The sequence below is a fragment of the Phodopus roborovskii genome, unplaced genomic scaffold, assembly GCF_943737965.1.
Source record: "Phodopus roborovskii unplaced genomic scaffold, PHOROB, whole genome shotgun sequence".
Taxonomy (NCBI): domain Eukaryota; kingdom Metazoa; phylum Chordata; class Mammalia; order Rodentia; family Cricetidae; genus Phodopus; species Phodopus roborovskii.
The window spans coordinates 26,545,304-26,617,392 of NW_026125281.1; the positions used below are offsets into that span (position 1 = coordinate 26,545,304).

The window sequence follows — 72,089 nt, forward strand, 5'->3', positions numbered from 1 at the left end:
ACATACTGAGTTAAAATGACTCCAGAATGTGGAACAGAGGAGTCAGTGTCAAAACATGAGGTTTGCACAGGACTGTGCTTTGGGACAAGGGTGGGGTCACATCATAGCAAATGCCTCTCTGGGGGGGGGGGTGAGATTGCCAATAAGAATGCACAGTGAATTTTATGGTCTTTCTTCCTCCTGCAGAACAGGGTGGCTAATTTGACTCAGGCACATTAATATGAATGGCCCAGCATTATATAATTGAAGAATACTAGCACCACTGTCAGCTTGTGGGACAGAAACAGTGCTCCAGGATGCCAAGGGCATATCCTTGGTACCAGAGAGACAAAACGAAATTATTTGATTCTGCAGAGACACGGGAAAGAGTGAAGAGGTGTAGCATCTTCCCCTGCACCATGCCTGTTATTTCAGAAGCCGTCCTTTGAAAACCTTCTAGGGAAAAAAATGGCTATGAGAGGCTATAACTTTATATATCCATGTAGCCCTTTTGTAGTTCTAGTAATGATTGTGAACCAGTTTTGCCCTTTGAAGTTGAATGGCATATATTTTTAATTTTAGATTTTGGATATTGCTTTAAGATTTTTGAATTCTGTTCCACTTAAAATGGGATATTCACATCAGGAAGATGTCCTGCTGTTTTGGGAAGGGGAGGGAGACACCATTAAAAAATTCTTGATAATCAAGGCCACCTGTGATCCTGGGCTGCTTTCTAGAGCACAAAGACATGGAGGAAAGCCATGCTCCAAACCAGGGAAACATTCTCTGAGCCACAAGACACTTCAGCCTCTTCCCATTAAGAAAAAAGAAAGTAACATCACTGCAGGATCAGCTGCTCTCTGTTCCTTCCTCGGGGGGGGGGAAAAAAAAAGAGGTGGTTGCTATTTAACACAAAGCCCCGTGACCTTAGTACAGTGACTGCTTTGAAACACCAATCTATTTAATGATGCAAATTGCAAACAGAGGGAAAACATCAGAAGAATCTGTCTGGAAATTAGCTTGTTTGACTGAAAATTAGCAAGCTTAATCGAACTTGCAGGTTTCAGATTTTCTCTGCATAAGCGTGGCAGGAAGCTTTGGTAGATTTCCATTATCTGAGTACTCAGGAGAACCTCTGAGGATGTTAAAACGGAAAGATGGAAGCTAGGTTCTAACTGGACACTTGTAATAACCAAATGCCTTCTTGAATTTTCAGTAAAGAGCATATATTTCTAAAGAAACATTCGTGTGATAGGTTTGTGTAAAGTCAACATAGAAAACCTAAATTAAGCTAGCAGTATATTTAATAGTTCTTAAGATGCAGACTGTAACTCTTCTTCAGGATGAGAGGATAACAGTAAGTGACCTGTGTAGGTGCAGGAGTGTTTCTGCTTTGGTTTGAGGATATACTATGGTAGCATCATGATCCAATTCATGCAGAGAAAGCCCTTGTAAACACCGAATCTAGTCAAAGACTTCAAAGATGTACTTAAAACACAAGCCTATGATGGTTATGAATAATTCTGAAGGTCAAACAATGGTGCCCTGTAGAGATGACAGTATCAGGTCATCAGGACATGCCTTAAAACAGTGATTCCGACCACATTGAAACTGTCACTTTACTGTTTAAGGGCTGCAAATGTGTGTGATTTCACATTTTTATAGTTAATAGAATGACCATGCTTATCTGTTTATAATATCAAAGCTGCAGAAGTCCGGCTGCATGCTCTGCAATGCGGGCAAACCTCTGCATCTAACAAAGGGAAGCATGAAACATAAATGGTGACAGTCAGTGCACCTAGCCTTATGTCCTATGGACAATAGAAAGTTTAAGTTGAGAAACTGAGTAGTTCACTGTAACTGGAAGACTTCTTCATGGGATAGACACAATAGAAGAGAATTTACTACTACTGTTTGTATACCACAGTAAAAAGAAAATTATTATTATAGGTGTATCTAGTCAAAAAAATGATAAACATCTTTATGATTTTTAAAAATTTAAATGGTAGAGTGTATCATTATTTGTTGTTACAGACTTTAAATTTTAATGAACAACTCTTGTAATATTTTTTAGTGTCTGTTGAGAAATCTGACAGTTCATAAGTATGCCAAATTTAGTTATTAGGAGCATAGTGTAATTCTTAACTTTTCACAAAAAACATAACTTATATTTGGAACTACTTTAAAACATCTCAGATTATTTTGTAAGTTGATCTCCATTAAATTTTTAAAATACATATTTCAATGATGAAATAGACTTGATGTTGACCAGTAGTACCACATAGCTTATTTATTTCATTGTGATATTCCATCTCATCATATTAGAGCAATTGTAATTCTATATTTAAGCATTTTTTTGAAAATTATGTGAAAGATACCACTGGTTAGTATTCTGCCATATTTGAAATTCATTCCTTATTATTAATTGTTTATAAAATAATATTCTCAAGGTAACCTCCATAACTTTTTACCAAAGCATGTTATTTATCTCTGGAGCCCTTGCTTAACTAGCACTTAATATTTTATTTGCTATCATCTTCTTTAAATTGATGGAGAGGCAAGAGAACAGTGGTTGTCAAAGAGAATCAGTTTTGACACTGCCTTTAAAAGTTTCTGCCTCCCTTTCTGGTACTCAATCTCTCTTGTTTGTTCAGGGCATACACCAGCAGCACTTGTTTTTCATTTTGTTATAAATATGGTAAACATCTAGCATGAAAGCAGTTGTATAAATTATTTTTGCTACTATGAAAATCTGTTTAACAGTAGAAATGTCTTTCTTTTTAATATCTTTTTGGAATCAGTGTTTTATAGTGCTACTCAAATTCAGTTCTTATACTACACAATTTGAATTTTGCAATCTGATCTATTTTCTGCAAATGCCCCACCTCTAGATGGAATTTACCCGAGATTCCCTGTCTCCTCCCTTCCCCCACCACTTACCCTTGGTTCTGCCTCCAGTTCTGTGCATTGGCAGAAACTGAGACTAGCACCTACTTCATGCTGGCTACACATTTAGCTATTTTTTCAAGCTTAAGTTTTCTCACACCTGGGAGCTGGGGAGGGGGGAATCCTTGCTTATCATAGAATGGTTGTGCCAAAGAGGAACATGGAAGCACACGGACATTCACACTAGTTAATACACTTTCATCATTTTTCTGTTTGTTTTGCCCCCATCCTCCCCCCATGTTTCATAAACAAAGCCCCCAACCCTGTGATCTAAAAATAGCAGGTACATGAGATCTGTCTAGTGACTGAATTAATTCTGAAGCACAATACATTTACATATCCAGTTGTTGTAGTCCATAAAAGTTATACTGTGCTGTGTACATGTGTGTATGCACTTAGTACATGTGTGTATTAGAATATATTTATAATGTATTAATATATACAACTAACCCCATTAATACTACTGTAAATAGCAAATGAGTTTATTAGTTCGGTCATCTCAAATATGTCCTGTGTGGCTTTAAAATGTTCATGGCTTGTGGGAAATAAGCACATTTTACAATATGGAAAAAAGTGTCTTTTTATAGGAGACTATAATGGTGGCGAGTTCTTCAACATCCCTGTGGATAGATTGTGAGTGAAACCCTCTCCACCGGTGGAAGGTATGGGGAGGGGCGTGTAAGGATGTGGTGCTGATGGAAGGGCGGCAGCTGTGCACCCATCCTGAGTGTAGGTCGTGGACAGCTTCTCTGCTGAGAAATAGCAGTGGCCACAGTTCTTTTCACCCCTCCCCCATGCGCTCCTTGCTTGCCAGTGATCTGAGCACTGGGTGTCAGCTGCCCTGCCTGACTCCCCACAGCAGGAGACTGCAGTATGGACCCATTTTGGGTGCCCATGCAGGTGAGAGAACACTGCCATGTCCTGAAGAGGCAGGGATGCAGGGGCAGAAGGCTGGAGAGCCTGTTTTCACATCGCGCCGATCTCTCAAGGCTGAGAATAGAGGCACCTATTTAAAAGCAAGAAAATTCTATTTTAGAATGCTGTCTAGCTAAAGGAACAAGGACTGTGGGCACCAACTGTCTGGGAGACTTCTCTTGTCAAAGGCCTAGGAATTTAGATGATTAGATGATTCTCTTTGCTTTTTTTTTTTTTTTTTTGAGAGAGAGAGAGAGAGAGAGAGAGAGGAGAGCTTTCACTTATTTTCTCATGCTACCACCACCACCAGGTCATCTGTGCTCCGGGCATTCTCTGGTCATTACACAAAAGTAAATATTAACAACAGGGATGGGAATGTGGAATTGCTTTGCTCATATGCAAAATTAATGCTTTTCTTTCTTCGGGGATATTGGCAGTTAAAGAGAGTTCTATAAAATATGTTACAGAAAAATAAAACAAAACCTTCCTGAGGTCGGCATCCTCTTCTTTCTAGAAAAGAAACATTTAAATAGGCAATTGGTAAAGAAAGAAAATACTGTGAATTGAACACTGTTAGTCAAATAAATTGAACACTTTAATCAAACGAAGTCTGTACATTCACACTCTGTGACATCCTGAGTAATAAGTCTCACTTAGCAGTCTCCCATTTTCTCAGTGTAGACTTTCTCCAAGACACTGAACACATAGAATGTACACTTACACCCTTCACTAAAAGATCCAATGCGAGGCAAGCAGCCAGAGAGAACTTCAAGGATTTGGCAAAGGCTAGGACATATCTTAACCTATCCCAAATTCTCATTTTGAACATGTAAAATTTAAGCCTCTCTCTCTCTCTCTCTCTCTCTCTCTCTCTCTCTCTCTCTCTCTCTCACACACACACACACACACACACACACACACACACAAAGAAAAAAAAACCTTAATTATGTTTAGTTCAGTACATTCTCCACAGAACTGATACCAGAAATAGTTTAAGAACAAACTGTCCTAGGTTTTATTTTTACAGGATCTGTAGGTAAAACTGCCAAAACTGTCACTTAAAAAAATGTTGTATGCAACCAGATTTTGGAGTCCTCATTTTCTGGTTTAGAATGTTGAAATTAGCAACCAAATGCTGGGATATTCACTTGCTCAGTTGTGCAGATAAAAATGCCAGGATGGCCCAAAGCATTTCTTCTTCTAAATGGAAGAAGAAAAAAAAAAAAAAACTAATAAGAGCCATGATGGAAAGAGGAACAACAGCAACGAGGAAGAAGTTACAATGTGTCTTAGTTTGACCCTCTTTAGAATGTGGGCTTCCTGCCAAGCTTTATTTACAGAGGCGCTGTCAGCATCCTCTGAGAGAACCTCTGAGGTCATCACCTGGATGGCTTCCGCCAGTGTGCGCTCAATCCACCTCCTTGCTGCTTGAATAATGGGGTGTGTTATACTGAGGCGGTTGTTAATGGAACAGCCAAACTAGAAGGGGAAAGAGATCTTGGATAGCTCCCATTTGTCACTGCCTTTCACAAATCAGTGTCCCAAAGGCACTGGGCCCACCTTCCCCCTGCCATCCTGCACACAAAAGGAGCAAGACTCTGCACATTTCTTGTTGTTCTCTGGGTTACTTTGGTGGAGAAAGATCACCATGGTCTGATTTAGTGTTTTCAAATAAGTGTGCCCTCTGCTGCCGCTCTCTATTGAGAGACAACACAGACCAAGCGGAGAGTTCAGCTTGGCCACTAATAGAACACAAGTGCTGCTTTGTCAGGCCACGAGTGATTACTTGAACAAGTGCCAATGGAGAAACCAAACATTAGAGCTGGGCGCTCCGGACCCTCAAGACAAAGGGCCAATTGACTTTCCTCATTAGGTTTTGTGCCAAACATGTAAACACAGTTTCCTCTCTATCTTTGATGCTCAAAACATGCCAGCTTGTTAACATCTTGGGTGGTTCTGTGGTTTATGAGGATGTAAAGACTATTATGTTGAGCTAGGCATTTTTCTCTCTTTTATTGGAAAACAGTATTTTCTATTTTATTTAATAATGGAAGAAAGGTCTTTGTGGCAGTATCCAAGATTGTTACTAATCTTTATTCAAACAAAATGATCTAAAAAATGAGCTAGAGATAAAAAGGGAGAAATGGAAGAAGAGGAAAGGTAGACCAAGCAGTGGTTGTTTTATATCAGGGATCTGTCTCTGGCTGACATCATCAAGAATACTTACACTGAGAAGCTTACATCAAAGTATCATTGGCTCTCAGATGCCTTCTCTATTGCTCGTCTCTCCCTGTTTTCTTACTATTTTGGCTTCTGTTCACACCTGGGTTTCTTCATACTTCCTATCCATGGGACTTCAGTGTGACTTTTCAAGCAAGATGAAGGTGTCTATGGAGACATTGCTATTTTTGTGGCACTGTGGAAATCGCAGAACTCAGAATTCTGTTTATGATTAGGCTACAGGAAACATGGCATCCACTCAGTTGTCAGACTATTGTACTTCTGATTCCTGGGTTCCATGAAATATCAATTTTTTTCAATGAAAAATAATCTTCACCTATGGAAATGGCCAGCATTGAAGTGTAATAGCACAAATATATTGTGAGGTAATGTAAATTATTTAAGGCCACTGTTACAAGCAAGGTTTATCCGCCAGCCTGCCTGGTCCCACCCCCATCCGGCCCCAAATAACACACAGAGACTCTGTATTAGATATAATGCTGTTGGCCATTTACTAGTTTCTTATCAGCTAGCTCTGTCTTAATTATTAACCCATTTCTATTAATCTAAGTATTTCCATGTAGTCTCATCTTACTGGAGAGTGAGGTCAGCATCTGCTCTCCCCAGTCTCTATATGCTGACTCCTCCCTGCTACTTTCTCGAATCTTCCTTGTCTCCTAGTCCTGCCTATCTTGCTTTCCTATTGGCCAATAGTGCTTTATTCATTAACCAGTATGAGAAACTTATTTACAGAATGATCTCCCATCATCTCCTCTTTTCTGTCTAAATAAAAAGAAGGGTTTTAACCTTAACATAGAAAAATATATCACATAACAGTTACCAAATGAGAATCACAGCAATATTTAGTCCATTAACATTTAGCAAGATTTAAAGAAAATATTCTATCATCTATCCTATCTTTTTGAGTCTAAAGTCTTATATGTAACTTATCTGTAATCCTAAGGAAACTTATAATGATACCTATCTGTCTTTAACGCCATCAAAGACCACAGAAGGATAATATATACTCTAGAAATGATAGAGACAACACAGACCACTTTGTCACAACAGACACAACATTACTTACAAATTAAATGAGAATTGAGGGTGAGATCTCTAGGCTTCAAGTCACTTGAGGAATAGTTGAGAAAATTATTGCAAACCCATAAAAGGGAAAATTTAAGTATCAGTAAAAAGAATGTTGTTGTAGGTATCAAAGTAGAATAATCCCCAATTTAGATATTTTTCCATGTAAAATCGCAGTGCATCAAACAAAGTATATATTAATCTAATGTCCCTACAAAGGTGTATATACTTAAATACAAATTAATATGAAAATATATACACATATAAATATAATCATAGGTCTCCTGAATTACAAAGATATTAATAATAATGTTGTCACATGAGCGGACAGCTGGTTTCTTAGAATCAGATGAAGAATGAAGATGTATTTCATTATATTACCTTTGTACTTTTAAAAAAATTGTATCACTAAATCCCTCAGTATGATGAAATAAAATGTATCATTTAAATTATGTCTTGTATACAATATGTGACTACTTAGATCATTATTGAGTTATTTTTACTCTAAATATAATGTTTCTAGGAGAGAACCCCAGGGGATTAGGACTGAGTATTGATACATTGTTGTTACAAAGGAGGAAGACATTTGGGGCAAAGGAAATGAAGTGCTAACCAGGGAGTACAAGACTTGGTCATGCTGGAGAATGAATATTTGGGAGCAGCAAAGCAGATTCTGGGTCCCTGGTGAATTATGTACAAGGAGATGGAAAAACCATAGAAATAGAATACCTGGAAACACAAATGAGAAATTTTAAGGCAAAGTAAACTAAAAGGTAATTTGATATGATGCTACCCTTGGTCAAAAAACCAATAAAATGTTTTGAGTGGTACCAGAAGCATTTCTAACTTGCAGCAAGTTTAGCATTATGGGAGGTGCATTAACTCTCCTGGGCCAATAGGGTACCATTTAATACTATGTTCTATCATTGTAGCCAATGGACTAGAAAGAGATTATTTCAAAATAATGACACCCCAGAGGCCTGGAAAAGTTAATGTTTCTCCTAAGTGACTGACTTTCCATTAGGGAGTATTTAGCCTCTAGGGAAGATAGACTTTGTTCCCACAAAAGTGCAGTGGTTAGGAGATAACAGCTGAGAGGCAGAATATGGGAGAGCCCAAGTGTCTCTTGACTTTTCTCTGATTCATGCTGCTACCTCAGTCAGTCATTAGTATATTTTTGTTCTGACATAGGAAAGGGATCACAGGCTTGTATGTGACTCAAGACCAGATATGACATATCAGATACTAAGAGAGCATCTGTTTGGGAAATGGGGAAGATATCTCAGTGGGCATAGTGCTTCTTGTGCAAGCATGAGGACCTAAGACCACATCCTTAGCACCATCACAAAAGCTAATCAGGGCATCAGACCAAGAAAGAAAGGAAGAAAGAGAGAGAGAGAGAGAGAGAGAGAGAGAGAGAGAGAGAGAGAGAGAGAGAGAAAAGAAATGAAAAAGAAAAACATGGCATAGAGTAGAAGATACTTTCATTTTGCACACATGCATGCACAGGCAAGCATATTTGCATACCCACATATATGCATTTCACCCACAATAAATACATAAAGACATCACTTGTAAAAGATCTGGAGAAGAATGTTTTTAATGCTGGGAACAACTTGTTTGCGGGTCACAATTCCAGAACTGAAAGTCAAATGAACAGGAATCAGTTCTCAAATTGCTATAACTAACTCAAGACATTAGGCAAGTTTCTTGACGTATATATGCTACATGTTCTTGTTCAGAAGATGAGAAGTTCAGACTTGATGATCTCTAACATATGGTATATCTCTAAATTTACCACATACAGCCTAATATCTAAGAAATAGTCAACTGAGTTTATGAAATACTCAGTGGAATCTTAGCCTCATTACATCCTCACTTTTTTTTCCTGTCATCACAATAAGATATGAAGAATGTAAGGTTCAGAGGGTACACACATGCATATAGAAAACAGAACAAAAGAAGACATAAGATATAGTGGTCATTAGGGATTTGTCTCTTTAGAAACTGTAACATATATTTATGTTAAAGACTATTGAGATAAAAGAATAACTGATAATAGATTATTTACTTGTTTTTATTATAATTATAATATAATCAATATAATGGATATTTGTAAAATGATAAAGAATCCAAAGTCACACTAACTTTTTTTTTACAAATAAAATGAGGTTATACTAAGAAAGGATTCATAAAAATGAAAAGAAACCAGAAGGAAAAGAGGTTTAATTTTCCAAAGAAAAAGACACCAAAATAATGGGTAAAAATAATTAATATGTAAAGGAAAAAAATACAAGCCACAACAGGGTGGCAAGGAAGTTTACAATTCTAGACATTGTGTAAAATTAAAAAAAATATTTTAGAATGGTAAAGTTAGCAGTGTGATATAGGTCAATATTTTTTATGTAAACCATTAACAATGATTAGAGGTATATAATGTATTACACACACACACACACACACACACACACACACACATATATATATATATTTCTTGAAAATGGAAAACACTTAAGCTTCTTCAGTGTTTAGGAGAGAAATGTTAAAACATGATTTGAAGATTCCTAATCAAAATAAAATTATCAAGGGTTAAAGCAAATCCATGTCACACACACACACACACACACACACACTCACACTGATATCTATAATTAATGAAAAGGTTTTTATATGTGAATGAGTAGAAAGTTTAGTTATTCCCAATACTTTACAACTTTATACATTTTTAAAATCCAGCAAAAGAATAAGTAAGTTGATAATTAATATTAAGATATTTAGGAGATAGTTTAGAGGAATTCATTCAAATCTTTGGATCCTGAGAAAATTTTAACAATGATGTATTTTGTTTTATATATGTGGAAGATCATGTTAAAAGGATTTTCAAATAAGTGGAACATGAAGCAATTTTAGAAGGAAAACAACACAAGGAAAATTCATAGAAATATATCTTAATATCAAACTTTTATTCAACATCTTATTACAGAGATGTAAGATAGAGTATACTGCTAGCCACAGTGCTACTGTCTCTAATGGCCTCTTGCTTCAAAATCACTATTCTCTGCAAGTCTCCAGCTTGTTATTTTAATGTTTCAATTCAACTTTGTTGACTCAATAGATAAATCAACTAACACAAAAATACATATCCTAACATATTATAAGTAGACAGAAAAGTAGATCAAATGGTCTTAGAAGACAAAATCAGATATGACAGCACACATAGGGCATATGGGTTCTACTCATACCATGTACTTCTGCTTATTCAACTGGTATGTATAATCATAATCAGCTGCTCATGGGAGTTAGAGAAAGAGCTTTCTGGAGAATATGGTTGCTGCTGGCATCATATATTCAGCAGAGACTCATAATAACTGAAGCCTATGACAGGGAGGGGATGCTAACCTGATGGGGCAGAACTAAAAACTCAAATAGACCACACTAAAGACTTCGAACAAAGGGCCACCCATCTTTGCAAAGTTCACTAAGTCTTTGGGGCATGCCAATATGATTCATTATAGTTGTATGTACTAATTGATAAAAATAATAGCAAGTCTGAATTACAAAGACCAAAATGAGTGATATTAGGTGACACAGTGGAAACCAACAGAATGTTATGCTCGATGCTGTCACAATTTGCTTATCAAGAGAATTCAGCTACTGGAGAAGAAGATTTCTTTAAGCATGTAGACAGCCAGTCTTCAAGAGTGAGTGTTTCCCCATCTTTGTGAAAGGGATTCTGAGAAGTTCTGCTGCCCTAACTTTGGTAGCAATTTCAGGCCTACTACCATGACTGCCAGATCCAACGGAGGGGTTTGGAGGCACCACAGAGTTTTACCGTTGACCATAAAAAGTATATACAAACAGACAGTATTTACAACTACTGACAGTTTCTTGTAATGCCAGGTTCTTCCACCCTTCTCAGCCCAAAATAAACACATGGATGCTATATTAATTATTAAACTGTTGGATGATGGCTAGGGCTTCTTGGCTAGTTCTGTCTTTCTTATTGACCAATTTCTATAAATTTATGTACTTCCATGTGGTCTTGGCTTGCTGGAAAATGCCCAGACCTGTTGCAACTTTGGCAGCTACATGGCATCTCTTTGCAGTTTCTCTCTGCCTACCTTTCCTAGAATTTTCCTCTTCTCCTAGTTGTGCCTATCTTCTTGTCTGTATTGGCAAAACAGTATTTTATTCATCAACCACTAATAGAAACATAAATAGAAAAGGAAATCCCACATCATACAACAGTCATATGTGACTATGGACTGTTCTCCAACTGACTTCTTGTAAGTCTATTTCCTCTCCATAAAAATACAAGACTAAAGCAGATAAAAATGATTCTGTCTGTAGTCTCTTCTCCTTCACTGATGTCAGAGGCCTATTTTGCTTTGTCTCACAATCCTATGGCATAACTCTAATTGAATGAATCCTAAGTGTTAGGCACCAAAGAAGTAAAGGTTGCTTGAATGTTCTGGAAACTTAAGCAATGCTTCACCTCCATAAAGATGAGTCTGTACAGATTGTGTCTTCTGGTGTTCATGATACTTCATGGATACATGACATTGTGGATAGCCTTTAATTTTGATGTTTCTAATGCATTCATTCTTATTACTGCCTTCCAACTGAACCACTGAAGAGCCTTGAACATACATCACTTTTGAAGAACAACTCCAGTAAAACTTTTGGGAAAGGTTTTATTAGTCATAACAGTTCTCCTCAGATGTTAGAGCTATGCTCTTCAAATCGCCTGCCTCAAAAACTGGAAGTCCAGTAACATTCCATTGTCAACAAATTCCAGAGACTATCATGTTCTGTTATGGCATGGTAACAGACACACAGACAGGTATACTGGGGGAGATGATTGGGAAAGAAAGATGTGGAGGAAGAAAGGAGAAAGAAAAATACAGGGAAAGAACTGCCCCAATATTTATCATCCAAATGAACAAATTGAGATCATTTGTTAATATTTTCTCTCAGATTTTATTTAGAGTACATATATACAAGTACATATATACTTACCCAGATGTATGCATAATACAAATACTTACTTGTGGTATTACATCTTTAAATTTTTATCCACTATAAAAAATCTCATTAAAATCTAATTTAATAGTTGCATTCTATTTTGTTTACATTTTGCTTGTCATGTAATTTATTCATTTTAGGTACTCAGAGAATTTAAAAATGAGTAAAATTTAATTCATGATCTCAAATAATTTATAGATGTTTTAGAGACAAGTATATACCAAGAAAGTACCATAAAAGTTGACAGCGCTCTGCTATTTGAGCTACCATAACATATGCTAGTGACTTAGAAACAAAAGAAAATTGTTTTCATACTACTGCATGCTGAGCATCTGTTGACATTGCACTCAAATGATGCCTTCTGACTGCTGGGATATCTTGGATCTTCAGAGTGGTGGAAAGGGAACTAACTATCTGGATACATAGTATGAGGTCACTGATCACATTCGGGAAGGCGTTTACCTCATTTCCTTCTTACCTGCCTAAGGTTCAACATCCAACTGCCACACTAAGGAGTTAGATACTCATGTAGAAAGTTGGAAGCGATGCAAGGACCCACTCCAAACTATGTGAAAGGAATTTTGAAAATCAGAAATAGATAATAGCTTTGGCAAAACAAACATATAAAATGCTACATTGAAATAATGTAAATTTTAAAGGACATTTTACTATTTACAAGAGTTTGAGATAAACGCTGACAAAGTTGGGGAGATAATGACCATTCAGGCAAAAGACGTATCTGAGCCAAGTGTCTGGAAACAGGGGGCGTGCACAGGTTGGAACATTATGTTCATAAAGGTGCTCACCCAGTTTTCAGAGGGATCTATATGACATAATCAGGCAGAAGTTTGCAGAGAAGCATAGTGAAGTTACATGTGATTTTTTAAATTTTTTATAAATTTTTGCTGATGTTATGTGTTGATTAATTATCACATAGAATTTGTGAAACTTTTTAACATATTTTCTGATATTTAGCATTTTAAGAATATTTATAGTGGGGTACAGAACTAAATAGAAAATTCTCAATAGAGGGATATAAAATGGCTGAAAGACACTTAAGAAAGTACTCAATATCCTCAGTCATCAAAGCAACTCTGAGATACCATCTTATTTCTGTCAGAATGGCTAAATACAAATCACCAAAGACAGTTTATGCTGGAGAGGTGGTGGAGAAAGGGGTACACTCCTCCACTGCTGGTGGGAGTGCTAACGCCACTTTGGAAATCAGTATGTCAGTTCCTCAGGAAAACTTGAATCAGTCTACCACAAGATCCAGTAACTCTTAGGCATATACTTAAAAGATGCACATTCATACAACAAGGACATTGGTTCAACTACATTCATAGCAGCATTATTTGTAATATCCAGATCCTGGAAGCAACCTAAATGACCCTCAACTGAAGAATGGGTGGAGAAAAAAATGGTAAATTTACACAATGGAGGATTAATCAGCAGGAAAAACAAAGCAAAAGAAAAAACAATGGAACCTTGAAATTCGCAGGATGGAACTAGAAGAAACCATCCTGAGAGAAGTAACCTAATCACAAAAAAGACAAACATGAACCTTAATCTAGTAGCTAATGGAAACAGAATCAGACACCCACAGCTAAACACTGAGCCAAACTCTTGGAATCCATTTCCAGAGAGGGAGGAGTAATGACCAAAGGGGTCAAGACCAGTCTGGAGAAACCCAGAGAAACAGCTGACCTGAGCAAGTGGGAGCTCATGGACCCCAGTCTGATAGCCAGGAAACCAGCATAGGAGCAAACCAGACTCCCTGAGTGTGGGTGTCAGTTGGGGGGTCTGAGCAATCTATGGGGCCTCTGGCAGTAGAACTAATATTTATCCCTAGTGTATGAATGGGCTTTGGGAACCCATTCCCTATGGAGGAATACTCACTTAGCCCAGATATATGGGGGAAGGCCTACGTCATGCCCCCAAATGATGTGACAGACTTTGATGATCCTCCCTGACTAGTGGATGGGGGTTTTGGTGGGGGAATTGAGAGATGGGAAGACAGGGAAGAAAAGAGGGAGAGGGAACTGGGATATGTAAAATAAGATTCTTTTTAATTTACATAAATTTTTTTTAAATAAAAAATAATATATATGTTAGTGGATATCATTTTTCAGATTGCTTGTTATCGTAATTTTAACATAAACTATAAATAGAAAGTAAAGATTAAGCCCTTTAATTCTCCAAACCCTTGTCAGAGCCTTCAGTCATATTTTCTGTATGTTGTTCCTTTGCTGGTCAATGTCATAATTATCAGTAATAAAACTCTGATTCTACATCATATGTTTCCAGTTTTATTGTCTACTTTTTCTGACTATGCAAATCACCCCATCTGTACTAGGTTTATGCTATTATTTAACTCACATTCTAGTATTGCACTTTCTATATTATTTCATAACCAGATGTTACATAAATACTATTCTACACACAACAGAGTGACTTTTTCACTTATATAAATATATGTAATTCTATTTTCATATATATATTATTTGAAAACAGCATGTGTCAAACATTAAATATAGTGGGATCATTTAAAGACTAAACACAAATATATATAATCAATCATATATATATAAACATATATATTTATGTATGTATATATATACATATATATATGTCTGTGAACATGTATGGGGAGAGTTACATGCATGTGTGCTGCTGTATGTATATGCAAGTATATTTGCTGGTGTATGTGTTAGAAAATGTTGGAATTTGAAGTACAGAGTTTTTGCTGCTCTCCATATTTTTTTTAATACAGGACATTCTACTGATTCTGGAATTAGCCATCTGAGCTTGACTCGCTGCCAGTGAGCTTCCTGGAATTTTGGAGATGCACACTGTCACACCCAGCATTTTACACGGGCCCCGACAATCAGCATGCTTCCAGGAGTCCTGGGGTTACAGATGCACATTGCCACACCTACCTTTTTAACGTGGCTTCTGGGGAGTCAGATTTCTGGTCCTAGTTGCTTGCATAGCAATACTTGACCAACTGAACCATCTTCCCAGCGTCTTAACTGATGGTGGGCTTTTTTTCTTATTTATCATTCTCTTCAGAAATTTTTTAAATTACATTTTCTTCATAAACCATCACTTTCTTCTTGAAAAGAATTCTTCTGAAGGATGACTTTCTTCATCTCCTAAGCTCGATCTATTGCTTTACAGTTGTGTGAGTAATGCTATAGGAATTGCTCTCATCCTCACCACTTCTGTCCCCATTCCTCCTGTGTTCCTCTTCCCCTCACTCTTCCTGAGACTTCTCCTCCCTTTCCTCCTTCTACCCCCCCCAATACTTGTTTCAAACCTGTGTCCATTTCTAAATAGATGCATTTTTAGTGTTTTTTGCTCAATTTGTTGTAGTACCTCCTCAATAAGTGCCTTGCTCATCATTCCTGTGCTGTTCAGAATGACTCTATGGGAGTAAGTTGATGTTGGAAGATGGACACCATACAGAATCTTGTATTTTGTATCATAGATCTTCAGGCTTTAGAAACATTGCTTCATGGACTACTAGTCCAGACCAGACTTTAAATGTATTTATTATAATAAGACTCTGATGCTAACCTGGGGGCTACTCTATGCTTTTAGATTATTAACAGTTTTAATCAAAATTTTTAAATTCATTTGTTTTATTTTATGTGCATGAAGGTTTTGTCTGGTGTGTGTGTGTGTGTGTGTGTGTGTGTGTGTGTGTGTGTTTGTGTAGGTGCCACTTGCATGCATGCTTAATATGTGTGTTTGGGGTTTAAGGAGGTCAGAGGAAGGCATGAGATGCCCTGGAACTGGAATTATGGATGGTTGTGAGGCACCATGTGATTTCTGTGAAATGAAATGGGATGATCTGCCAAAGCAACAAGTGCTCTTAACCACTGAGCCATCTTTTTAGCCATAATTTTTTTAAAAATTAAATATAATAAGTTCATTTTTACCATTCCTTCTCTTCCATCGATCTCCTACCATGTCCTTTTCTCTCTATTCTCTCACAAATTCATGGCTTATTTTCCTTTAACATTGTTGCTGCATATAAACATGTGCATACTATGAGCATGCACACTAAGTTCAAGTCTCATATGATTACTTGTAACGTACAGGGGTTAGACAAATCACCTTATTTAGATTACTTTTCTCAAGGCTGGTAAGATAACCCAATAGGTAAAGTGGTATCAGCCAAGGCTGAAGACCTAAGTTCAATCCCTGTAAGGTCCATTTTGGCAAGAGAGAATTGACCTACAAGTTGTTCAATGGTGGTCCTGGAATACATTTACACTATGATATGCCTCCTTCAGCTCACAAGAATAAGGAAATGTTTAAAAGATTACTTCCTTAGTCATATGGTTTTCATGATAACCAAACAAGACAAAACACACTCACAGAATTAGCAAGGTAACTTGCATTAGGTCCCAGTGCAGGAAGAGACTGCAGTGATACAGCATCCCATGTACATATGAGGTGTTCTTTTTTTGCCGGCATTTCTCTTGCTAGTTAGATATTGACAGTCAAATCTAATACTTCTACACTTCTAACACATTCTATATCCTTTCTCTCTGGTTAAATAAGTGTGCTGGACCAATTTACAGATGTGTGGGGAATGTACATGTTTTTCCAGTGAATTTAATTTTAAATACTTAAAACTTAGAACTCACATAAAAGTTTGATTCTGAATCCTAATGAATAACAGGGTTTGCTTATTCTAAATTGATATGAGATTCACACACCTTACAGTGAACAGCTAAGTTGGCAAATGACCATTCTTGCTGTCATGAATCTCCTCTGAGTGAACTTAGGTAAAGTGATCTTTTCCCAGAGCCAAGGTTTGGGTCTCTGTGTGTCTGCATGAGGGTTGTGTGGAGGCTTCATGAGATGTGCTGCTTACAGTAAGCTAGCTGTTGTCATGCCAAAAATAGGGCTCTATTTTAAGACATCAGGAATCACATTCAGCCTTGCCCACCCTCAGTTTATTTATTTCATTCCCTCCCCCACTATGTAGATCTAAGTGCACACACTGTTACAGCTATTCTGAATCTCAGAAGATCAGAAGGGAAAACTACCCTTCTGTTCTACACTGTTCTTCCTGTATCCTTGATTCCTGTCATTACCATCCCAAATCCCAGTTAATTTATAGGATTTCAAGGCAGTATGCGTCTCTCTGGTTCTGAATAATTTACTTGTTAGAATGAAATCTGTTACTGCCATGCTTGCTGTCTGATGGTCCTCCTTTCTGAAATGGTGAGAGGTCCATCCCAGTGCAGTGATTCATCAGGTTCTCTTTCTAACTCTTCCTAGGGGGAATCCTGAATTCTCCTTCCCATGGCACAAGCTAGTGTGTACCTTGATACATTTCACTTCTGGACCAATATGCAGCATCAGCAAGCATTTATCCTGTGTCTTCTGCGGTACTGGGATATAATTTTCTCCTATTGCTCTTGTTTGTGTCTCTCTTACTCTGTTGAAAAAGAGTTTAGGTAAACTCACAATTCCAAAAATGCTTCTGTATCTTCTGAATCCTTCCATTGACATTCTACATCCATAGACATAATAACTTTGGATAAGAACTCTGTGTTCAGATGTAGGATTGGTGAAAATCTTTTCCCATTCTGTGGGCTGCCATTTGGTCTTGTCCACTGTGTCCTTTGCCTTACAGAATCTTCTAAGTTTGAGGAGGTCTCATTTATTGATTATTGATCTCAGAGTCTGTGCTACTAGAGTTATGTTCAGGAAGTGATCTCCTATACCAATTTATTCAAGGGTACCTCCTACTTTCTCTTCTAAGAGGTTCAGTGTGGCTGGATTTATGTTGAGGTCTTTGATCCATTTGGACTTGACTTTTGTGCATGGTGACAGACATGGATCTATCTGCAGTCTTCTACACAACATCATCCAATTGTGCCAGCACATTTGTTGAAGATGCTGTCCTCACCCCATTGCATTCTTTTAGCCATTTTTTTTTCGAAAATCAGGTGTTCATAGGTGAGTGGGTTTATATCAGGATTTTCAATTCGAATCAATTGGTCTACCTGTCTATTTTTGTGCCAATACCAGGCTGTTTTCAGAACTATAGCTCTTAGAGCTTAAAGTCAGGAATGGTGATGCCTCCTGAAGTTGTTTTATTGTATAGGGCTGTTTTGGCTATCCTGGGTCTTTTGATTTCCATATAAAGTCAATTATTATCTTTTCAAGGTCAGTGAAGAATTGTGCTTGGATTTTAATGGGGATTGCATTGAATCTGTAGATAGCTTTTGGCAAGATTGCCATTTTTACTATATTTATCCTACTTATCCAAAAGCATGGGAGATCTTTTCATTTTCTGGTATCTTCTTTAATTTCTTTCTTTAGAGTCACAAAGTTCTTATTATATAGGTCTTTTACTTGTTTGGTAAGCATTACCCTGAGATATTTTATGTTGTCTGTGGCTATTGTAAAGGGTCATGTTTCTCTGAGCCAGGAATCCCCCTCTTAGGCATATACCCAAATGATCCACATCCATGCAACAAAGATTTGTGCTCAACTATGTTCATAGCAGAAGTATTTTTAATAGCAAGAACCTGGAAGCAACCTTGATGCTCCTCAACTGAAGAATGGACAAAGAAGATGTGGCACAACTACAGAAAAAAAATAATAGTATCTTGAAATTTGCAGGCAGATTGATGGAACTTGAAGAAAACATGCTGAATGAGGTAACCCAGTCACAAAAAGAGGAACATAGTATTTACTCGCTCATATACAGAATTAAGACCTAGAGCAAAGGATCACCAGCCTATAATTCACACCACCAAAGGAACTAGGATACAAGGTGTATTCTAAGAGATCCACATAAGGTCCCCTATAAAAGGGGGAAGGGACAAGTCCCCCAGAGTACAGGGGAAGTGGGGGGGGCAGCAAATGGAGAGAGAAGTAGGAGAAAACGAGGGGGAGGAAAGGAAAACACATGCCACTAGGAAGATTGAGCACGGTTAGGAATAGAAGACAGGAGAGAGAGAGAGAGAGAGAGAGAGAGAGAGAGAGAGAGAGAGAGAGAGAGAGAGAGAGAGAACACAAAAGAGGGAGCCAATATTGGTTTGAACATAAAATTGAACACAAAGAAAGGTCTAGAGAACTACAAGACTGCCGCCAACTAACAATTTGAGCATCCATGGAAAGGTTACCATAAATACCCTTCCCAGAGAGTGAGATCAACAACTAACTTATCCATGGAGCCCTCATCTAATACCTGTTGGAAACAGGAACAAAAACCCATACATAAACACTGAGTTGAAGTAGAACCCAGATGCAGATGGAGAGGACAAGAACAGGCAGCAGAAATACATAGAGACAGATTACCTGAACAAGAAGGAGCTAATGGGCCACCAGACTGATAGCTGGGAAGCCAGCATGGGACTGACTCAGCCCCCCCCCCCCCGAATATGGGTCTCAGCCAGAAGGACTGAGCAGTCTAAGGGACCTCCGATAGTGGAGCCAGGAAGTATCCCTGGTGCACAAAAGGACCTTGCAAACACATCACCGATGCAGGGATAACTGCCTTAACCTAGAGACAGGAGAGAAGCCCTAGTCCCTACTTCACATGACCTGTCAGATCTACATGACCCCAACTGGATGGCATTCACCTACATATGGATTTGGTGTGGGGGGATGGGAGGGGAGGGTGGTTAGGGTGCATGAGGGAGGGCAGAGAGGATAAAAGTGAGCGAGGGAGGGAGGGAGGAAGAGAGGGAGGGAGGGAGGGAGGGAGAGGGAACTGGGATCGACATGTAAAATAATAAATTAAATTTAAAAAAAAAATGCTTTGACACCAAAATTTAAGTTCAAGGACAAGTTACTGGGAAAAAGGATTTCTATTTTTTGTTTCCACAGAAAATGAAAAGCTGTGGATTCCTTCCAGACTAATGTGGTTTGATCAAGCCTTACCGCCTGTAACAGAGTACCAGGTGATCCTACATTCAAAACAGCTAGACAAAGCAGCCTTGCAGACTACAGCCACGATTTCTGCATCTTCTTAGAATCCCCCATGACAGTGCCCCTTACCAGAAGGAAGAAGTTTGGAAAGAAAGACACCAAATATTGTGTATAAACGTTTGTTTTCATTTAAATGGACTTGGTTATAATAATAATAATAATAATAATAATAATAATAATAATAGTAATAATAGTAATAGCAATAGTAAAAAGAAAGTAGTGGGTGTGAGGGTGGCAATTGCCAGCAGGGAAGGAAAGGTATATCACACCATGACCATATTATCATGGCAGATTTATGTTTATGGAGAAAAATATTTGAAAAGAAACATATTTTTTTGTGAAATAATAGAGGTATATAATTTGAGGTTGCTAAAATGACTCAACAATAACCATCTGTTTTTGGTAGCAGGTCTGTGTAAGGAGTATGGGTTTTTCCTCCCGCCGCCAGTCTTGTCCTGCCGCCGCGCCAGCCCCAGATAATACACAGAGACTCTGTATTAGATATTATACTGTTGGCCAGTTACTACTTTCTTATCGGCTAGCTCTGTCTTAAGTATTAACCCATTTGTGTTAATCTATGTATTTCCGTGTGGTCTTCTTACTGGGAGCCGGCTGCCGCATACAGCTCTCTCCAGACCTCCATCTTGACCCCTCCTTCCTACTTCCTATTTCCTCCTTGTCTCCTAGTCCCTCCTATCTTCCTTTCCTATTGGCAGTGCTTTATTATTAACGAGTATGAGAAACATATATACATAATGGCATCTCCCATCAGGTCTGGTCTATTTTTAAGGTATTTTTTCTAGTTCCTTCTCCTTGCACCCATGTATTTGCGAGAATTTTGGTAAATTGAGCAATATCCATCGCTTGTATCTATGGTCACATTTTTTCAGAATACTTGTGAAACACTGTTATAAGTTTTGTATACAATCACGTGGATTTTGGAAAGGAAGACATGATGAACTTTGTTTCATAATAGTCACAAATAAAGAATTCATATATTTAATTCCATTAATTTGATAACTACAATATTTATTTTTGCCTCTTCCTTATTTTAAGATAGCTCTCTTTATAAAGTACAAATTAAATTAACTCAAGCTTTTGCATATTTCTTATTAACTTAAATAAGCTTTTTATGAGTTTAGCTACTTGATGGTTCCCCAAAATTTCCACTGTATGTAGTTCTTCATTGTGTATCTTAACCTTTGTTGTATCAGAAGTTTTATAATACTTAAGGTGTCAAATATTTGCAGACAACATAATAGTTAAAAACAAAGAATTTACAATCATCAGGGTTAATATGGGCTCTAAAATTAACTATGGAAACTAAGAAATATTACATATTTCTTAGCATTTTTCTTTATTTGTAAAATAGGAATAATAATGTGTATTTCTTTCATCACAATATACATGACTGTTAAATAAAGCAACTTGTAGAAATGTGTGGGCAGATATAAGACACTTATTAAACACCCATGTTAATCTTACTGTTTTTCTTTTTGCTCTTAATTTCTACCATTTATTATTAATTCAAAATAAACTGTAAGCATTTGTTGTATATATACCACAGCTTCTCTCAAACATTTTTGCATTGTGGATAGTTTTTATTTTATTTTATTTTTATTTATTTATTTATTTTTTATTCACCACATGCAAAGTTTCTTTTTACAGGATGGAGATTTAATCTTAAACGTTATGTGCCATTCTAACAATTTTTAAATCTATTATTACATATTATTTCTTCCATAGTTGATGTATTGTGCTGATTTCATTACCAAGATAATCTTATCAAAATAGTGACATCAATATAATCTAATTATTCAGAGCTGCTCAAATGTACATTCATACATCTCCATGAAAGTCTTTAGTTATTCTGGCTTAATAGTATGTTTGATTATGTAATAAAATCTGTTTTACTTTGCGACACTCTTAGATATGAAGGTAGAGATCTTGAGATTATCAGTTAGCTAAATTGTGTAAAGAAAAAAATGTACAAAAACTCTTCTGTGTGAAAGCTTAGAACAGAAAAGGAAGAAAGAAGGGTAAGTTTGTGACATCAAGCCCTCGGGATAAATGAATGGAGGCAGAAGTGAGGAGGGAGGAATGGAGAGAGAGGAAGAGAATGAAAATTCCAAGTTTATCCAGGAGAAATTTCAAGTGGCAAAGATATTTGCTTAGCTTCCATTTTTTAATATTGAAGAGTTAATGAGTGATCTAAAGAACCTCCAATATCTGTCGTTGGCCCTGGACACTGTGGCTTCTTTTTAAGAAGTTTCTTTGTATTTGTACTGCTCATTTTTCCACATTGAACATCCAGGTCCCAGGGTCCAAGCTTTTCTTTGTAGCTGAATGGATATCATTATTGTACACCTTTAATTCTTTGTTCTTATCTGCAAGACATAGATAGTCAGGTGCATGTGTACAAATCCATCACTATAAAGGCACAAAACCAGGGTTGTGAGTACTCTTTAAAGATAAGCAGTGTTTTCCATTATGATGTATACCCTTTCAATTGTATTATTAAACCTTTCTAACCAGGAAAATGGGTCTGAAACTCAACTAAAAAGATAGTAGTAACCCGATCATTGGAAGAAGTGAAGTAAGAATACTTTTTTCTCCCTAACTCTTTCCTCATTGGTCTTATCAACTCCTGTAGTCTCTGATGCCAGTATCCATGTTTGAGAAATTAGTGGGTAGATCCAGAGCCACTGTGGGATTAATTGTTTCAAAGGCATGGACTTACTGTTGCATAATCGATGTGGAAACATTTCATATGTGCACGCATGTGCAAGTGGGTGTGCTTGTGTGTGGTGTATGAACAACTGCTCATATCAGGTTTCTCCCTCTATCCCTAACCTCCTTTTAGTGACTCTTGTGAAGGTTCAGAGAACTCAGAGCTCACTCATTTGGTTAGGATGGCTGTACTCCATGCCCCAGGGATTTCCTGTCTCTGCTTCTTCAGCATGGGTCTTGAGACATATAGTGTCAAAACTGACATTTTTCATGGGACCTAGAGATCAAACAGGATCTCATGATTGTATGTTAGGCATTTAACAACTGAACAATATCCTCAGGCCTCTGGATGACTTTGATAGAGCATTTTCCCCCCTCAGGGAGGTTGAAACTGTAAAACTCACACAATAAAAACTTGGAGTTGCCTTAATCAAGAATCCCAGATTCTCGTCATTGTTGAGGTTTCATCCCCTGAATTTCAGCTTCTGATTTTGCCCCTTGGTCAACAGGCTAGGTTGTTCATTTCTCATAAGCAAGGAATGAGACTTAGAAGCTAGGTTGTCTAGTATCCAAGGCATTCTGATTTTATCTGCATTATGCTGGTTAAAAATAGCTGGAGAATATTTTAAGTTGACTTTCAGAAATGCTATAAGAAGTAAAAGCTGCCTGAATAATTTATAGGGGAAGGAAGAGATCAATTGTGCTTAGAGAAGCAGAATGAGCCACAGTATTAATGTGATGTGACACTGTGTATAGGCACGGGCAGTGCTGCTGTTAGTGATGGTAGCATTTTAGCTGCTGAATGCAACTTGGGGAGGGGGTTAAGATGTTATTTAAATCTAATGTATGTGTTACAATAAATAAGCACTAAACCCTTGAGTGAGTCTTGGCCAAAGTGAAAATTGAACAGCAAAGCACAGGTGCTTGGCCATGGAGCTCATTATTATAACTCCTGGGCTCACTTTAAAACAAGTTCTTTAGATTGTCGTGCTCTGATGGAGGATACATGCCAAAGCCCCATTTTCCTATGTTTAGAAAACAATGCTGCATAGCATATTTTACAAATAGATTAGAGTGGTTACCAACATGCACCAAATGCTGTTCTTCCTGTGTTAGCAATTTTACTAATACAGGGTAAGAACTGTGCCAGATCAACATGCCAAATGCTTTCCCAACTGCCAAAGGGGAACTAAGCTTTTCATTCTGAATCAGACTTTGGAGATCTAGGCCTTATTTTATGTTTACAGTGATATAATAGAGGTAGAGTGACTAATTTTTCCCACCCTTGAGATATTTCTAGCAAACAACAACCACACTTCTCCCCTTAGTGATGGTGGCATTGTATGGCGATCAATCTTCCATAATAAACTATTTAAAGAGAACCTTTAGTCAAAAATTCAATGAAGTAGCAAAGTCAAAACAAGATGAAATATGTAAAAACAAAACAAAAACAAAAACAAACCACTGTTGTCTTTAAAATCCACATTTCACCTACAAAATAACAGGAACACATATTAGTTGCTTGATTACTGTGACAGTGTTTCCATGGGCCTCCAATCCAAATGTCAGAGCATGCTCAGCCCCCTTCCACATGCTGGATGGCAAAGGCTCACTCAGGCTTACATTATCTGGAGACCCTGGATGGAAGACTCCAATGTCTTGAAATCTGAAATTGTCATTGCTCCATTGATGTCAGCAGGGCAAAATTTGTGACAATCTTTCTTGCTCACCTGAAAAACAGATAACTGAGTGATGCTGTTCTGGTGTAGTTTCTCCAAGGCTGTGTTGCAATCCACAGTTGTGGACCTCTTGCACATGTTTTGGAAGTGTTACACGGTGCGCATGTGGCACTGAATGTTCTGATTTGGGATGTCCAGGTTGGACACAAGGGTCAAACAGCCAGTAGCCACAATGCTGTTATTTGAGACAAATGATGCACTCAGCAGAGGCAGGAGTGAGTTAAAATCTCCATGCCCTTTGAGCCATCAGCAATGGACACAGTAATGTCATGGCTGACCCAGGCCAGGCAGCTCCCACTGGCAGAGAAGCAGACTGCCTGCTGGCGCTATTACCATGAAATTTAGACATCATCTGATCTAAAGGCTTCTTGTTACCCTGGGATGGGCTGGCTAGCTTCTCATCTACCTTTTTGATGCAGGCAGAAAGCACTCAGCATTTGAAGTCACATGAGCCTGCAGCCATCAAAACACTGTTGGGATGCCAGTCACAGCTGAGGACCGTGGAGCGAATCAGCTTCCTAATGTATCTTACTCACTCACCAGTCACTGTCAGACTCAAAATAATAAGCAGAAATGAGCTGACCTCTACTCCCCACAGCCAACTTGTTCTTGAGTGAGGACCTCTTCCCCAAAGTGGCTGCATGGTTAATGCTCAGGATTGCCACTGGGGTGTGGCTTCCAGATGCCATTTTTCTGACTCCAGACATAGTAGTTGCAATCGCTTAGGAGTCCAGTCAACACCTGTAATGTGTCCATTGTGGGTTTTAGTTCATGATCTTTCACCTACAGGCTCCCCTTGTTCTTGTAGGTATGCTCTTCATGATTATTGGGGCTCTGATCAATCTGGGTACTATCCCTGTTCTAGGGACTACAGATGATAGGTTGTAGCAGATACTGTGGTGATATATTATTTATGATTTATTAAAGCTTTCCTGAGGATTCAGAAAGCAACGTTAGCCTCAGGCTATAGAGACCAGTCAATGGTGGTACACACCTTTAATGCCAGGACTGAGGATTAAGAGGTGGAGTGATTTCTGTTGATTCAAGGTCACCATGGACTGAACATGTGTGAATCAGTCTAAAAGAGAATTAGAGCTCACAGCTATAATCACAGGACTCAGAGAGGTATGTAAGACAGGAACAGAGTCTCAGAGCTGGCATTCATTCTCCAGCCACAGTGAGGAGAGCAAGGCTCAGTCTCAGGATTCTCCAACCACACTGAGGAGAGCATAGCCGTCTGGCATTTCAGTTTGAGGTTGATGGATCAGGATAACCTTTAAGCTTGAGCTAGAGGTAAGAGCTTGTGGCCAGCTGCTTAGCTTTCTGAATCTTCAGACAAGCTTTAATAAATAATAAATAATATTTCACCATTAGAAACTGATGCAGAAACATGATTATTTTGGTGAAGAGCTTCAAGTTTCTCTGTGTAGCTTTGGAGGATGTTCTAGGACTTGCTTTTAGTCTAGTCTGGCCTCAAACTTACAGAGATCTGACTGTCTCTGTCTCCTATTTGCTGGGATTAAAGGCATGGGCCACCATGGTCCAGTGAGACATGATTCTTAAGTGTTTTTGAAGGTCAGAAAGCTGGGGTCGTGGCTTCCCAGAGGTGCTGAGTGCATAATTTACTTAGTCTGGTAACAGGCTCTGGGCAGACACTAATGGAGGAGAGAGGCCAGGAGGAAACAGATTCCCAACTATTTTTTATTAACCAAGATTCAGAGTCTTTGAATGCCAATTAAAGAATCATGCACTAATTTTTTATTTCTTTGTACCCAAAACTCCAGAATGGACTTGCTAACTTTACTCCAGTCTAAGGTTCATCATATGTAATGTAATTTCATACCTTAAAGCATAGATTAGTGCTATAGCTCCTCCATGTGTAATGGAAGGTTATTTCATACAAACACAGCTTCCACATGGTATTGTGAAGAACACAGTGGCATTCTTATGAAAAAAATTGCTATCACTTGATGTTCAATATCACTTCAAGACTTGGCTGTTTTTATGTAGCAATGCTCAGAGGTGAAATTTTGAGAGACTGATTTGGTCATAAGAATTTTTCACTATGAGTGTTTACTATTACTGAGCTTATAATTTGATGGACTATTGGGAGGTAAGACCTGGAGGCAGGAGCTACTTGAAGAGAATCAGTCATCCTGGATGTGTCATTTGGGGCTTTAGCTTATGTCTTCTTGCTTTTTTCTCAAAATTATGCACTCTCTACTGTAATGGTATGTCTCATCAAGACAAGAGATTATGGGCTAAAATCTCTGTGACCATGAGTCCAAATAAATATTTGATTTTTTTTCCTCAGATGCCTTTGTGATGATGACTAGGAACTGAATAGCACACTTAATGAAATCTTGACTAGATTGACTGATTTATTATTGATGACAAATGAGAAATGATTTTTATAAGAACAATATTATTAACAATAGCTAACAGTAAACAAATATGGAATGTTATAATAAAAGGGTCTTATTACGTGTATAATAATGGATGCTGATGATGGAGAGTACCAGGTTGAGCATATATCTGAGGACTGATCATTGAGTCACATGGTAAAACAGGTGCATTTGTGGGCTTCAAGGTTTGTATTAACAAAATTTTGGTTTTATTAGAAACTACTTTCTTTTTATGAGGACCAAATTATGAACAGATACCTCTAACATAGGTGGCCCTCTAATCTAATAGGGGTAAAATAACACTGCAGATAGCAATCCTTACAAGAGTTTGCATTTTAAAGTAAGCCTGCATTATATTTTGTCAATTCTTGCATATTGCTTTATAATCCCTTGACAGGAAAAGCACATTGGCTTCAAACCTGGAATTATTGATGAGTACCTACTGTGTGATGCTCAGTGCCCTCTATGTTGTTACTATCTCCATTTGATCTGAAGGAACAAAAGGACATGTTTACAAGTGAAAAGACACGGACAAATGTGTCTAATTGTGCCTTTGCAAAGATGCAGTGGGGCAGTAATATATTTGAGTTCTGAACTAATCAATCACTATGGAACATAAGGAGAGTTTTGATTAGTCTCTTGCTCAGAAACCTCTTTCAAAATTTGCAATCCTTACTAGATATTGAAAATCCAAATATCATGCTGCTTCCCCTACCTTTGTTCTTCTGCACTGATAGTTTTTAAAATGAAAGCCTTAATCTGTATTATATGGGATCATTAATTTCTGCATTTTACACTTGAGCAACGGCACTCTGATTATGTGCTGCAATGAAAAGTAAGCAGCACCGCTTTCACAGACTTAATTACCTACTGCAGGGCCTCTCTTCTCCCGTTCCCACAAAGTGTCTGAAATGGGGTCAAAAGCATGATTAGAAACCAAATTAACCACTGAATCTAGAAAACAAACACAGAAACAGATCCAATAAGCCATCCTGATGCAGAAATCAGTCTCTTATCACACCTGGGTTTATCCATAGAGTCTCATTACATGTCTCCCCAAGAACAAAGCCACAGAGAAAAAATAATCTCCCATGGCATTTATCCATTTATCCATATGAAAAAATACAATAAAATTAATATTAAGTGGGGGCCAGTGCTACAGGATAGTGAACAGAGTCAGTCTACATAATAGGAATTTTATACAATAATTTATTCAATCTATTAAAACACATTTCCTTGAAAAGGCCATAATATATCTAATATTTTGTATGCTAATCAAAGCAAATTTTTTTTAAAAAAACTATGATTTATAGCCTTACAAATGTCAATAAAATTTCCACACAGTTGAAAATGTCAGTCTTCTCAGCCTCAAAGCTCAGCTTTAAAACACAGAAAATGAAGCACTTTCTCTAATTGATTTCCATAGTGTTTAAAAGGAAAACTGGAGTAAAAGAGACACTTCTCCATTGTTGGTGGGAGTGAAAACTTCTACAACCACTTTGGAAATAAGCATGGCAGTTTCTCAGAAAATTGTGGATCAATATATCTCAAGACTCAGTAATACCAGTCTTGGGCATATATCCAAAAGATGCACAATCATACCACATTTGCTTAACTATGTTCATAGTAACATTATTCATAATAGCCACAACCTGGAAACAATCTAGATACCAATCAAGGGAAGAATGGATACTGAAAATTGTGGTGTATTTACATTACACAATGGACTGTTACTCAGTGGGAGAGAGAGAGAGAGAGAGAGAGAGAGAGAGAGAGAGAGAGAGAGAGAGAGAGAGAGAAAGAGAGAAGACATGTTGGAATTTGCAGGCAAATGGTGGATAGAACTACAGAAAGCCATCCTGACTGAGATAACCCAGACTCAGAAAGACAAACACAGTATGTATTCACTCATAAATGGGTAGTAGATATAAAGCAAAGGATAATCAGGCTACACAGTCCACAACCTCAGAGAAGCTAGATAAAAGGGGGAACCAGAAGAGGGACACATATGAAGGGCCCCAGGAAGAGAAAGTAATTAAGATCTCCTGGTAAACTGGGAGGGGAGGTAGAAGGAAATGGGTGGGTGTTGGGAACACAAGGGTTCAAGAAGACAGAGTTGGGGTGGGACAGGTCAGAGGGGGAGGACAATGAAAGAGATAGCTTGGTTGAGGGAGCCATTATGAGGTTAGGTAAAAACCTGGTGCTAGAGAAATTCTCAGGAACCAGAAGGATGAGCACAGCTAATACACATAGCAATAGTGGAAATAGTGTCTCAATGGACCTTCCCCTTCAATCAGATTAGTGAACTACCCTAATTGTCATCAAAGAGCCTACACCCAGTAACTGATGGAAGCAGATGCAATGAACCCACAGCCAAGCACCAGGCTGAGTTCCTGGAGTTCAGTTGTAGAGATGGAGGACAGATCATATAGACAGTTGGCTCATGACCGTGATGGGAAAAACTACAGAGACAGCTGACCTGAGCTAGTGGGAGCTAATGGACTATGGACTGACAACTGGGGAACTCAGATTCTCTGAATGGGGGTGACAGTTATTTGACTTGATCTATTAGGGGTACCCCTGGTAGTAGCAACAGGACTTATCCCAGGTACATGAACTGGATTTTTGGAGCCCATTGCCTATGCCTATGGTAGGAGACCTTGCTCTGCATTGACATAGGGGGAGGGTCTTGGTCCTGCCTTATCTTGGTATGCCAGATTTGTTGACTCCTCAAGGAATGCCTTGCCTACTCTGAGAATTGGTGGCGGGGTGAGAAGAGAGGGAAGTGTGTGGGGTAGAAGAAAGAGTAGGAGCTAGGACTATGGTGGGTATGTAAAATAAAAAATTAACGTTTTAAATAAAAAAGCAATTAGATAAAAATAATAATGGGTCTTGATTTTCTACAAATCTGTCCTTTGAGAACTTCATGATTTACAATTTGATGGATATTTTCTAATTATCCAGAAATTGATGCAGCTAATACTATCAGTTTCAGTTGTCCTCTGAATATACCCAGTTTCTGAAGGCCATACCCCAAGGAATCTGGAAGAATTTTCTGACTGCATGGAAAAGAATAATGTCCTGTAGATGTAGCTTTTCTTTTTCCGGAAATTTAGTATGCAGTAATGCAATTTTATACTATAAAATTCATTTTGATCAATCTATATTTATAGGACAATTGTGCTTATTCATATCACACTATTATTTACACTGTATAGAGAGAACACAATATGGTGATCTAATTTTAAGGATTATGGAGGAAAAAAAATCATGACAGATATGGAAATAAGTTAGTAAAAACCAGCATAAAGAGATCATTCTGAGAACTCAGCACCATTTAGAATTTTCTTGCTTGAGTATAGCATAGTATAACACACAGTTAAATATGAGAGTCAAGTACTTATGCCTTAACTATCAAACACAGGTTTATTTTCATTATAATGTGGCTGATTTCAGAAAAGTGATTGTATGACAAGTTTCCTCATCTGTTGACAGTCTTGACTAAATTACCTGATTATATTTAGAAGCCATTGTTCATGTATTGCACATGGCTATATTCATTGAGCAAAGTCATCTCAGCCACTGGAATTCTATGACAATTATCCACAAATCACCACAACTACTTCAAAGGGAAGCAGAAATAAGGATTTCTGTAGGATAGATATTCCTTCTATGGATTCACATCAATTTCATTTGTGTCTAAACTAGTCTTACCAGGTGGAAAATCTTTCCCTTCATAATCACATACCAGATCTTCCAAACTAAAGTAGAGAGTTTGCACAATTACAGAATGGATACAGTGAGACACAGAGAATGAGCCAAGGAACAAATCTTTTTCTTTAAACAAAGTTCTTTTTTGCTTCCTTCATGGGGGTGAAGTTTACAGAAATGAAAAGGCCTTTTATTTTTCAACTTGAATTGTTCAACAATTTGATGGATAATTCAGGTTTTTGATGGCAGTCTTGGTGGAAGTAAAAAAGAAAATTTTACTGAATTCATTTTGAAACAACCTTAGATATGTCCCACTGTTTCCTGACTTTTCAGAGGATATCAGTAAAACATAAAGTCTGTGTATTTTTGAAGTGAGTGAGATATTTTCAAGAAGAAAATGATCTCATTGTTACTAGTTCATTTTTCTGGAGCTATTTTCTCTCATCAGCAGTCCATTGTCCAGCGAGTTTAATTTTGGAGCAAGCGAAGCTCTCTTCCTGCCCATGTTGAATACACCTGTGCTACCTGCCTATTCTTATCTGAAGGAAGGATAGCACAAAAATTCAACCACTGATCAATATTTATTGTCTGCTATTGTAATTTCTCCTTAGAGTGTATAAAAGACCTGAAAGAAATAAAAGTACAAGCTTACTGTATAGTTGAAAGACTTAAAAATACCAACATTCATAACATACAATACATTTGAGGAAAGTGATCAGTGATCAGTGGATGTCATCAATAATGTAAGCATTGAAGCTGAGCAGTCCTGAATGATAACCTTCCCTGTCTTAGAGGTAAGGCTTGGCATTTCATACACACAAGTTTCAAACAATGTGTTTCCTCACCTATAAAATAAGAGGGGAATAATCCAATTCAAAAGGAATTGACAAAGCACATTGGACAGGCCTATCCAAGTGGGACCACCTTGAGCCTGCACACACCAGATCTTTGGGCCCCATGGCCTGCGCTCTGCCTGAGTGCTTGAGACCATCCTGAGCTTGCCTTTCCCACATCATTGTCTCTGCTGTGGCCTCTGCTTGAGAGACCTCCAAGAGAGCTCAGATCATCCAGAGTTATAGACAATCAAACTCCTGACCCAACTATACACACAGGGAAAGTGAGAGAGAGAGAGAGAGAGAGAGAGAGAGAGAGAGAGAGAGAGAGAGAGAGAGAGAGAGAAGCTGCCTGCACCCACAGGAAGAAGCTATGGAAGAGGGAAATAAAAGAAAACACCCAACAATAGAAAGACCAGCATGACACCACAAGAATCTAGGGACTCTACACCAGCTAAACCTCAACACACCAAAGCTTAGCAGAAAAGAAAAATTTAAAAAATAACTTCATAAGAAAAATAAAGGCCGTCAAGGATAATATGAAAAAAATCCCTTAAAGAAATGGAAGAAAAAAGAAACAAAAATGGAAGAAACATAAGAAAAGACCAAGCCCCCCTCCCACAAAATGCAAGAAATGAACAAATCCCTTAAAGAAAGTAAGGAATACCAAGAAAAAGCAATCAAGCAGAAGGAAACAATTCGAACAGTTCAAGACCTGAAAACTGAAATAGAGGCAATAAAGAAAGCACAAACTAAGGGAATTCTGGAAAGAAGAAAACTGGGTAAAATATCAGGAACTGATACAAGCATAACCAACAGAATATTAGAGATCAAAGAGCAAATCTCAGGAGCTGAAGATGAACTAGAAGAAATAGATTCATCAATCAAAGAAAATCTTAAATCCAAAAAATTATTAATAAAAAAATTCATGAAATGTGGGACACCATGACAAGACCAAAATTAAAAATAATAGGCATAGAATAAGGCAAATGAGCCCAGTTCAATGTGCAGAAACATATTCAACAAATTTATTGAAGAAAATTTTCCCAATCTGAAGAAGGACATGCCTGTGAAAGTACAAGCAGCATACAGAACACCAAATGGCCTGGACCAAAGAAAAAAATGACTCCAAGCCACATAATAATCAAAACACTTACCATACAGAAAAAAAAAAAACAATATTAAGAGCAATAAAGGGGAAAATGCCAAATCACATAAAGGAAGACCTATCAAAATTACACCTGATTTCTCCATGGAAACTCTGAAGGCCAAAAATTCATGGATAGATGTTCTATAAATACTAAGAGTCCACGGATGCCAGCACAGGCTACTATACCCAGCAAAACTCTCAATCACTGTAAATGCAGGAAAAAAAATGATATTCAATGACAAAGCCAGATTTTCAAAATACATATCCACAAATAAGCTCTACAGAAAGTCCTAGAAGGAAAACTCCAACCCAAGGAAGTTAACTACACTTACAAAGACATAGTCAATAGATAGTCTCACTTTACCTTAACTCAAAAGAAAAGGCTCGAACTCACGATACCATCTCCAAAAATAAATCTGAAACAAACATGAATTAATAATCAATTGTCCATACTTTCACTCAATATTAATGTTTTTAACTCACCTATAAAAAGACACATGCTAACAGAGTGGATGTGAAATCCTTCTGTTGCATACAACAAACACATCAAAGCTTCAAAGACAGACATTACCTCAGGGTAACGTGTTGAGAAAAGATCTTCCAAACAAATGACCCAGGAAGCAAACAGGTATAGCTATCTTAATATCTAAGAAGTTAGACTTCAAACCAAAATCAATCAAAAGAGATGAAGAAGGTCATTTCATATTCATCACAGGAGAAATCCATCAGCACAAAGATTCAATTCTGAACATCTATGCCCCAAATACAAAGACACCCACATTCGTGAAAGAAATGCTACTAAAACTCAAATCTTACATAAAACCTCACATGCTCATAGTGGGAGACTTAAACACCCACTCTCACAACTAGAGAGGACCACCAGACTGAACCTTAACAAAGAAACAAAAGAGCCAACGGAAGTTATGTCTCAATTGGATTTAACAGACATCTATAGAACAGTCCATCCAAACACAAAAGAATATACCTTCTTCTCAGCTCTACATGGAACTTTCTCTAAAATTGATCACATACTAGGCAACATAGCAAACTTCAAAAGATACCTATATCTATATCTATAGATATAGATATATATATATATATATATAGAGAGAGAGAGAGAGAGAGAGAGAGAGAAAAGAAAGAAAGAAAAAATAATAATGGAATAGCCCCTGCATCTTATCAGACGACCATGCTTTAAAGTTGGAATTCAACAACAACACAAATTTCAGAATCCCTATAAACTCATGGAAACTGGACAATGCACAATTGCACAATCCGTGTGTCAAATAAGAAATAAAGAAAGAAATTAAAGATTTCCTGGAATTCAATGAGAATTAAGACGCAACATACCCAAAGTTTGGGACACTTTGAAAGCAGTGCTGAGGAAAGTTCATTGTACTAAGTGCCCATATGAAGAAAACAGAGGATAGCCACATTAGAGAATTAGCAGCACAGCAGAAAGCCCTAGAACAAAAAGAAGCAAACTCACCCAGGAGGAGTCGATGCTAGGTAATAAACAGTTTGAGAGCTGAAATCAATAAAGTAGTGACTAGGAAACCAACACAAAGAATCAATGTTCTCAACAAGATAGACAAACCTTTATCCAAACTAACCAAAAAGCAATCAGCAAAATCATAAATGAAAAGGGGGGCATAACAATGGATACTGACAAAATCCAGAGGTTTCGGGTCTTACTGTGAAAACATGTAATTAATTTTGAAAATTAAAGGAAATGAACAAATTTCTGGATAGGTATCACTTACCAAATTAAATCAAGAATAGATAAGCATTTTAAATAGACCTATAAACTCCAATGAAATAAAAGCAGATTATATTCACCCATGTTTCCTATACATATGAGATTAGTCAGACATAGATGCTTAATCTTCACACATTTCATAGAACTACAGAAAATGGCATTTAAATGTTTTAATAATAGTACCAACCAAAAAAAGCCCAGGGACAGATGGCTCCAGTGAAGAATTCTACCAGAATTCAAAGAAGAGCTAATACCAATAGTCATCAAATTGTTCCACACAATAGAAAACAGAAGGTTGACTACATAACTCTTTTTATGAGGCTACATTTACCTTGGTAACCAAGCCACACAAGGACACAACTAAGAAAGAGATCTACAGACCAATGTCCCTCATGAACATTGACACAAAAATATTCAATAAAATACTGGCAAATCGAATCTAAGAACACATCAGAGAAATCATCCACCATGACCAGTAGGCTTCATCCCTGGGTTGCACGGATGGTTAAACATATGAAAATCTATCAATAAGATGCACCATATAAATAAACTGAAAAAGAAAAAACATATGATCATCTCACTAGATGATGAAAAAGCCTTTGACAAAATCCAACACCCTTTCATGATAAAGGACTTGGAGAGGTCAGGGATAACAGGAACATAACTAAACATAATAAAAACAATATACAGTAAACCAAATGCTAACATGAAACTGAAAAGACCAAATGGCAACCCACAGACTGGGAAAAGATTATCACCCATCCCACATCTGACAGAGGGCTGATCTCCAAAATATACAAGGAACTCAAAAAACTAGTCACCAAAACACCAAATAATCCTATTAAAATGTGGGGTGTAGAACAGAAATAGAGAATTCTCAAGGAGGATCAAAAATGGCTAAAAGACACTTAAGAAAGTACTCAACATCCATAGCTATCAGGAAAAAGCAAATCAAAACAACTCTGAGATACCATCTTACTCCTGTCAGAATGGCTAAAATCAGAAACACCAATGACAGCTTATGTTGGGGAGGATGTGGAGAAAGGGAACACTCCTCCACTGCTGGTGAGAATGCAAAGTTGGACAGCCCTTTCAGAGATCAGAATGGTGTTTCCTCAGGAAAATGGAAATCGGTCTACCACAAGACCTGGCAATTCCACTTTTAGGCATATACCCAAGAGATCCACATCCATGCAACAAAGACAGTTCAACTATGTTCACAGCAGAATTATTTGAAATAGCAAGAATCTGGAAGCAACCTACATGCCCCTCAATTGAGAAATGGATAAAGAAGATGTGTTACATTTACACAATGGAATACTACTCAGCAGAAACAAACAATGGAATCTTGAAATTTGCAGGCACATGGATAGAACTTAAAGAAACCATCCTGAGTGAGGCAACACAGTCACAAAAAAAAAAAAAAAAAAAAAAAAAAAAAAAACATGGAATGTAGTCACTCATATATGGATTTTAGACATAAAGCAAAAGATCACTAGCCTACAATTCACACTGCCAGAGAAACTAGGTTACAATGAGGAACCTAAGAGATTCATACAAGGTCCCCCACAGAAGGGGAAAAGGACAAGACCTCCTGAGCATATTGGAAGTGGGAGGGGTAGTGAGTGGAGAGGGCATTAAGAGAAAGACGTGGAAGAGAGGAGAATACAGAGTCTCTGTGTGTTATTTGGGGCTGGCGGCAGGGCGGCGGGTCAAGACCAGCGGCGGCAGTCGGAAAACCTGTATGCCTTACAAATGGCGCCCAACGTGGTTAATAAGAACTTACACTTAAAATTTAACAAAAGCTTAAAGAAGGGTTTTAGAAACAAAAGAACAGAAATAAGCAAGGTTTCTTGGTAACAGCATTTTTCTCGGTTGGACTCTGACTTGCTAGAGACAAGCAGATACTCGTGCGGCTCCTTAAAGGGAGGATTCCTGACTCAGCATCAGCGGCAAAAAACCGCATGGCTTTAAAAAAGCACTGCTAACAATTTATTGGTGAGTATGAGAGATGGCAATGGCAGTGACCACATCTCCAAGCCGGCAGCATGCGGCTGGATGGCAGCGTTGACTAGGGCAGTGAGCACAGCTTTCCGTGCTGGCGGTAAAATACACGCCACCATCTTTGGTAAACCGCAGCTGACACAGCTATGACTTTCATTTTAGCAATGTTGTTGTTTACCAGATAAAAGACTTGTGGCCAGACAAGATAAAGATTTACAGTAAAGACAGATTCATATTAAGAAAAACCTCTAAAGGTTTACAGTGTGTTTTAAAATATACGTAGACATGAAAAAAAGGTTTTAAAGAGACAAAGAGGAACTGGGTGTTGTAGCACATGCCTTTAATCCAGCACTCAGGAGACAGAGGCAAGCAGATCTCTGTGATTTGCAAAGTAAACCTGGTATGCAGAGTGAATTCCAGGACCGATAAGAGTTACACAGAGAAACCCTGTCTCTAAAAATGAAAAAAAATAAAAAGTAAAAGAAACAGAGTAATAATAAAGGCACGTAAAGATGAAAAGCTCAGAGAGAATCTGGTTACTGTATGCTATTGTGTTGTCTCTACATTGTTTGACTGCTGAGAAAATAACAACTGATAAAGGAAATGCTGCTGGATTAATTCAATTTATATATTTTAAAAATGCTTTGACTCCAAAACTTAAGTTCAAGGACAAGTTACTGGGGAAAAGGATTTCTATTTTTGTTTCAACAGGAAATAAAAAGCTGTGGATTCCTTCCAGACTAATGTGGTTTGTTCAAGCCAGACCCCCTGAAACAGCATTCCTGGTGATCCAACATTCAAAACAGCTTGAACGAGGCAGCCCTGCAGACTACAGCCATCTTCTTAGGATCCCCACGACAGCGCCCCTATCAGCAGGAAGTAGTTTGGAAAGAACGACGCCCAAATTCCCAAATATTGTTTATAAATGTTTGTTTTCATTTAAATGGACTTGGTTATAAATGGTTAATGATCATAGCCAATTCTTTTTAAAGGTAAAAAGGGAATTATGGTATAGATATGAATACTTTGTTTTGGAATGGATTTTCATTTATTGATACAATTTAAGGTCAATGTTGTATATGTATATTTCTCTTCTTGTTTATGTATTGTGTTTATATAGCTCATTTAAAAATGTAATGTATAATTTAGTACAGATTTTAGATAGTTACCTATAATAGTCAAAACATAGCTAGGTGAGTTAGGTTTTCTAGATATGCAGAGATGTATTTGAGATAGATAGATATTCTTCAAATCTTTCAAAGACCTACAGAATATGGCATTTAAAATGGTTTAGGGTTTTTCTTGACAATGAGACATAATTGTTCCTGGCAACACCACCTGCGTCAGAAAGGAAGATGAAGATGGACATTGAAGAAACTCATTATGGAGTTTACATCCAATATGGCAAGACTAGCCATTTGGACAAGATACTGCTCTTGTCTGGACTGTTTGACTTTATGCTGTAGAAACTGGACATGCAGGACCCAATGAAAAGTGACTGCTGATTCAAGATGGACATTGCTACAGAGATCCTGCTTCATGGAAGAGTCTGTGAGACAGTCTGCAGGACACAGAGAAAAGTGACTGACAAACTGCCAATACAAGAAGACAGTTTAAAGTTTCCTGCTTTGCTGAAGAGTCTGCCAGACACACTATGGCCTATGGGCTGAAGATGGAAGATTACAAAAGAACTTCAGGTGACTGAAAAGGCAAGATGTCTCTGTCATTTCTAGAGTTTATAGACTATCCTTCTGTGGTCTTTGCAGGACTTGAAGACAGTTATAGTTATAGTTTTCCTTAGTATTAAAGATAAGTTACTTTAGACACACAAAGATAGGATAGATGATGGAATATTTTCTTCAAATCTTGCTAAATGTTAATGGACTAAATAGTGTTAACTGTGATTCTTATTTGATAACTGTTATGTGATATATTTTGCTATGTTAAGGTTAAAACCCTTCTTTTTATTTAGACAGAAAAGAGGAGATGATGGGAGATGTCATTCTGTATATGTTTCTCATACTGGTTAATAAATAAAGCACTGTTGGCCAATAGGAGAGGAAGATAGGAGGGACTAGGAGACAAGGAGGAAATAGGAAGTAGGAAGGAGGAGTCAAGATGGAGAGTCTGGAGAAAGCAGTATGCCTCCGGCTCCCCGGTAAGAGAAATACATAGATCAGCAGAAATGGGTTAATAATTAAAGGCAGAGCTAGCCGATAAGAAACAAGTAACTGGGCCAACAGTATTGTATCAAATACAGAGTCTCTGTGTGTTATTTGGGGCTGGTGGCATGGCGGCGGGTCAAGACCAGCAGCAGCAGGCGGAAAAACCCATACTTGCTACATAGTCACTCATATATGGATTTTAGACATAAAGCAAAAGATCACTAGCCTACAATTCACACTGCCAGAGAAACTAGGTTACAATGAGGAACCTAAGAGATTCATACAAGGTCCCCCACAGAAGGGGAAAAGGACAAGACCTCCTGAGCATATTGGAAGTGGGAGGGGTAGTGAGTGGAGAGGGCATTAAGAGAAAGACGTGGAAGAGAGGAGAATATGTGGAACCAGGAAGATTGATTCGCAGACAAATATACTAAAGCAAGAAAAGAGATACCATAATAGTGGGAGCTATTATAGGTTTGAAGAGAAAACTGACTCTAGAGAAATGTCCAGAGACCTATGAGGATGACCCTAACTAACAATCTGAGCAACAGTGGACAGCCTACCTTAAATGCCCTTCCCTAATAATAAGATTGATAACTAACTTGTATTCCTAGACCCTTCATGTAGTAGCTTTTGAAAACAGAAGCAGACACCCACTGGTAAACACTGAATCAATATCCTGGAATCCAGTTGCAGATAGGGAGGAGTGATGAGAAAAGGAGTCAAGACCAGCTACAGAAACCTACAGAGACAAGTGACCTGAACAAATGATACCTCATAGACCCCCAGTCTGAAAGCTGGGAATCCACCATTGGGCCGACTCAGACCCCCTGAACGTGGGTCTCAGTTAGAAGGCCTGGGCAGTCTGCAGTATTTCTGATGGTGAAACCAGGATATATTCCTGGTGCACGAAAGGACAAAAGGACATTTAGGGCACATTCCCCATGGAGCGATACTCCATTAGCCTAGACACAGGAGGGAAGGCCTAGATCCTACTCCAAATGACTTGACAGATCTTGATGATCCCTCCTGGAAGATCTCACCCTCCCTGTGGAGTGCTTTGGGAATTGGAAAGAATGGAGTTCGGGGGGCATGGGAGGGATGGAGAGAGATGGAAAGGGGATCAATATGTAAAATAAGACAAAATTATAAATAAAAATATAAAAAATAAAAATAAAAAATATAAAAAACAAAAATAATCGACAAGATTTGGAATATTACAAATTACAATTATATATATACATATATATATATATATATATATATTCTTACTGTCCCTCAAATACTCTCAATTTAGCTTCTTTCCTCACATTCCCTCATTCTACTCTATTTCTCAGTACCCTCTCCATTTGATTAAAATATATGAATGTGATCCTAATGAAGTCTTCAAATAATGAGGTAGACAGAGACCCAGCTGACCTCTTGCCAAGTACCAAGACAGAATAATATTGAAATGAGTTGCTAGCCAAAGAGGTCCCAGAATTTTCTCAGTTTGGATTTTCTTTGTTCAATCTATTCTGCTTTTTCAGCTCTTGAACAGCTTTATTTGTTTCTTTCCACTGTGTTTTCCTGGATTTCTTTAAGGGATTTATTTATTTCCTCTTTAAAAGTCTCTGCCATTTATAGGTTTATGGAGCCTTACATCATTGGTAATCGCCTGGACAAAGACATCATTGACCTGGAGCAGACAGCCTTGAATCTACAGCTGGCCTTGAACTTCACCGCTCATGTGGCCTACCACAAGGGCATCATCCTGTTTGTGAGCAGGAACCTGCAGTTCTCTCACTTGATTGAGAATACAGCCCGGGACTGCAGAGCGTATGTTTACACCCACTACTTCAAGGGTGGTTTACTGACTAATGCACACCTCCTCTTTGGGTCCACAGTTCGCTTGCCAGACCTCAACCTCTTCCTGCACATGCTCAACAATGTCTTTGAACCACACGTGACTGTGAGGGATGCTGCCAAGATGAACATCCCCACAGTGGGCGTTATGGACACCAACTGCAACCCTTGCCTCATCACTCACCCTATCCCTGCAAAAGATGACTCACCCCAAGCTTTACATCTCTTCTTCAATCTCTTCCGGACAGCCATCAAATGGGCCAAGGAGAAGAGGAGGCAGATGGAGGCACTGCATTGGCTTCAGGGTTTCCAGGGGTCTGAGGGCAGTGGGACATCTTCTGTACCTGATAAAAGCCATTCCCCATGAAAGGAATATCTGCTTCCATACTAGACAGTGAAGCCTGATCTGAGCAGGAAGCTCCTTGCCCAGCCTTAGCCTATATCCCCATTCCCCATCCTCAGTATCAGCATCCTATATTCCCGAGATCTGGCCACCCCAGAGTCTGATCACCCTGAATTAAACCTTGTCTGCCTCTTTTTGAGGTGCAGACTCAAGTAAAGTACATAGCCACGTGTCCTCTGGCAGCCATTAAGACTTAGCCAGCCAAGTGGAAGTCACTGTTTCTCTTGTCAAGCCCTTGCTTCCACTTTAGAAATAGGTCTATATCGGGAGGGTTCCATTTGGGCTCTCTTTTCAATTAAAATTAATACTTCCGTTCTCCAAAGGAAGTTCTAAGCAAGAAAAACTGATATCCCTCAGGGCTCCCAATAGTTGCCTCTACACTTAAAACCAGTCTTAAAGGCTAAGCAGGCTCCTAGAGAGGTAGAAAGGTATACTATACTACTAAAGAATGAGTTTACTAATTCATTCAAGCAGTCTGGGGAATATGTGTTGGAATGGATTTTAAGGGTGTGGTATAATGATGGAAGGAACACAAAACTGAATCAGGCTGTGTTTATTGATATGGGCCCTCTGAGTGGAAATCTAGGTTTAATATGGAAACTTGCACAGTTTTAAAAGGTGTTAAAAGCTTGCTTGAAATATTGGCTGAAGAATTTGTCAAAAGATGATCTATTGTTGGGAGCATGAAGGTCCTTGTGTCTACAGATCACTGGGGAAAACAGAAATGTTAATCACACAGGGTTGTTTGCAAAGGAGTGAATGAATACCTATTTTCCACTCAGAAGGCTGTGAGTGGATAGTGTTATAATGACCTGATGACCTTTGCTATGTGAGGAGCCAGACACAAATCCCCAGAATGTTTATCTCAGACTTTCAGCTTTTTGTTTTTGTTTGTTTTTTTTTTTTTTTTAAGAGAGTTTCTCTGTGTAGACCAGCTGGCCTCAAACTCATAGAGATCTACCTTGCCTTTCATAGAAATAAAGGCATGTGTCACCACTGCCCAGATAGCTTTGTTTACCAGTCGTTAAAACCCATCCTTAGGTGAGATGTCAGGTATTTTATAGCCTGCTGACCTTCATGCTGTCTAGGTCAGAGACCACTCAAGATACCAGGCCCTTAAACTACAGAACCTATCTTCATGGTCACATGTACTTTGAGCTGAGTTTAGATATAAGTATGCCTCCATGTGCACCAGGGATTATATTACACCAGGAAGCATTTTTCCAAAATTGTACTGTTTAAATATGCTTGTAATAAACTGCCTGGTGTCAGAATCTAGAACTTTGAACCAGCACCAACTTAAAAAGAAATTCTGCCATTTTCATACAGGCTGTCTTAAGTTTATATTTCTTGTGCTTAAGTTATGTTGACATGTTTCAAGGCCTGCTATAATAGGGTTGCTATGATCTAATGGAGACATATTGCCTTGGCCCATTCAGTTGGTATATCTGCAGAGAATGCATGCTGGTGTTTTAGTCTGGGTTAATGGGTAGAGTTGGGCAGAAGTTACAGCTGAAAAGCAAATAAAAAACGATTATGTTGGTGTAAAAGAATTTGAGCAACCGTGGAAAGGCTACCATAAATGCCCTTCCCGGATAGTGAGATCAACAACTAACTTATCCACCATCATGGAGCCCTCATCTAGTACCTGTTGGAAACAAAAGCAAACACCCATAATGAAACAGTGAGTCAAACTAGAATCCAGATGCAGAGGGAGAGAACAAGACCAGGTTGCAGAAACACATAGAGACAGCTGACCTGAACAAGGAGGAGCTAAGGGGCCCCCAGACTGATAACTGGGACTCCAGCATGGGATTGACTCAGACCCCCAGAATATGGGTCTCAGCTAGAAGGTCTGAGCAGTGTAAGGGATGTATCCTGGTACACAAAAGGACCTTGAGAACACATCCACCATGGAGGGATAACTGCCTTAACCTAGAGACAGGAGAGAAGTCCTAGTCCCTACTTCAAATGACTTGACAGATTTACATGACCCCACCTGGATGGCATTGCCCTACATGTGGAATTGGGGTGGGGGCATGGGAGGGGAAGGTGGTCAGGGTGCATGTGAGGGGGAGAGGGTAAGAAAAAAGGATAGAGGGAAGAAGGAAGGAAGGGAGGGAGAGGAAACTGGGATCGACATGTAAAATAAATAATAATAATACTAATAATAATAAAATGACAAAAAGCAAAAAAAAAAAGAAAAAAGAAATGCATGTCTGACACTAGAAAAAAATAAGATGAGACAAATGATGAGAGAATTCAGTTTATATCAAGGTCAAAACTGAAAACTGTGATGCAATACAGTAGAAATAGGAAAATTGTTGTGAATTAAATGTTGTCAATTAAGTCAATCAACTTAATTCTGATCCCTTTTTCAAAACATACATAAAGTTGAATTTTAGGTGAGCTGTCGGTCTATACATTAAAGTGAAAACACCAATTTTTAAAATCTAACATAAGTAATCATCATTTGGTTAGATAAACTGTTCTTTAAATGATCTTTATTTTGGGGAGATATACTTGAAGTATATTAAAACTGAAAATTGCTATTCTTCAAACTAAAATAAAGAAAAGCATACATAGCACAAATCCAAACACTTATACAGATGGTCAAAAGTTCATGACTGGTTGTCCATAGACCCTGAGGTAGACTCTGCTGTTATTCTTCTGCTAAAGCATTATACATCAAAATACCTCATAAATATATATGGTTTTATTTGTAGATTTAGCCTGCTCTCAACCTTAAAGAGGGAAGCTTTTGGTAGTAGGAAGCAGTTAATATAGAGGGACAAACAACTCAGGAAGTGGTTGAGAAGAATAAACTGATTGCTCATATCATAGGGATATGGGGGACACTGGAGGAAGAAAACAGAGGCCATATCATCAAACTTTATTGTATATATGTATGAAATTTAAGAATAAAACATTAAGTCAATAAAAAGATTCTCATTAAATAAAAATCTTGTAATTTATGTATGAAATGTGAGGTACAACTTTAATAAGACTAAGGATACAGCTTAGGGTCGAAAACAACATATATAAGAACATGAATTCAAATTCTACTTTTTCAAAGGATAAGAAACATCACTTCCAAGTTATTAATGAAAATATCATACAGCAAAAAATAAAGAAAATCTGCAAAAGACTTACTACTTGGTCCTTTACCAAAGAGGATATCTAAAGAACAAATGAATATAGTAAGTTTTCAAACACATTAGTTATTAGGGAAACTAACAATTTGTGAAGACAATGAAATATCTCAGAAATAAACCTTTCCTTGATACATTGCTTTTTGTCACGGTGCTTTATAACAGCAGTAGAACCTCTAATTAAGATAGAAATTTCTATCAAGAGTAGAGTATTGCTGTGGTAGACATGTCATGTTCTTTAGGGCCTTAGGACCTTGAGCTAGAAAAAGCTGTTGAGTGTACAGAGCTTAATATGCTGTTGTTAGAAGATAAAAATACTTAGAGCCAGGAAAATGACTACCTTCAATTTGTGAAGTTTCAGAGGCAACACAATACTCTACCTCAGTCATTTATGTTATACTTTGAGTTATGAATCTGTAGTTCTGTTCAGCTGGTGCCAAAGAATCACCTGTGATCAACAAAAGACAAGCACTGTTACCCTGACAACTTTGCTCACTGGGACAATTCATGCTGGTTAGCTGGAACTAAGAAATGTTCTATGAAAAAGAGACTAGTAAAACTGGAATTAAATCTTCTGGGATGTGTTTTTCTAAAGAACGTGTGGTCCAAAGTGGTCAAGGCCTCACCCAACACTGGCAATGGAAGTTAGAAATATTTAAGAGTTTCCCAGATGGTACTAATTTTGGAGGCATTGATGTCATCATAGAGAAAAGTTGAGTCTTGGTATTGTGAAATGCTAGGAAATTTATAGTTTTATAGTTTTAGATAAACTTTGGACAGTTTAGAGAGTTTTGATATTTTAGAGAGACTTGGATGAAAAAAATGAACTTTTATAATATTAGAATTTCTTAAAGACTATAGGACTGTCAAAAGTTAGAATGTTATGGGTACAAATGAGACAGGAAAGGTCCTGATTGAATAGTGATGTGTTTGAGTGTATAGGTGACAAGGAATCAGTTATGCTGGCTTGGTTTTGTTTGTCTGTTTGTTTTTCTTTTATATCAACTTGTCACAAGCAGAGAAATTTCAGAACAGGAAAACCCAATAGAAAAAATGTTCTCATAGGCCAATCTGTGGGGCATATACTTGACTGATGACTAATATGAGAGGGGCTATTCCATTGTATATGACCACCTTTGCTGATGGTCCTAGGTGTCAAATGAAAACAGGCCGAGCAAACCATGAGGAATAAGCAATTAAGGAGTGCCCCTCTATAGCCTGTTTGGTGTCTGTTTACTTCCTGCTTCCAGGTGTACACAGATACAACATGGGGACTTACTATTAATTACAAAAGCTTTGCTTGAGGTTGGGGTTTTCCCACTAGCTCTTATAACTCAAAGTGGGGTGTTGAAATCTCCCACTATGCGTGTGTGAGGTTTTATGTGAGCTTTGAGTATGTTTCTTTTACCAATGTGGGTGCCTTTTATTTGGGGCATAGATGTTCAGAATTGAGACTTTGTACTGATAGATTTTTCTTGTGGTATGTATTATATATTTAATACCTCTTTTGTGAGTTTTTTTTTAAATTTGGTAACAAAGAAAACTGTAACTATAACTATCTTGTCTTCAATTCCATCTGATACCCAAGGAGGATATAATATTATTTGAGTAAACAAGAAGTACAACTTGTCTCTGTGGATACCTAGTTGCTGCTACAACTCTTGCTATTGTGGAACACTTGTTGCTACAAACCTCCTGTTGCTGGTGCTGTTTGTTTTGTTGTATGTTGTAGTTTTGTATTGCTGTTATAAAACACCATGACCTAAAGCAACTTGGGGACAAAAGGATTTGTTGCAGTTTATACTTCTATACCAGAGTCCATCACTGAAGGTAGTAAAGTCAAAACTCCAGGCAGGACCATGGATATTGAAATAAAATATGTTCACAGCATCACCGTCAGGAGACTGAAAACCACCTGTATTAGGAGGAATGGATGGCTGCTGTGGACCTCTGAGGGCACTGGTACAAATGAAGCACACACACAGTATACTCACACATACAAAATAAACAAGATGGCGAATCTTAAAAAAAGACAAACTCAAGAAAAATTTATATGTATGTAAAAGTACATAACCCAACAACATAAGCCTAAAAATACCTGGCATTACTTAAAAATCATAGGCATGCAGAAGAAAGAAAAAAAAAACAATAATGAGAATGATCAATGAATCAAATCTGCCTCATAGTTGACACAGATGTTCAAATTAATACACAATTCTATAAAAGATATATTCTAACTGTATTCCATACATTCCAAAAGTCATGCCAGAATACGGAATATGCTCAAAAGGTGAGAAAATAAAACCTTCTAGAGATGAGAGCCACAATTCCTGACATCAGGATTTAATAGCAGATTGTACCTTGCAGATAAAATTACTGATGGTGAGTAGACATACATGAAAATATACTCAAATAAAACATGTTGTTTAGGAAAAATGCTCAGCCAAAGTGAAACTGTCCAGAAGACTGTTTGGGACAGGGATTCCTGAAGCTTGGAGTGGGGGTGGGGAATGGTATGCAGTGTGAAGATGTAATTGAATGAAAATGTGTTTTGGACTTTTCCAAACCTAATAAATAGTATACCATGAACTACCCCAAAATTTCAAAGAAGCAAAAAGAAAAAAACAGAAAAAATAAATTCTGTTAAAGCTCATTATAATCGGATTTCTCAAAGGCAGGAATACAGAAAATGTGAAAGGAAGAATAGCCAAATAAACATCATTTATACTGAAAACAAATATCAGTATAATACTAAATTTCCAGTGAAATCATTGTTTCACTGGAAGAAAATTCTCAGAGTAACAAAAAAATAAGAATCAGACTTCCATATTAGATAATATTAATATGCACATATTATAGAGGTGTGCAAATACCAATTTTCATTTCCCAAAAAGGGACATCACACTTTCCAGTTTCTATCTTATCTCCCAGAGTTAGATGACTTACTTCATTTCCTATAAATTCTGAATAGCTTATATATATGTGATTATTCACTTTGAGGTCGCCCTTGCTGTAGAATGCATTACCACCCCATTCTTATAGTTCAGTATTATGTCATTGCATGGATACATGCTTTATTCATGTATTTATCAATTGACTCTTTTTTTCATTTTTGAACTATCACAAGCAGTGTTACTATGAGCATATATGTATGAGATCTTTACAGTTGCTGTTATATAAATGTAAGAGTGGAACTAATAAGCTAAAAATTAGATATTTAACTTTATCCAAAATTTTCTGTAAAAGCTGCACCACTTTGCAGTTTCCATGGAAATGTATATGACTTTTAAATTATGAACAACTATGACAAGCCTTCCAGTACCCATTATTATATCCAAGCTTGTAGACTTATAGTTTTACTGCAGATTTTTATTTTTTCCAGTCACTTATGATGTTTCTTATTTTTGATGTTTCTTGTTTATATATAGTCTTAGGATGACTGTCCTTTTTCCATTTAAAGTAAGTTTCTAAACTTTTTTCAGTTGCAGAAATGTGTAAGAATTCTTTATGTGTCCAGAGTACTAATCCTTTATTGGCTATATTATTTATAAATATATTCAATTCTGTTATCTGAGCACACATATAGTGGAATACTTTGAATGCAAACTGTTTTCATTTCATAAGGTATTATTAGCTTAATTTTCCTTTGTTGTTTATGTTTCAATGCAAATCATTGAAGAAAAATTTTAAATAACCTGAAAAGGAAAAAAAGCTAATATGCCAGGCAGTGGTGCAATACACCTTTAATCACAGGAGGCAAGGGCAAGCAGATATCTGTGAGTTTGAGGCCAGCCTGGTCTACAGCGTGAGTTCCTGGACAGCCAAGACTGTTTCACAGAGAAGCCCTGTTTCAAAAAGAAATTTAATGAATATAATTTCAAAATTAAATTACAAAAATGATGAATAATGGATATTCCTCTGAAGACATTGAAACATATCCTTCCCGCATAAATAAAACAGAAATAGTAGAAATATGGAACTATACAAAGGAGTAAATTCTAAAGCTTTATATGAAATGTATGAAAATGATGGGAGATGCCATTATGTATATATGTTCCTCATACTGGTTAATGAGTAAAGCACTGTTGGCCAATAGGAAAGGAAGATAGGAGGGACTAGGAGACAAGGAGGAAAGTGGAAGGAGTAAGGAGGAGTCAAGATGGAAAATCTGGAGAGAATAGAAACGCCAGCCGCCTCTCGCTAGTAAGTCCACGTGGAAATACATAGAAATGGGTTAATAATTAAGACAGAGCTAGCCGATAAGAAACTAGTAACTAGCCAACAGAATTATATCATATACAGAGTCTCTGTGTGTTATTTGGGGCTGGCGGCGTGGCGGCAGGACAAGACCAGGCAGCTTAAATTCTGTAGCATTGAACACTGTGAGACCTATAGCATGAAAAATATGTATGATAGCACCCTAAGAGCCTGAAAAACTTCAGGAAAAGTAATGGTTTTACATAAAATCACATAAAGTATCAGTTATACAACAACATACATAAAAATCATAAAGCAAGTACCACAACAGGGCAATAATAGTTGATGTGGCACTTTGAATGTAACTAGCCCCTTGTAGGTTCATTGGGCATGGCACTATTCCATGGTGTTGTTTCCCTGGAGTGTGGGAAGTATGTCACTGTGGGAAAATGCTTTGAGGTATCTAATGTTCAAACTACATCTAGTGACACAGTTCACTTCTTGTTGCCTGCAGAATAAGATGAACAATATTCAATGCTTTCTCAAACATTGTGTTTGCTTGTGTGCTGTCATGTCCCAGCATGATGATAATAAACTGAACATCTGAACTGCAAGCACCCAATTAAATATTTTCCTTTATAAGAGTTGACATGATCATGGTGTCAAGTTCATTGAAATAGAAACCCTAATTATTCCAAAAGTTAGTACCATGGATTGGGCATTGTTACATAATAAAAAGAAGCAAGCTGAAGAAGGAAAAATATAAAATATACTATAAAATATAAAATGTACTATTTTTAGAGGAAAAGAGTGCTAGGGAATGGAATTAATCTAAGCCCTTTGTTCAAGAAGATAAACAGATTAAGAAATGGAATAAAAGAAGTGGTGACCCCATGGTAATATCCCACCCAGCTAAGTTCCCAACTTGTGAAAAGGAATGAAAGAACAGTTTAGAGCTTGGTATGGTGGTACATGCCTTTAATCCCAACACATCAGAGGCAAAGGCAGGAGTATCTCAGAAGTTGGAGACCAGCCTGGTCAATGTATGGAGTTTCAGGATGGCCAAGCTGAAGCAGTGAAAGAAACCATCAAAAACGGGAAGTGATGAGGATATAATTGAACAAGGGGGGTGGGCAGCTTTGTCCATGTAGTTATAGGTTTAACAAAAAGAGAAAGGGTTGTGGAATATTTCTTCATGACTAAGGAGAGCTGCTGAGGCCAGACAACTGTCAGGAGTACCCCTGAAATGGAGGCCTACAGAAGCCATTGCACAAAGCTATGAAGATGAAACCTGGGTTGCCTTGGAGAGCCTAAGTTTTTGGAGATGCCAGAGTTGTGGGGTAGCTGCTGAGGAGAGCTGATAAAAGGGAGTGGAACCAGAGATATGTATGTTGCAGCCAATGATGCTGAATGGATTTGGAGATCTTCAGAGCACATTGACATCAGACATAGATAATGCATAGCTTAGAGTTTACCCAGTTTCTTTGGTCCAGTATTTTCTCACTATGCTTCCTTCACTAGGATCAGTTTTTTGTTTTGTTTGGGTTTGGGTTTGATTTTTTGCTTTTGATTTTATGGAGAATTTGAAGTAAGAGATTGAATCTCAGAAGAGACTGAACTTTGGACTTTAAAACATTGTTGAAACTGTGACAGACTATTGGACTTTTCAAGTTGTACTAAATGTATTTTGCATTGTGATTTGTGATGCTATTACAAGCTAATGGTGTCAGAGAGTGGAATGTATATCTTGAATGTAATTGACCTCCATAAGCTTAAAGGAAGTAGCAATATTAAGAGGTACAGCTTTGTTGGAGTGAGTATGGTCTTGGAGGAAGTATGTCACAGTGAGGGTCTCCTGTACTAAAGATATGCTGAACACTCAGTTCACTTGCTGTTGCTTGTAGATCAAGATTTAGAACACTCAGCACCTTCTCTAACACCATGTCTGCCTGCATGCTGCCATGTACCATTATGATGACAATGGACTGAACCTCTGAACTGTAAGTCACACATTTGAATATTTTCTTTTGTAAGAGTTGCTTTGAGCTTGTTGTCTCTACACAACAATAGAAATCCAAATAAAGACTGTTGATATCCAAAAGTAATATAATGTAACAATAAGAATATTCCATTTTAAGGAGACAGGAAAAGATGAAAGGGGAAGAAAAGGCTAGAGGAGAAAAATTGACAAATTAACAGAATGAAAATTGGTACATCTAAGCATCTGAATAACCTTGCTCAATGGAAACATTATAGACTCAACAAATATAGTGGGGTAAAGGAGTATATTCTTCTGTCATCAAAACATGACCTTAAAATAAACACACTGTAACTGCAAGGTTATAAGATGCACATTATTGACGGTATCTTAAAGCAAGCTAAAGTGGATACTTCATGTCTCAGAGTATAGATTTCAGAGCAAAGTGTGTCAGAAATAAAGTAGATCACATGAAAATAAAATTAGTAGAACTAAATTGCTAATAGGAAGGAAAACTGAGAAAAGAGGAAACATTGTGTCTGGCAAAGAGTATTCTCACCTGGGAAAAATAAAAAAGGTTTTATCATGTTAGCTAAACAGTCAATGGTGTCAATATTTAATAAAAAAAAAGAAAATATTCAGAATGTCCCAATAAAGATCAGGTTGAAATTATATGTGTAAGTGTGATAATATTATAAATTATTATCTTATTTCTTAAAAATAATTATGTCATTTGGAAATACTCAGGTAAATGCCAGGAGACTTGTAAACAGGTTTCAAATTATTGCCTCTAAGTTTATGAAAATAAACTAGTAGATAAAGGATAACTATTTTTAGTGACAATTCTTGGGGTGTTTTTATGTCTTAAAGTACAGTCATGAGCTAGATGTCCTGCAAAGATGAAATCAAGCATATGGTTGTGGAGAAGGGAGATCAGGAATACAAGGGTTTCTCTGCCTACTTTGTGACCTGAAGGTCAGCTTGAGCTACCTACCTGAAACTCTGTCTCAACAAACATACAAACCAATAAATATACACAACCCTTCCATCAAAAAATGAACCATAATATCAAATTGTGGTTTGTGTACCAATTTTAAATTGTGGAATTTATATACCATCTTGGACATTTTATCTTTCTTCATGCAATATCGCAGATAGATTTGCATTCCTCTCATTTTAAGCAACAATAATTTAAAAAAATTATAATACACTTATTTAAGGATTTTTAGATCAATTTTTAGATCATGGTATATGTTATATATATTTAAAGATACAGTTAGAAGACTTCTTGCTGTTCCAAGTACCAAATGTCTTTCTTTGAGTAATCTTCTATTTAAAGTTTGCAGTAAAAGCAGAGAACTTGAAAGGGCACTGGTGTGTGAAAATCAATTACAAACACAGTGGAGTTTTTAGGATTTTCCTTAATTTTTCTCTAGTTTTAGATGCTGAGGGTTCAGGTCAATTCTTACTTTATTCCTATCACTAAATACATCAGAAATAATAATTACCTTTATTCTAGTCCTTAATTACTTTTTACAAATAATCTATATAATATTCACAGAGATTTAAATTGTATAATCTAAAAGAGTATTTTAACTCAGGACAATTATTCTGTAGCATTGATAACTACATTGTTTTCCCTACAGGAATGTGGCACTTGAACAAGATAAAAGTTTGGAACAGTGTAAGGGAAAAAAATCTATCCTACATAATGTAAAAGTACTCAATCTTCCTTACAAAGATTTTATACGTTAGTGTAAAAAGAGTGATGCAAGGGTTAGCTATTTAGAATACTAGTATATGTCATGTTTTATTTATATATCTGTTTTGTAGTTTGTTTATATCAACTTTAGTAAAATATGATTTAAGGTAAGATATAATCTTAACACATTTGCTTTTACAATACTGTAGTGAATATATGGATTTTTTTCAGCAACTAACTTAAGCCAATGTTTCTTTAAAGTCAGTTGAATTTCTGCTCACCAGAGCACCACAGCTTTGCTACTGTATAGTGTATATATTCATAGAACATATGCTGTGTCTTTTCTGACGCTTTCATACAACATCATGATGCTTCTTAAACTCAGCAATACTATTGTCCTTATTCATTGTTTGTTTTCTTTTATTTCTGTGTATACAAACTATTCCACTGTTGATGGACATGTATCTTGTAATTCTAAGTAGCTATAAATATATTGGCAATGAGCATCTTATATAAGTTTAACATGAATAATTTTTCATTTTATTTTTATTATTTTCTAAGTAACTGCCAACCACTATTCCAAGGAGGCATCTTGTTATTATCAATGCTATTTATTGTTAGTCTTTAAAGGTGTCTCATGATCACTGGTAACATGATATTTAGCATTAAGTCATTGTTTACTGGCTATTTATAAATCCATTGGGAGTGAAGTCCATGATTAAAACATTGGCATACATAAAATTTGGTTATTTAAGTTTTTTTCTTAATTAAATTTACTTTTTAATATTCCACTCTCTTCAGTCTTCCATACAAATCTTTCTCAATATGTCGATTCATATTGATTTCTGACTCACTGAATTTAAACTGGGCCATCCATTTGATGATGTGTTTGAAGCTAACCACTGGACCCCAATGGCTCAACAGTGGTTTTGCAAATGAAGACAATGACTGTCTTCCCCTAGAATCTATCAAAGGCCAAGTTGTAAGACATATGAATAGATGGATGGAATATTTCCTTTAGAACATGTACTGATTAATTTATCTTGCTTCTGCTCTCTGTTAGAGGATTTATGATTTTTCAATACTTTTTATTTATTTTTTGAGATTTTCACATGTATATACATTATATTTTGATCAAATTGTTTCTCACTACCCTTCTCATAGTCATTTTGTATTTCAGTCATTGTTACATCTCCATCCAACTTCCTAAACTCTTATTATACTTTTTTTTATAAGCCACTGAATCCAATTAGTGCTGCCTGCAGCTAGTAGGTGTAGGGCTCTCCACTGGAGCATGAACGACTACCAGGGGCCATTTTCCTGTAGAAAACTGACTCTCTCTCCCCCAAAAGCCATCGACTGTTAGGAACTCTTGTTCCACAAATTCAAGCACAGCTATGAGTAACAATTCAATTATAGGTTTTAATCACTTAGTGAGGTGGGCTCATAAATATAAAACCTATATGAGGATAATGCACAGGTATTTAAAAATCACTTGATATTCTCCATGTCCTCCATCCATAAGGTAGAATCCACAGGAATATGAAAATATGTATAAAGTGAAGCTGTTGAAGTGACCTTTAGGAAACTTTTGAGGATATTAAGTGCAAAAGCATCACTTTATCTAATAGAGCCATGTGAAGTTACATAAGAAAGAAATTTGTTTCCTCTCCAAATACTGTCTTTGATAAACATTCTCTAATTGGTCAATGTTGTATAATACAGATATTAGGGCTCATTTTTTTATTGTTGTGAGGCAAAGACTCCAAGGACCACTTAACAAAGCAGATTGTGAAGTTGAGAGTCTTTATTAAGCTGGCCAAAGATTGCCTGGAGAGCAGCCCCAACTTCTTTTTTTCCAGGGAGCATTTTAAAGGTTGATAGTTGTAGGAGGAAGTAGAGCAAGGGAGAAGGTTAACAGAAACAAAAACAATACTTCCTGGGGCTTCTTGACTTCAGGTCCCTGGAATAGAGTTGGATAATTGTTTGAGGGGCTTTCCTTTGGGAGTGTGTAAGCAGTGACAAGGGTTGTCACTCAAATTTCAGATGGTCTTGTAAGGGATATGATAGAGGAAACTTGACCTACCATATTCCCCACTGCTCTTAGGAAAATAAATCAAATTAGGGACTCATATTATTCTAAAGTCAAAAGGTGTGCTTAGGACCATTAACGTGACTGAAGTTGGCCATAGAAATTAAAATCCAGGGCCCCATTCTTGATCCAATCAGAATAATAAATAGAGGCCCTGCTAATATTGATAGAGGAGTAGCTAGCCAAGGGAGACCAGTAAAGACAGACTGGTACCAATGTACCAATGTCTGATTAATGTCTACCTTTTCTTTCCCTTCCTTCCTTCTTTCCGTCTTTCTTTCTTCCTTCCTTTCATTCTCTCTCCCCCTCTCTCTTGCTTATTTCCCTCTCTCTTTTCCTTTCTTTTTTCATTTTTTGAAATTTTCCCTAACCATGACAAGACTTTTCTCTAATTATTATTGATCATTTGGCATAGGAACAACAAGTTTCTCCTAAAGCAATGCATAGTCTCTGCTATTTCATAAGGACTAAGTCTGAGTCTCTCCAATTCTGTTGCACCATTTCTGTGAGGGAACTAAATTGTTGTTCCAGCTGAGAAATTGGATCTTCTAATACCTCTAGGTCTTGACCAACCTCTCTTCTTAGTTCCTTAAAGATTTATGTCCCATCCAAAGGGCTGCAGTGCCTATGACTATTGAGTCAGCTATGCCAGCTCTGACCGGAAATAGAATAGGGTCAACACAGCTTTTTATAGACTTTGTAGTCCAGACTCCATATTATTCCCTCTTCCCCATTATATGAATATACCTAAGATGTATAATTTAATATTTACTAAGATGTATTTAAGGGATTTTCAAAATCATCAAAAGAGGCACATTTAATCAAACCATTAGTACATGTCCACCAGATAATTTAACCTGAAAAGAGAAGTAGCAGACATCAGGATAAGGACGCATACCTATGATTAAGGTCTTGGGTATTAGACATCTTTCATTCTCTTGCAAGTCTTCTAACATTAATTTGATCTGCTTCCAGCCCAAGTGAGTTTTGTCAGTCAATGATTTGAAAGTCTGGTTATTTCCTAACCGTGTGTGATGAGGGTGCCAGAAGTTTAAGCATAACCAACAGTCCTGATGAATATCTATCTGGGAATGTTTAACTAAATAGTGAACTTTATCAAGAGGAGAATATAGGGATGAGGATCCTTCACTTTTTTGGAGAGTGGGAAACAGGGCTCTAACCCTTGGCATTGTTAAGTGACTTGGATTTTATGAAAGGGAATATTGGTTAAGATCTTGGCACCGAAAGATATGGAAACAGAGGTTACACATTCATTTTTTTTTTTAACAGTAAGTCTGTCTTTATGTTCCCTTCATTTGACATAGAGCCTTATTTATTAGATTCCACCTTCCTTTTTTTTTCCACGGACCAAAATAATGTTCAAGCAACTTAGGAAACTTGCATTTTGTGGTCATTGGTTTACATCTTTCTATTATGTAAAAGTTAGAAATAGGATAAGCAGGGGCACAAAGGAACCATATTTTTAAAGGGTTCATGGTTTTCCAAAGGGTTCATTGGGCACTGTTGTCTGGCATATCTGCTTTTTTGACCTAGGAACAATAGATTCATAGAGTGATGCCTGTTCCTTTCATGGCCAGAATACGGCACCTTCCAAGTTGGTTCAAGGGTTCCCTTTGTTATGTTTTTGACCAAGATGATGTCACTGGAGCCCACTAAACCTCCTGGGTTGTTTTCTGGATACCTGGAAAGTCTGTAAAGACTTGGAAAGCAATGGTTAGAGATTTCTATCAATTCTTAGTCTATGAGTAGGGGAAGCGATAGGGGAAGTCTACCAAATATAATCTCATAGGTCATAAATCCTTTCCTATCTGGGATTCAGTGGGCCTGAAGCAACCGTAAAAGGAAGATCTATTCAACACTCAATAGACTCAGGTTAGATTTTTTTTCAGAGTTTCCTTTAGTGTCTTATTAATCTACTTTACCTGACTAGAACTCTGACACCAATATACACTGTAAAATTTCCAGTTAATATTTAGTGCCCTAGCCATTAAGCAGTGAGTGCTGGGCCTTTGTCAGACCACATTGCTAGGGAGAGGACAAATTGGGGGACTGGTCCTAGGAGGAGCTTTTCAAATCATATTTGAGCAGATTCATTCCAAGTGAGGAATGCTTTTACAAAACCTGAGTGTCTTGAACTTGAAGATTAGAAAGTGTTTGTAGCCTCCTCTAGTTGGCCAGACTTCAGTAAAATCAATTTCCCACCGATGTTCAGGAGTTGTACTCTCTTCAGACTTCTTTCTGAATAAAAACTTTCTGTTTCAGTTTTACATGGACATACACCTGATATCTGACTGGTGTCTCTTGTTAAACTGTCCAATGTGGTATACACCTAGGTCAGAGAAACTCAGAGAACTTGATGGACCTTAGGTGGAGGTGGCCCAGTGGAGGTCAATGAACATTAGTTAATGACAGTCCTTCCATCTGGAACTTTCCATCAAATTGATGCTCATTTTTTTTTCTTTTTGTATCTTTTATTTCATATTGGTTCTAATTCTGGGCCTCTGACAGCATGGCAGTGTAGTTGGAAGTTTTTCTCTGTCTCATCTAGTCCCACTGGACTGGTTTCTCTTCTCCCTGATGGATTGCCATAGCCACTCATGAAACAATCATTCAGAGGCTCATATTATAACTGTTTTTTCCAATGGCTCAGACATAGTACTGGATAGCTCTGTCTTAAAGATTAGCCCATTTTGATTAATATATGAATCTATGTATTGCAATGACACTGTGGCTTACAGGTAATGCTCCCATGTGTTACTCCTTTGGTGGCTCCATGGCATGCCTCTGGCTCTGCCTTTTTCTCTGTATCTTTGTTGGGATTTTCTGCCTGGCTATATTCTACCTGTTCATTGTCCAAATCAGTTTTATTTACCAACCAATGAAAGCAACACATATCTGAAGCATACAGGAGTGTATCCCATATCATAGGAGTGCAGTAGATAAGAATTGTCAATGGCTTTAGGACCACCTATTGGGTTTCTAGATAAGTGTTACAGTTGGACCTTGTGAAAGTCCTCCATTTGCTGTTATGGCAGTGGAAGATGACAACACCCTGGGCTAGCCAAGTCACTTTCAGAAGGGCTAAAATTTCCTCCTTATTTTTAATATCTCTCCTCCAGGGATAAGGAGTTTTCTTTCTCAGTATATCATGCCATGGACATGTGTTGTGGCAAAAGCATAGTGGTGATCAGGGGAATACTGTAGTGAACCTCTCCTTTCCTCATTTGAGGGTTTGGGCCAAAGTAATCAACTCTGCCTTTTGGGCTTCAGTACCTGGTCACAGGGTTTGGGACCAAACTGCCCCATTTAAAGTGACTACTGGATCCCTCACATAGCCAATTAAGTCTTTAACTAAGCTCTCACTACTGAGTAGAATAGAGTATCATGGTAGTTAAAGAGGATATCTATTATGTCTCGGAGAATTATTTAGTTGTTGAAATTATCAGAAGACAATCATGGATGGATGGGCATTTGCAGCTTGCCATCAGGTAGTAGGGTAGCAGGGTTGATAGTAGTTCTCTTCTTAACTGGATTTGAGGATGATCTAGTAGGGCTTGGTACTGGTTTAGAGGCGATTCAACATTTACCTCCCTGGGTCCCTCTGAGAAGGACTTCCACTTCATGGGGAACTATGATGGAGAGGTTTTCTCCCAAGGTTAATTTATCAGCTTCCTTTATGGAGATGGCAGTAGTGGCCACAGCCCAGATAGTCCCTGTTAGTATTCAGGCATCTGTACTAGTCTGTACTTGGGGTTCTGACAGTATACACCCTCAGCTGCAGCCACTAAGATCTCCACCTGTGCACACTCACTATGTTCCCTTTTAAAAAGGCCCTACCTATTCTATTTCTCTCGCTCTTTCTGTCTGTGCCCCTCCCCCTTTTCATTATTCTCTCTCCTGCTGCTCCTATCTCTGGAGGCCAGTCCCCCCATTTCATTCCCCCCTTTTATGATCCCTTTCCCTCATAAAAAGCCCCTCTGTTTGAACCCTGTCACGCGGTGTCTTTCTCTTGATTGCTGTTTTTCTCACATTGAAACAGACCATCCCTTGGCCACAGAATTGGACAAGTATTCCACAGGGAGTTTCCTTGGTCCCAAAGTGTGAGTCAGAACTCCCTTTGCAATGCTCCTCATCTTATGTATAAACAGATAAAATGACTTTGAAATATCAGTCAGTGCCAAAGCCAGGTCTGAGGAAAGGGCAGTTTTTAAGGCTTCAAAGCCTTATTCAGCTTCAGTCCAGGCTAAAGATTCAGGGCCCCCTTTTCACTGGCATATAGAGGCTTCACTATCTTTTTGAATGCTGGTGTCCAGAGACCAGAGGACCTGACTGTCCCTAAGAACTCTCTAGAGTAGGGATTTGGAGAGTGGTCAGTAATTCTGAGAGAAAGCCTTTTGTTATCATTTCGGTTGGTAACAAAGATAAGAAGTTTCTGAAGTATAATGATAGAGCTTTCTGGCTGATACCCTGAAGCCTAAAGTCTGACGTTCTAGCAACAGTCCTTCAGTGGCTCACCTACAGATTTTTTCAGTTTCTGAAGCTGAAATGATATCATCTACATATTGGAAAAGTGCCATCTCAGAAAATCCTAGTGTAAGGACAAGAGACCACCACTTAGTACTTCATCAAATTGTTGGGGAGTCCTTAAATCCCTGAGATAGCCAAATCTAAGCAAGTTATCCATTATATCTTTCCTCAGGATCTGTCCATCTGAAAACAAAATGGCTTGACTCACTGAAAAATGCATACTGAAGAAAGCATCTTTGAAGTCCAACACACACACACATACACACACACACACACACACACACACACACACACACGTATGTATGTATGTATGTATGTATGTATGTATGTATGTATATCTGGATGAATTAAGCTCATCTGGATATATGGGTTTTGGTTCTTAAGATGAATGGTCTTGATCCCCTTTTTTAAAACCACCCTTAGATTGTGACCAATTCTGTAAACATGGATACCATATGTCTTGATGGTCAATGGAGTGTATTTCCAGGTAACAGGCAGAGAACCAGAATACCTTCCTTCCTGAGTTAGTTAATATGAATGACAATCCCTTACTTTTGCTTCTAGAGCCATGGGGTATTGCTTGACCTGAACAGGTATAGATGAATTTATTAACTGAACAAGTACAGGTTCTTTGTGCTATGGGTGGACTTCTGATCCAGTGTTTGGAGTCCAGACACAAGAGTCTGGTAGTAGGTGCCCAAAGCTCTTTCCCCTTGTTTCTGTTAGGATCCTGATTAGAGGGAAATAAATTCAGTATTACCCAGTAATCCTCCATGTAGGCCAAAGACCACTTTATTAACTTCCAATTTTATGAAGGCCTTGTTCTTCCAAAGTAAACAGGGCAGATAATAGCTGTTGGTAATAATCTCTGTCAGATGGTGGGTTCAGGAAACAGTCATCCTGGGAGATGAATGCCTAGGGTTTTCAGAGCAAGGTTGTTTCAGGGATTTCCAGTTATACAAGCCATTGGTTGCAAAAGGAACATATATACTAAATGGAGCTTGGGGCTTCTCCCTGAAGGTGGGGGCTTCTCACTTGGTTCAAAAAGCTGGCCAGAGGTATCAAATGGCTGGAACTGCTAGACTTTGAGTTGAGTTGAGTTGAGTTGAGTTGGTTCAGGGAATCATATCAACTGAACCCTCTGGTGAATTTTCTTATTATCATGGTTCAAAGACACTAATAACCACTTGACAGAACAAAAATATAAATCAGAGAATCTATTAAGCTGACCAAATACTACCTGGATAGAAAAAAATTCACAGAACAGTTCCAACTTCTTTCTGTGGTAAGCTTTGAAAGCAAAAACATAACTTTGTTGGTAATTGCAGAGGAAATAGAACAAGGGAGAAGTTTAGCAGAAGCAAAAAACAGCAGTTTTCTGGGACATATTAACCTCCTGTCCCTGGAACAGTGTTGGGTAATTATCTGAGGGAGGCTTCCCATATAGGGGGGTAGAAGACTGGGAGTTAGCTCTGCCTCATACTTTACATAGCTATGTCAGGGACAAGATGGAGGAACGAACCTTGGCCTGCTCCCTATTAGTAATTTTCTTTTACAAGATGTGGAGATACACTCTGTGGTTACCATAACATGTGAGATAAGGTAGTTTTATTGATTCTTGTCAAAAAAAAAAAAAAAAAAAAAAAAAAAAAAGCATCCTAAATGGCTGTAGTAGGAAAAAGGAAAGCAAGATTTTTGACATACTCACTCGAGGCTGCCTGCTTATTCATATGACTGGAATGAATTCATCTGTTTCTTTAAAATTACCAGCCAATTTAATCTAGCTTTTTCCCCCTCTCAAATTTGACTACTTTTTACCTTCTCGTATTTGACTATGAATATCCAAGTATAGTTTCTAATGCAATGCAGAAAGGGTTGAAGGTTTTAAGCCTTTATTGTACACAGTCTGTTTCTATTTCTCATTTGCACTCCCAAGTCCACTTACTTAAGTTAGTCTCTATAAATATGTGAACTTTTTCATGCCAGTAAGACAACATGGATGAATGAGAGGGATGAAATGTTTAACAGTTGTCATCAAATTATAACTGTTGCACCTTGGCTAAACCTAAGGACACTAAAATATCATTGTAGTTTGTAATGAGCAGCACCAAGAAATAACTTCCATGGAGTCTTACTTTTGCTAGGTGTTTGGTCACATTATAAACTCCATGCACTCTTATCATTTCACCCTTATCTTTAGGCATTTGGAGATCAACAGAATCTTCCTTTAAAGTATCTTATGTTATACAGCCCATAGGTGGCCAAAGCTGAGATTCACATTCAGATTCTTTAGATTCCTCAATGGATAGTGTGTGATGGCATCACATGACCACATATTTTTTTTCTGAGTTCCTATGACTAGAACTCAACTTTGTCACATTATATTATAGGTTATAAGAGATTCTCACTAAACAAAACAAACAAACAAAAAGCTTTCAAATATGTAAAGTTTTGAAGACTTACTTTTTTCAGACTTAAAGTAGGAGGTATTGGCAATAGAGAAATGCTTCTTCATCTTATGTAACAAATGATGAGAGAAAAAGGGTCATACTTGTGGCAGATGCTCCTGCAGCTCTTCCCACAGCCCCTCCCACAGCCTCAGTCTCTGCCTCATAGTTACTTTTATACTCAACATTGTGTGTTCTTTATAAAGTCAAATTTACAGGCAGAGATACTTGCATCAGTTCAGTCAAAATTTACATTATTTAAATAAAATATACTTTGTCAATTTTGCTGTTTGTGCTAAAGATAAAGACCAACAATAAGAAGCAAGGTACTGGCATTATTTGTGTCATTATCAATTGGGTTGAATAGGACTTTAGATAAGTTGTTAGCCATTGTGTATCTATTCCTACATGAACAAAGTAATTGTATTTCATGTGAACAATAGTACTGAGTTAATATTTCGAAGCACTAGGAAGGCATTTAATAGAGTTCTGAAGGCAGAAGTAAATGCAAGACATCCTGGTGACCTCAGAATGTTAATCCAAGTTCTCTTCCTTACAACAACTTTGACAGTAAAATATGGTCTTGCAATAGTCAGGGACATGCTAGGGATGCTAATACATGGAGGAAGATAACCCCAAGTAGAGTGATTTAAGTGTCATTTGTATTGTTTTGGAGATTTAGAAACTTGTAACTCTATGGCATGTTTGTGCTTCATAGTCTAGCTGGAGCTCATGAAAAATCTTTGTGGTATTCAATATTAATCACTACATGTAATTTTCTGCATGGACACTGATCTTATACAATTCCATGTTCTTCACATGGAGGACAAAGTAGAAATACTACTATTCTTTTAAAAGAAGTGTTCTTCAGATCATGTTTCTTTGAAATGGTATGCATCTTCTGGCCTCTGCAGTTTCCTATCCCTAAATTGGACATTCTAATAATTCCCCAGGAGTGTTAAAATCCTGTCTTAACAATAACTGCAAGTATAGAAGTTAGAAAGAAATTGGTCTCTGGTAATTTCGATCTCACCAGTCAGAATTTTTAAGTTAAAAGTCCTCTTCTAGCAACCATGTATTCAGCTGAACACTTTAGGCTGAAGTTAGCAAATTCTGCAAATAGACTCTCATCAGGAGTCCACAAATCCACTGTTCCAATATAGTACCACTAGTAAGGAGACTGTGCAAGGAGCCTGTGGTTAAATAGATGACAGGTCTTTTTTTAAATGTCACCATAGAGATGCCTGTAGAAAGATGTTAGGACTGATGATGATGTATGTAGCCTGTGGTGTTGGATTGCTGCCCTGCAGGAAAACAGTGCTGCCCGTGTGAACAGGATCATTCTAGTGATTGTCTCTGTTGTGGACTCTGGAGGCAATACTAAAACACAGCATGCCACACACCCAAGGGGTAGCCATGTGCCAAGAGAAGCTATAGCAAAGAACTGACCTGTGTGTTTTGTGAGCACAAGTTAACCTCCTACCAGTTTGTCAACTTCATTATAGTTGTTTGCCATCAATGAATTTCTGGAGGACAATATAGAGACAGATGACAGCATGGGACTATAGGCAACTCCTGGTGCTTTTGGAAGCCATCTATCCTACATAAGTTCTAGTAAAGGTCAGAGAGTTCTGAAAGGAACAAATTTATCATTGCATGGGCATGCATAGCTCAGGGCCTTGGATATTAGGCAAGACTTTGAACACTAAACAGACAAACTACTTTTAGCATTGGACAGAACCAGCTCTGAAAATCATTTGGTAGCTATTGCTGAGGAGTCAAATCCCTTGTGGACCACATCTAAAATTCATTCAAAGAGTGCTGACCAGGCTGCTCTTAACACTTGAGATTTCAAAGATATTCCCCAAGCAAAGGTACTCTCACGGCCAAAGCCAAGGTTGGATACTGATGTCCAATACATGAAGGTCTATGAGAATAAAGCTAAATCATATTAAGTTAACAGATACACTAATTAGTCTCACAACATTGACTGATGGATGGGACAGCTAGATCCTTCTTGCTTTCTTCTTTGTGGATACTGTTACAAATAAAACAGATGATGGTGATACACCAGGTTCATATGCTGATTATAATGAGGGCCTCACATAGAATCTTACATGATACCAATTGTTGCACAAGTGGCAGAGCATATGTGAATTGTAAGCATTATAAATGTTTATCTCATTGACCTATTTCTTACTCAGTGAAGTTTTAATTTAACTGTATTTTCCCTTTATCTTATACTAAATTTAAATTGATTCAGGGCATACAAATAATACAAGGGGGGAAATAAAAGGGGAAGGATTGGATAATACTCCTCCCAGAAGACATGAGTTAGAAAATGAAAATTTTACTTCAGGCATGGCATAGCCCCCAATGAATTATTAGTTTGGGGAGTCCTAGAGGTCCTGAAATTAACACAATTTTTTTTTGCTTATACACCATAACTTACATAGTAAGAGCTTATTTCTGAAAATGCCACATACTCTGGCTTCATGACTTAGAAATATCAATCTTAAACAGATCTGGACACTTCTTTCATTTGGCCAGCTACCAAAGTGACCAAAGGTGCTATGCAGGAATCTAGAGAATGGGCATTAATTGTCTTACCAAGACCTGGATCCTACATCTGCAGAATATTCCTACTAGTGTGATGGTGCCATGATTATTATGCAGTAATTTAGCATTTTCTGATTTGAAGCTTGCTCTACAAGAGAGGATTTTTGTGCTTGGTATATAATCCTATTCAAAAAGCCATGACTGCTAGAGCCTAGGCCCTGAAGCAAAGCTTGTTGTTATTCTGCTAATTGGCTATGCTACTTAGTTGACTCTGAATAGTTATGTTTGTGCCCATCGATCAGGGATTCTTTTCACTTATCCAGAGAAACTTCCTTTTCCTACAGACAATTGTCAGTTTAGAGATCCACAACTATTGAGCAAGTTCCCTGAGTCCTCATTCCTAAACCAAGCTGCTATATTAACCCTACTGCCAAGGTTTATTAAAGGAATGTAGGAGCTTGGGAATGGGGAGGGGTGAATAAAATGCAATATTCTGGACATGGCATGGCTAGTCCACTCCTGAAGTCATAGCTGCTCTAATTTCCTACCCAAGACCTTCACAAGGTCAAGGGCAAAAATTCTAACACAGCTACATAAAAATGAAGATAGATTATTCTTATATTAGCAACTTAGTGGCATACCTGAGAGCTAAAACACAACATCAAGAAGACATAGCATCCCAAAATGGCAAATATTGAGGAATAATCAAACTCAGGACTGAAGTCAATAAAATACAAACAAACAAAAAATACACAGAACCATTGAAACAAGTAGTTGGTTCTTTGAGAAAATATACTGATAAACACTTGGCAAAACTAACTAAAAGATGGAGAGAAAAGACCCAAATTAGTAAAATTGTAAATGTAAATAGAAAAATCACAACAGATACCAAGGAAATCCAGAGTATCATAAGGACATAGCTTAAAAATCTGTCATCCATCATACTCAAAAACCTAAAATGGATTAATTTGTTGATATACATGGCTTACCAATATAAGATCAAAATCAAATAAACAATTTAAACACAAATTTAACATGAATATCCAGAAAATAGAAATGGCCTAAATGTTCATCAACAGAAGAATAGATAATGAAAATGTGACACATTTACATAGTGGAATAATATTCACCTGTTAAGAAAATCAAAATCATAAATTTGTGGGTAAATAGATTACCCTGAATGAGGTTGCCTAATGAGAAGAAAAATACTGTATACTTTTTCTCACATGTGGATGTTACCTTCCTTTAATTGCCATGTTAGCTACCTATATAATCACAGAGAGCAGGTATGTGTCAAGTTACTAAAGAGGATAAGAGGATATACTAAGGAAGAAATATATATATATATATATATATATATATATATATATACTCTAAAAGGAGTTTAAAAAAAATTATAGGATACAATGCCCCATGAAGACATCTTTTACCACCAAGTGAAACCTCTAGTGGCCATAATGGGTAACACCTCATTGAATTATTGACCAAAGGGCCCCATGGAAAATTCCAAATAATCCAGGCTTTGCCAATTATATTGCTTGCCTTCCACAATAGTACGGCTCTATTTCTGAATACAACACTTGGATCTTATAGAAAGGGGAATTCAATTTGTTGCCTATCTAGAGCTTTCTCTATTACTGAGTAGAATTCATGGTACCAGAAGGTTCTCTGCAGGCTACAGAGGAAACAGCTAATCACCATCCCAGATACAAACCCTGTGATCTAAAAAAGTGACCTGTAAACATGATATGCTGGCACAATAGTGGCATAAACATTCTGGAAATAACCAAATTCTCTCAGATTGTATTTGTGGCCCATTTTATAAGATTGAACCCATGCCTAACACTGTTTGATGGCCAAGAACCTGCGACTACATAGGCCATGGATCTAGAGGAAAACCAAATACAATTGTTTTATTAAATCAGTGGTCATCAACCTTCTTAAGGCTGTAATCTCTTAATACAGTTCTCTATGTTGTGATGGCCCCTGAATTTTCATACCTTCTTCATAACTGTAATTTTCTATAGAATGAATCATAATGTAAATATTTTTGGAGACTTAGGTTGGCCAGTGAGGTTGCAGCCCACAGGTTTCAAAGGGTGTAATGTGTACAGGTTTTTCTGCCTGCCGCCGCCCGGTCTTGTCCTGCTGCTGCACCAGCCCCAAATAATACACAGAGACTCTGTATTAGATATAATTCTGTTGGCCAGTTACTAGTTTCTTATCGGCTAGCTTTATCTTAATTATTAACCCATTTCTGCTGATCTATGTATTTCTCTTACCGGGGAGCCGGCGGCATACTGCTTTCTTCAGACTCTCCATCTTGACTCCTCCTTACTCCTTCCTATTTCCTCCTTGTCTCCTAGTCCCTCCTATCTTCCTTTCCTATTGGCCAACAGTGCTTTATTATTAACCAGTATGAGAAACATATACAGAATGACATCTCCCATCATCTCCTCTTTTCTGTCTAAATAAAAAGAAGGGTTTTAACCTTAACATAGCAAAATATATCACATAACAGTTATCAAATAAGAATCACAGTTAACACTATTTAGTCCATTAACATTTAGCAAGATTTGAAGAAAATATTCCATCATCTATTCTATCTTTGTGTGTCTAAAGTCTAAGTAACTTATCTTTAAACCTAACTAAGGAAAACTATAACCATAACTATTTGTCTTCAACTCCATCAAAGACCACAGAAGGATAGTATATAAACTCTAGAAATGACAGAAACAACTCACTGCCTGGTCACCCGAAGTTCTTTTGTAATCTTCCATCTTCAGCCCATAGGCCATAGTGTGTCTGGCAGACCCTTCAGCAAAGCAGGAAACTTTAAACTGTCTTCTTGTATTGGCAGTTTGTCAGTCACTTTCCTCTGTGTCCTGTAGACTGTCTGGCAGACTCTTCCATGAAGCAGGAACTCTGTAGCAATGTCCATCTTGAATCAGCAGTCACTTTTCTGTGGATCCTGCATGTCCAGTTTATACAGCATAAAGTCAAACAGTCCAGACAAGAGCAATATCTTGTCCAAATGGCTAGTCTTGCCATATTGGAAGCAAACTCTATAACGAGTTTCTTCAATGTCCATCTTCCTTTCTGACGCAGGTGGTGTTGCCAGGAACAATTATGTCTCACTGTCACAAGAACCCTAAACCACTTTAAATGCCATATTCTGTAGGTCTTTGAAAGGTTTGAAGAATGCCTATTTATCTCAAATACATCTCTGTGTATCTTGAAAACCTAACTAACTTAACTCTAAGCTTTGACTATCATAGGTAATTATGTATAATCTGTACTACATTATACAATATGTTTCTGAATGAACTATATAAACACAATACCTAAACAAAAGGAGAAATATATGCATCACAAAATTGACCTTAAATTGTATCAATAAATCAAAACCCATTACAAAACAAAGTATTCATATCTATACCATAATCCCCTTTTTACCTTTAAAAAGAATTGGCTGTGATCATTAACCATTTATAACCAAATCCAATTAAATGAAAACAAACATTTATAAACAATATTTGGGAATTTGGGCGTTGTTCTTTCCAAACTACTTCCTGCTGATAGGGGGCGCTGTCATGGGGATCCTAAGAAGTTGCAGAAATCTTGGCTGTAGTCTTCGAGGCTGCTTTGTCCAAGCTGTTTTGAATGTTGGATCATCAGCGACTGTTTCAGCGGGCCTGGCTTGATCAAACCACATTAGTCTGCAAGGAATCCACAGCTTTTCATTTTCTGTGGAAACAAAAATAGAAATCCTTTTCCCCAGTAACTTGTCCTTGAACTTAAATGTTGGAGTCAAAGCATTTTTAAAATATATAAATTGAATTAATCCAGCAGCATTTCCTTTATCAGTTGTTATTTTCTCAGCAGTCAAACAATGTAGAGACAACACAATAGCATACAGTAACCAGATTCTCTCTGAGCTTTTCATCTTTACGTGCCTTTATTACTCTGTTTATTTTACTTTTATTTTTTTTTATTTTTTGACATAGGGTTTCACTGTGTAACTCTTATCTGACCTGGAATTTACTCTGCATACCAGGTTTACTTTGCAAATCACAGAGATCTGCTTGCCTCTGTCTCCTGAGTGCTGGGATTAAAGGCGTGTGCTACAACACCCAGTTCTTCTTTGTCTCTTTAAAACCATTTTTTTTCATGTCTACGTATATTTTAAAACACACTGTAAACCTTTAGAGGTTTTTCTTAATATGAATCTGTCTTTACTGTAAATCTTTATCTTCGTCTAGCCACAAGTCTTTTATCTGGTAAACAACAACATTGCTAAAATGAAAGTCATAGCTGTGTCAGCCGCGGTTTACCAAAGATGGTGGCGGGTACTTTTACCAGCACTGAGAGCTGCGTTCACTGCCTTGATCTGCATGCTGCCGGCTTGGAGATGTGGTCACTGCCATTGCCATCTCTCATACACACCAATAAATTGTTAGCTGTGCTTTGTAAAAGCCATGTGGTTTTTTGCTCCTATGCTGAGTCAGGAACCTTCCCTTAAAGGAGCCGCACAAATATCTGCTTATCTCTTGCAAAGCAGAGTCCAACAGAGAAAAATGCTGATACCATGAAACCTTGCTTGTCTCTGTTCTTTTGTTTCTAAAATCCTTTTTTTAAGCTTTTGTTAAGTTTTAAGTATAAGTTCTTAGCCACGTTGGGTGCCATTTGTAACGAGTACGGTTTTTCTGCCTGCCGCTTGGTTTTGTCCTGCCGCTGCGCCGCCAGCCCCAAATAACACACAGAGACTCTGTATTTGATATTATCCTGTTGGCCAGTTACTAGTTTCTTATCGGCTAGCTTTATCTTAATTATTAACCCATTTCTGCTGATCTATGTATTTCTCTTACCGGGGAGCCGGCGGCATACTGCTTTCTTCAGACTCTCCATCTTGACTCCTCCTTACTCCTTCCTATTTGCCGATAAGAAACTAGTAACTGGCCAACAGGATAATATCAAATACAGAGTCTCTGTGTGTTATTTGGGGCTGGCGGCGCAGCGGCAGGACAAAACCAAGCGGCAGGCAGAAAAACCGTACTCGTTACAAAAGGGCTGTAGTAACTGAACATAGCAACAAAATGATCCATAACAATATTGTGCTATACACAAATATCAGTGCTTCATTCAGTCACCATTAAAGTAGTTGCCCTTTTAAGTAAATTGGGACTAGCATTGAGATTTGCAGAGTTTGAGTTTGCAGAGATTGAGAGACTTGGAAACAGACTCCTAAATGATATATCTTCTTGAAGGCTAAGGGAGCTACAAGGAAGAGGTAAGAGTCAGAAAGGATGACACCAGGGAAGCCAGACACAGTTTGGCTGATGCACTTATGAACTCAGAGACTCTGTCAGCATGCACAGGGCTGCACATATCCAAGTCTGCTAGCATTCCAGCATTGACACAGGAAAGTAGACATGAGCTCCCATCCCTAACCAAGAAGTTAATTACAATTGACATCTGCTTGCAAAGGAAAAACGTTCTCCAATGGAGTCTCACTGGATATATTAACCACACTTCATGATAAGTCTTGTGGCCAGCATTAGAGCGTGAACACAAAATAAACTCAGTGTTTTTTTGTGTTCATTTGTTTTGAGGACATTTTCTCTCATACTGCTTTGTTCACAGATTTTTTTTTTGTCATAGTGACTGTCTAGTATGGATTTTGATTTTGTGTTTTTATGTTTTGTGTGTAACTATTGTATTTTGTTCTTATTCTCTCTCTCTCATGTTTGTGTGTTGTTGTTGTTGTTTTATTTTTTATTTCTGCCTATTTGTTTCTAAAGATAGAGGAAAAAAAGGAGTTGGGTGGTTAGGGAGGTGGGGAGAATCTAGGAAGAGTTAGGGAAGGCGAACCTGATCAGGATATATTGTATGGGAAAAAAATAAGATTTTATACTCTCTCTCTCTCATCCTTCAATTCTAATTCCTCAAGTCTTACTCCCATCTTGGTATCAGACTAGCTACTGCCCTCTCCCTTCCTCTCTGCCCCCACTCCCAGGGAAACAACAGATCTTTTCTTGCCTTCATTCCTCCTTGTCCCTCTGTCTCTTCAATAGCACAGGGACTCTCTCCCTGGGCACCTGCTGTTCAGAAGGTTAGAGAATCCGAGAATCAGGTAGGCAATTTCCACTCTCCTTCCATTCATCTAGTTTCAGTTCCCAAGTCTCATCCCCAGCCCTGTAGCAGATGACCTGTAGGGGCCTGTCTTCTTCATCTTCCTTCATTTCTTGTAAACTTCACAGATCTGTGTACAGACCCAACTTTCCTCCTTACTGTAGACACTTCATAGTCCACGCTCTTCTATAACATCCAGATTCCTAGAAACAAATTATGCCCAGACCACCAAGTGATCACACCTGTCAAGGATGGAGTTGCATTCCCTACCAACATTGTTGGCTTTTAGCAATCTTATATGTAGACTCTTGATTCTATGACTTTCTTAAAAGTTCCCAAAACTTGAATCTTGCATGTGTTTTTGTTTTCATTCACTGCTATTAAAACTACATAGGCTAGAGAAATAACTACATGGTTCTGAACACTTGCTGCTTTTGCAGAGGGCCTAAGTTTGGTTCCCAGGAGTCACATGGTGGCTCATAATTACCCAAAATTCTAGCTCCAGTACTTTAATTTGGTACCATCTTCTGGCCTCTACTGGCACCAAGAAGGAATGCAATGCATACACATACATGCAGATAGAACATGAATACATATTAAACAAACAACAAAAAAAACCCGGAACAATTTAGAATTAGTAGGACTTTCTCCTTAGGCTCTTTTTTAGAAGATACTTTATACTACCAAGAGTTGAGTCTGATGAATAATATCTGGTTGTTATTTTATTTGTGAGACACTAATTAGAGGATGAGCTCTTTTTATGAATTATGTAAAAATTTATCAGAAAACTTTCCTGCATAGTTTTTTCCAAAGAATCATACAGTTTTTCATATTTTTATTAATTTTTATTTAAATTAAAAAAATTATTTACATACCAATCCTGTTCCCTCTCCCTCCCATCCCCCATGCAACACCCCATCCACTCCACAGGGAGAGTGAGACCTTCCATGGGGTAGGTAACACCAAAGTCTACTATATCATTTTAGGGCAGGAACTAGGCCCTTCCCCATGTATTTAGGCTGAGCAAGTATCCCTCCATAGGGAATGAGTTCCCAAAGCCCATTCGTGCACTTAGGATAAAAAATGGTTTCAGAGGGCCCATAGACTGCCCAGGCCTCTTAACTTATACCCACATTCAGGGGCCTGGTTTCATCCTATGCTGGTTCCCCAGCTGTCAAACTGGGGTCCTTGAGCTCCTATTTTCTCAGATCAGCTGTTTCTGTGGGTTTCCTAAGCATGGTCTTGACCCCTTTGTCATCACGTCCTCTATACAGCTGGATACCAGGGGTTCAGCTCAGTACTTAGGTGTGAATCTCTCTTTCTGCTTCCACCAGCTACTGGATGAAGGCTCTAGGATGGCATTTAAGTTACTCATCAATCACATTATAGGGGAAGGACATTTAAAGTAGCATCTCCATTATTTCTTAGATTCTTAGTTGGGTGGGGATAAATTTCATTAATAAATGAATCTATAATGTAAAATTTCTGATGTCTAGCCAGTCATCCCTTTCCTGAGTAAACCCATCTGGGCATGACATGCACTATTCTTCATTTATTGCTTATATTTTAATATAATATTAAGGATGACTAGGTGTTACACTGCTAATGTCTTTCCTTTCTTACGTATATTGCTGTTTTGTTGGCTTTGGTGAAGAGCTTGTGTTCACTTGAATAGTGAAATGGACAGATTAACATTTTGTTTCTTCTCTCTGAAAGTATTTCAATATTTTCCCCGCTCATCTATTATTAAACATTTGTAATAAATAAAACATCCAAAACTGATACTTTCTTTGAGAAAAAAAATAAGGGAATTTTATGGATCATTTGTATTTTTCATTTGTATCGGAGGATATTTAACTTCTCATCTTTCCAGAAAAGTGGCCATTTCATCTAAATTTCCAAATCAATTGACATATGTTGTCTGTAACATTCTCTTATTCTTTTAAATCTCATCTCCATCTGTTCCTCTTATCCCTTTCTGCTTTGTTGTTTATTATTGGAATGTGTGCTTATTTTCATGAATGAAGCTTTATGTAAGTTTTTCATCAGATAGCAGACTTTGGGACTTATTAATTCTTGAGATCATGTCTTTATTTTCTACCTTATTAGCTCATCCTGAATCTCATCAATGTTGCTTTCCTTCCAATTTCCTTATGTTTATCTGCTATTCTTTTTCCTCATTTTCGGATACATTCTACTGTCACCAAATTTAAATTTTCCTTAATTTCTAAAGTTAACATTTATAACTATAATTTACTGCTAAGTTATGCCTGATTCTTCCTCAGATTGTAACGATTTAATTATTACTAAATATTTCTATATTGATTTGCTTTCTTCCCTTGGTGCACAGCTTAAAATTTTATATATATATATATATATATATATATATATATATATGTATG

At 37.6% G+C, this 72,089-nt stretch overlaps 1 protein-coding gene and 1 pseudogene across 1 annotated transcript; one reads left to right on the plus strand and one right to left on the minus strand.

Moving 5' to 3' along the window:
- Nucleotides 1-24,485: 24,485 nt before the first annotated feature.
- Nucleotides 24,486-29,646, minus strand: LOC127233014 (actin-related protein 2/3 complex subunit 1A-like; annotated as a pseudogene).
- A 10,379-nt stretch (nt 29,647-40,025) lies between these two features.
- On the plus strand, nt 40,026-40,844 carry LOC127233020 (28S ribosomal protein S2, mitochondrial-like). Its single transcript, XM_051199372.1, has 2 exons — nt 40,026-40,030; nt 40,259-40,844. Exons 1-2 carry the CDS (start codon nt 40,026-40,028, stop codon nt 40,842-40,844), a joined length of 591 nt encoding a protein of 196 aa, XP_051055329.1.
- Nucleotides 40,845-72,089: the final 31,245 nt, after the last annotated feature.